A 71,366-nucleotide genomic window follows, 5' to 3' on the forward strand; every position below is an offset into this window, starting at 1 on the left:
GTGCCAAGGCCTGCAACAAACCAAGATGCAACCTGGCTCTTATATAAATCCTAGCAACACCATAAGCAGACCCAGCAACAACAGCAATAACATGTTGCTTATCTTCTAATGTGATTGTCTACCATCACACGTCAGCAGTGCCCTTCCATCTTTGACAAAAAATTAATGAACATAAGTCTGACATTAGAAAACACAACATTCAAAAACCAGTGCGGGAACATTTTAACCTTCCAGGACATTCAGTTGCAGACCTAAGATTAGCAGTTCTTTTACAAAGGAATTTTAGAGAGATTAGAGAGACTGCTGAATTGATAATGAAGTTCAAGACATCCATCTGGACTTAATGGAGACCTAAATTTCCTGTCTCATTACCGATGCTGACCCCCCCCCCCACACTACTCTTCTGCATATCACACCTAATCCAATCACACTCACACCTGCTATTGTATTTAATTTGCTATTGTCACTTGTCTGTTAATGTCATTTAGTATCTGAAATCACCCCACTTTCCAATGTATAGGACAGATGGACTCATGTTCTAGTTGTATCTGAAGTGAGCAGTGACTCATGAAAGCGCATACCCTGTCACAAATTTTGTTAAGTCTTTAAGTCACTACTGGACTCTTGCTCTTTTCTACTGCAGTTTAAACCTGACACTACCTGGCAGCCCATGGCAGGGGAGGGGGGATTGCCTCCTCTGGGAAATCTCCGTCGGGGGTCTTGAGTCCCACTACCCCCTAGTAGTTTCTGTACAAAGATGTGGGTTTGGTTTTTTTTGCAAAGCTTTGGTTTATAAATGTGTTAACATTTATATTTTAGCATTTGAATTACATGTCACGGATATATGTACTTTAATAACCAGTGTTAGCACTCTCCAAATATTAAGGTTTTTTAAAAGCATAAGCAATTTGTACACGAGTAAACAAGTAAAAATGTATTGTGGTAACTGTGCTACTTCGCTACAGACAAAATAACAATATTGTCACTGGCACCTTTAGGATTAACAATTTTATTGCGACATATTTCGTGAGCCACATACCAGTGTGTCCGATGCATGAATTGTAAGAAAGTAAAAAACTTAATTAAACTATCAAGGGTGGAAGCGGGCGTCAGTGAACACAGTGGTATTTGCTTCAGCATAAATATGCATATCGGAATACAAAAATTTTGCCAAGAAGTTACACGACGTAAATGTCACCCTGAACTTTTGAACTTCGACCTTTTTATTATGACGCGCCATAATCTGAGATTTCTCGCGAGAGAGCTAGCGATAAAAAATTAGTGCGTTTTGGAGAAAACTCCACAAACCTCGGATACACTAGCACAACCTATTATAGTTATGAATTGCCGAACAACTCTTATTCCAAAACATATGTTCTCGCGACAATTGCTGGGTGGCACAGGCCGCCCAGGCACAGGATCGTGACTACGACAGGATTTGTGCTGTCGAAATCTCGCGAGAGCCCGTGCAGGGAACTTTGGTCGTCCCCGTACCGACTGCGCGGACCCTCCTCCGAGCGCCAGGACGCGGCGGGCGCCATTTCAGGGAGCAGTCGCTTCTGCTAAAGCCCGCTGTGAATCTCCTTGTTCGGTAGCTTCCTTGACTTTGGCCTTTCCTGTAGAATTCTTAGAGGCCCACAGCCTTTTTCTTGTTCCCTATTCGCTTTTGTTTTCGGAAGAATTTCGCCGTTGCGGGGGCCCGATATTCCCTCCTTCCACAGCACGACCAGAGTCAGAGCGAGCAAACAACGATAGCAGCCGCCTTCCTCACAGACACCTGAGCTAGAAGCGCGACCCCCGGCAGCGCAGGTAACTGACCTTCGCCCCTGGGCTCCCCTTTCTTTGCTTCTCGGTGGGGCGCGAACGCGTTCGACTTGGGCTGAAGTGAGTGTAGCAGCCGCTCCATTGTGTGAGGCCTTTTTCATGGCGGGCATGTCGTTTTTCCTTACGTGCGCCCGAGTCTGGCCTCTCGAGACTTGATGTCCGGTCCCTTTGGTTATGCGCAGGTATAGGCATCTGTTACGCAACCGGGGGAGAAAAATGGGGAAGTAGAGTCGTATGAGAGGAGGGTTCTTCGGATCCTTCCGCCTAGCGAGATTTTACGGGCCCCAGCGGTTGTCTGTATCCCGATGGTAGTGGTGTTTGCCGTAGTATCCCTAAATTTCACCCACTGCTTTAAATATTACTGCGGGAAAGGATTTAAAACTTCGCAATACTTATTCAGGAAGGGCTGATGATAATCGCGAATAATGGTGATTAGTAATGGGAAAGTCATAGCAACTCGCAGAGGAGTAGAACATTTATTTACTACTGGTGTAATTTTTGAGCTTATATAGCTGAAGTCACGTGGGTGGGAGCGGAAACGAACCTTGCCCTGTGTCTGCAAAGGTTTAATACCGGTACGTGTAATGCTAGGATGTACGTGTAGTAGATTCTGTGATACACTTTAAAAGCTTGTGTCAGGTATTTACATTCTTAAAGAAAGTTTGTCAGGGTAGGTAGATTTTACTCATATTAATCTTTCTTCATCGCACGTTTTTCATTTTTAAGTAAGAACCAAACCATTGACTTTTATTTAATAAAACCTTTGTGCTTTGTAAGAGTATTCAGAATTTTAGATCATGATGCCTTTTATCATGTAGAATTTGTTTTGGTGGAAAGTGTGAGGGTAACTGAAGGAAAATCTTTGAGTTTAAGGATGATTTAGGCTTGTTTGTCTGAAAGAGTCCTTCTGTCCACATTAAATTCTGCTTTGCTTTAGCAGTTGAGAGGTGTTTCCAAACGGTATTGAAGTGTTCACTTAGTGGTCTATTAAGAGGGAAGGGTGAAAATACCCACTGTTAAGCTCTTGGTCTAAAATGCTTAGTCTTTACAAAAGTTCAGAGTTAGTAGCGTTTGTGCAGTACTGTTTTTTTTCCTTGATGATATTTATAATTTGCTACAAAATATTGCATCTAAACTAATTTAACATATTTAATATTTCCCAACAAAGTGCAGTGCAGCCTTTTATATAGAAAAAGGCAACTTTTAACTGTTTGGCATAGGATAATAATTCTTTTTAAAACCTGAGCTTTTAACATGTTTGTATCAAATACAGTTTGTTGTAATTGGATTTTAAAAAATTATGCATGGTGCAGTTGAAATGTGTTTAAAATAGGTTTTTTTATGTTTTAATTGAAGTTTTAAAATTGTACACAGACTTTTATGAAACTTTTTTAGTATAATTGTGCTAAATCACTTTTAATGGTACACAATAACACTTGAAACCTTTTGTGAAAATCAGGTAATACTTTGTGGGGGGTTTTTGCATTATTTATTTGAAAGTCATAGTTGAATGGTTAGATATAACCGTGTAGTTCTGGAGTGGCCTCTTAATATAAGTCATATAAAATAAACATCAGATGTTTGAGAGCTGCAAGACATAAATGTTAGATGCTTGAGAGCAGGAAGGAAGGAAAGCAAATAGATGGGGAGAGGAAAAAGGGAGAGGTGGTAGAAAGAAAAAAAACTTAAACTTTAAATGCACTCTTCAAGCCACTGGCTAGCTTGGTTTGGTGAAGTGATTTAAAGAGATAAATGCCTTCTTCTAGGTGGTGGAGGCTTAAAGAGCTACATGTGGCTCCCGAGCCACAGTTTGGCCACCCCTGGTATAGGTGGACATATTAACTGAATGCTGTTTTTAAACAGTAATGAGCTACTCTCTATATAGCTTCTTCCTTTTGTGCTTTGGGAAGATCAGTCTTCAGCAGATTGTGATCTTGTATCTGAGATGCTTCTTTCAGCTTGTTAACTATTTTTGTTTTTTTTGTGAGTGTTCCATTGCTACAGTAACCATTTACAACAATGTACAACTGTGATGTTGGCTAATATTAGTTCTCGACTACAGTTGTGAGGGAATAGTTTGTCAAAACATCACTGATATTTAATTCAGATGGAGCCTGAAAGTATGGTTTAGTCCTGCATGAAAGAGTTTTTGTGCAAGCTATAGCTTGCTATTTGAACTAGCAAATTATTATTTGCCCTTGCTTTCTAAACTAGGATTGGGAATCTGCGAAGTGGTAGCAATTCCTTAAACTGCCATTACATGAGTAATGGAGAAAATGTGCTATCTATTAAGCCTTTTTCATGTAGCATCCAATCACGATTTGTTATATCTCAATCAGTTTGGCAGGTTTGGCTTATTTGAGATTGAAAAGTTGACTTCCAGCTCATATACTTACTCCTTTATGCTACATCATTCCCATTTCGCCTAAGTGTTTAATTTTCAGATGTTCTGTCAATTAAGTGCATTTTTTGTTAGTTTGTGAACTTCATGTTTCTGTCTTGGTTAGAATTAAATCTGTTGGGAAACTTCTTGTCCCTCCAAAATAGCAGCTGTTATTTTGCATATGCAAGGAAACAGATGTGTCAATATCCTAGAGATATGCTGCCACATATAAGTAGGCTTCTCAGATGAGAAATTGATCTTCGATATTTAACAAGTATTGCTTGTGTATCAGCTCCTCCCCCCTGGCTATTACTGTTTTCAATTATTGGCATGGACTTATGGATACCACTTTGCTAGATATATTCATTACCATTTCAGAAAGCTATTTATTTTATATTCAAATATTTTATATTTTGAAAGCATATTTTGTATTTGACTGGACAGTTTGCCATTTGTACAGATGGTGGTTATAAGCATGAGCAGTATAATGTGTTGCTCATCTTGAAAATGTAGTTCTATCACAAAAAAGGCTGTATATTTTAGTGACTTCTTTTTTTTGTTTAAGTGTTAGCCAATGCAGGTCTTCCTGTACCTTTTATGAGCCATGTTTGGACATTGTTATTAGATTTCCTTTTAACTTTGTCTAGTCTTGCGCAATTTGCCTGTCATAGCATCTTAAAACATGGCCAATTCTGGAATCATCCATTGCTGGACATAATCTTGAATAATAGCTTTAGACTACTGTTTCCTAATTAGAAATGTTTCTGGTACATGATACCTACTTCCTCTTGCCGTAAAGCTACACACAATTACTGGGTCAAGCTGGGAAAACATAAAATGTTTTTTTTAAAAAGCAAATCAGTTTTCTCCAAACAATTTAAAATACAGGTTTTTCCCCCTCCATGCTACAGTTATATTTTCAGATAGGTATTCCTTTCTTGGGGAAGTGGTGTATGTTCTCAGTCTTTCTGCAGTTTGAATAACATGCTGCTGTTTGATCAGGTAATTGTCTTCAGTTGCAATATTTTTTCTTGTTTTCTGTCTTTGATTTGTTCACAGTCCTTGTTTTCAGTCACTCTTTTTTTTGTTGGTTTTTCAACTTGGTCTTGAAAAAAGATCCCTTACTAGGAATTTACATGTATTGATATGCAACACTTTTCAATTCAGTCTAATGGTAACATTGGATAACTGTTCTGATTTGTTGCAATCAGGTATCAAAAGTGAGTTGTGCTTGCTGAATTAGGAATTGTGCTTTATAATCAAATCTGGGAAAGATTGTAATTGTCAGAGCTATGGATTAAGGCCAGGTTGCTCTGCACGCTTATCCTAAATTCTACAGTGGGCCTCTTTTCAATATTGTATTGCCATGTTCTGCATCATGTATTTTAAGTATTGTTAGCTGTGACTCTTAACACTTGAATCTTAATTGATCTGTTTACTTTGTTGTTCTCGGTCACTGGATTCTGAATGCTATGGCATAACTTAGTCAAACTTGCATCTCTTCATAGGCATGAGGGTAATATTTTGGTTGTTTTTGGCTGTACTAGATATAACAGAGTTTAGTAATCTTTTCTCCATTTCAATTACCGTAAGTACTTCTAGCTGTACGCATTTTTGATCACTTCAGAAGTCTCCCAGTAGCAAACTATCAGCAGTCTATTAGCTGATCCTATAAGAGGTTCTGGGGTTGTCTTATCTGCTTTTAAATGTTTGATCCAAGAAGGCAGTAATTTATGACAGATCTCATGTGATAAGAAATAAAAATTTGGGAGGCACTTCTAATCTGAAGCTGTAATGAGCTCTCCCCTCCCCCCAATCTAAGGGATGTTTCTCCTACATCCTGGTGGAGGTAAGGGAACAACACAAAATTAATTGGTTTTACAGTTCTAGGATAGCTGTGTTCTCTACTTAACTTCTTTGAATTTTTTTTGTATGAGCAACCTCTGAAGTTGAGTAAGAAGCCTTAAAAGTAACTTTCTGCCAAATGTGTGTTTTGAACAAGCACTCTAGAGCAAGTTAAATGGGAGAGTATCTAGAAGAATATATGCACCTTCAAGAACTCCGTTTCATTCCATATGCAGAAAGTTGAGTGGACCGGCAACTTGTTCAGCTGTGAGGGTTATTTACCCCTGGTTCAAAAAGCTTGATTCTAGCTTACAAATCAAATTTAACATGGGTACTTTAAAATGTTCTTCCTTGTTTTGCTTTTAGGGGTTGCTTGAGGCCTGCGGCCTGTATGTTGCTTGCCCATTGACGAAGCCTGGGCTCGTCATGGTACAGAGACGTTGAGAAACCCCGCTGTAGAGCAACTGCAATATGAGCTGAATGCAGTAATTTCTGTGTGAAATCTTGTTCTATTTAGCCAGGAAGTCTACAGAGGATTGTAATAGTATGTTGTAGCCTTTTAACAGTTAGTCAACCACTTGGGGGGCGGGAAATGCAGTCCACAGCTGATTGTTTCAATTAAACAAGCTCTTCTGAATGTCTTCTAAAACTTGTAAATGTCTAAAGCAATGAGAATTTACTAGACTTGAATAGTAAACATGCTTGTTTGTAGGGTGCTTCTTAAAAATATGAAGTGTATCCACTTTAGCAGAGAGCAATAGGCAAATAAAAAACTGGTGTTTACATCACTTATTTGGCTGAATTTGCTAGTTGCTTGTATGAGCTAAAATTTTATCATCTCAGTAGCATTAAATGTCTTGATGTTTGTTTCAAAACAATGTTTAAGTAGCTAACTTGACTAAATAATTTTGTTCTTCTTTCTAGGTGTCCTGAAAAAATGGCTGATGATATTGATATAGAAGCAATGCTTGAGGCTCCTTATAAGAAGGTGAGAAAATGTACTGTAAGGTCTTTAGCAATATTCATTTAGCATTATTCATGAAACTACTGCTGAACTGTAAACTAACATCCCTGGAGCCCTCATGATTTATCTTATTGGACATGCGTTACATGTAACTTACGAGTAACTATATGCTGTTAATGTAATTATATTGTGCAGTAGTTTCACTTCAGCGTGATGAATAAATGCCCATCTATCTCTCTTTGTAGACTTGCCTAACGATATCTCACCTCTACTCCCATGAATTCACCTTTGATTCCAGTGTGAACTGTCAATCATAAGGTAGTAATTGAGTGACGTATCGCTGTACCGTGGTCCCCCTAGGTAAAACTCAACCGACCAACAAACAAAAACACTCTCCTAAAAACTACCAGCTCCATTTTGGTATAGCAACAAGGTGAATGCAATGGTTTGGGCAAATAGCAGGGTTCCAAGAATAACCTCTTTACCCAAGTTCATGGCAAGCAAATCTTAGCCTGCTTAATGCAAGAAGAGTGACTGCTTCTTCTTTTAACGATAGACTGGTGATTAGTCTTTAACAGGACAGGTGGCAATCAGCTGTTGTGCGAAAGACCTTTCCAAAATTCTTGGATCCCTGAATAGTTCACATTTTATTAAAAGTATGGCAAAGTATCACAGTCTACTATTCATTGTGGAAGTACACTTCTGTTTAGTTATTCAATTTAGAAACAGCTAATTTTGTTAGGATTTCTCTGAATTTCTGAATGTTTAGTACATAGCTTCAGTTCTAAACAGCCACTAAAGTGACATAATTCTTTAGTGTGGACTTTTTCACCGTGTTAGCAAAACTTGAATTTTGCATGCAGTAGCACTGGCTTCACAAATTTATATAAACTTAAAATAATATAGCAGTTGAACTCATGGTGTAACTGGTGTGATAACTACAATAAACTTAACAGCATTTAGTAGTCTATTCTGGAATATGCTTAGTGCAAGTATGTGGTACCAGTTTTGAACAAGTCTTTGTAACCTTTTAAAAATTGTGTTTAGTTTTATGTAATATTTAATAGTTATATAATCATAATTTGTAATAAAAGAATCATGTGTGCTAGTTTAACATGGATATTTTCCATGTAAACAGGTATGGAAATAGGGAATATTTAGGCTGGACTGGTTGGATTATTGATGACTGACTTGGGAGTCGACGTTACTAAAGCAGTGTGAATCCCTGTTTGCTTCAGGGCGAGATGTGTGACAGAGGTGGCATCAAGTTCTTACAGTCCCAACCCTCCAACGAAAATGGGCGAAGATCTCAGGAATGGCATCGGTCACAGGAAATCGATAGTGGCTGGCTGCTAGCTTGGCCACTTGGGGCTTAGGCAGAGATATAGCCTTGGTACTGGTCAAAAGGGATCATAGTCCATGAAATTGCTTTTAAACGTGAAACTTCCTTTTTATGTTTTATTTATTTAACCACTTCAGTGCTGAAAACTACAGGATAACTTAAGTCATGTAAGGAAATGTATACAATTTAAATATTTTCATAATCAGTAATTTTTGTTTTTATAATTTTATTACTTTAAATATAGCAGCAAAGTGGTTAAACAAGCCTATGTAAATTATTAGCCCTCCATTCTAACTGTAAAATAATTTAGTATTAAAATTTTTGTTTTGTATTTTCTTATCCCTGTTCCCATTACCCTTTTGACCACTTGAAATGTTTCCACTTCGTCCTCACGATGTTCTTCTATCAACCCTGCTTAGGATGAGAACAAATTGAGCAGTGCCAATGGCCATGAAGAGCGCAGCAAGAAGTAAGTCTTTACTGTTTTTCTTTAGTGTATACTTTGGACTTTTAGAATCAATAGGTATGGCAGCCCATCCTTCCCTCTCACAGTTTCAGCTTTGTAGACAATATTTTTTGTGCTATTTGTTGCTGCTGTCAAGTCACAGCTAACCATTGGTGACCCTGTAGGGTTTCAAGGCAAGAGATGTTCAGAGTTGGTTTGCTGTTGCCTGCCTCTTTATAGCAACCCTGGACTACTTTGGTGGTCTCCCATACAAATACCAGACAGGTTCAACCCTGCTTAGCTTCCGAGATCTGATGAGATCAGGTTAGCCTAGGCTATCCTGATAAGGGCATTTTGAGTTATATCCAGTGTAAAAAAAATTAAAAAGGTACTGCACAAGGAGATACACTGACACAGTCCTTGCCTTACGCCTTATTTCCAGCGCTTACATTCCACCCATTTTTTTAAAAATTACTTCAGAAGGATCAATGTCTAAAAGTTCCTACAAAACCTATACCAGTGCAAATGTTTTCTTGCTGTATGGTGCTTAAAGATAGTGTTATGATAGCTTAAAAACTAAGTGAAATAGATTTCTTGAGTTCCTTCCCTTCCCCTATTGTGCAATCTTAATATAAACTAGTTGCCATATGGTTGCTGTTTAAAAAGAGAAAAATGCTTGAGAGCTTCAGCTGTGAAACACCTAGCATTTTGACTAGTTTGACCCTCCAAGAAGTTGAAAGGCATGTGAATAACTTTTTAAAGAGAAAAATATGCTGGTACTCATATTTATAATTGCTTCTAGAGTAGAGTTTAATTTACATTTTTGTAGGCATCTGTGTCTATCATACAGGTGCATTTTCTGTAAATGTGACCTCCCTTGTAAAAGATCATAAAGGATGTGTGCAAAATTCAGAAATATAGCACATCTTATTGATTACACTTTTCTCTCTCTCCCCTGTCCAGTTCTAATGGTGGAAGAGCAATTTAATCCACCTTTCTTGTTAGCAGATGTTTTCTGTGTCTAAATCTGTTGCATATTGTGATTAACTTAATCATTTGGGAGCTAGTTTACTGTTGCATTGGGTTATCAGTGAAATATTTTCATTGAAGAAACATGCTTGAGATTGTTCGCAGCTTAAGGCTCAAAACCTTAAAAAAAGTTGCTAGTGTTCTATAAAATAGAAATTATGTCATAGTTTTGCATTACAAAAGTGTGCCCCCCCACGAATTTACATCAGCTGATGTTCTGGGAAGTGCTTTTGCTTTGGGTGTATTGGTAAATTGCCCAACTCTGATGTTTGCTTGGAGCATTTTAAATTCTCTCAATTGTTCAGAGCGGTAATGATGGTAGTGATATAATGCAGGAAATACTCACAGACATTTCATGTAGGATACTTTTACAAGAAAGCAAAAGTTATGAAACATAAGTAGTCTTGCAGTCAGCTGCCAAAGATCGAGCCAAGTAATCTCTTTCTTTCAACTAGCCATGATCTGTTGGGACAGTATTTACATAGCTGCCTCTTTGATGCTTATCTTTGGTGATGATGTAGGGCTCTACATTCTGTTCCCAACAGGTAGGAGGCTATGAGTATCTAGCTCATCTTTTCTACTGTGAGGAGTAGTTTTTGCTGTTTCTCTCCTCATACCTGGAACCCCATATTGCTGGAGGGGGCATCACCTGAATATCAAGGGCAGCATTTTGGAGAGTTGTGTGGGGTTGCAGTGAGGGGAGCAAAAGAGTTCAATTCCATTAGCAGAATTTCTCTCTCTGATTAAACCCTTTGTTAGGCCATTGGGTGAACAGCCCAAATGATTTTTCTCTGAGTTATGTCTTTAGCTAGCCAACATCCCCAGTAACTTCAAACTAAGATTTCTTGGCAATATTTAATGTCTTTGTCAAGAATTTACAGTTTGGAGCCATAACTTGGAAACTTTTTGCCTAATTTCTGCTCAGAATGACTAAAGAGGGATCCATAATGAAATAGCAAGAACAATTCTGTAAAAATGCTGAATAGATGGTGCAAAACATATGTAATATGTGAAATTCTTGTTTTTCAGACTTAGCTTATGGATAAAATTGCATATGGAGCCCAGAGTTTTGGCCCACCTGCTGCATATTATACATCAAAGTTTTTCCCATTTAGTCTATCATCAGGTACTTTACAATAGCTGGCCATCTCTCTAGTGAGGTAATATATCTAGGGCTAAACATTTCCCTCTCCTGACTATTGGATGCATACCTCATTTTAGTTTTAAGGATGGTGTATGGTTGCATGAATATATCCAGCCTATTTTTAATTGACCCTAGCATGTGATTCTCTGGGAGAATTTAGCTTAGTGATAACACAGAAAAACATCATACACAAAGGTAACACAGAGGTAATACATATTAAAGTAGAACGTGTTTACAGGTTATTTTAGGTATCTCAGTGGAAATTTGTTTCAGTTTTCATATACATGAATAGTTAGGAACAAGGAAATGGTGCAGAGTGATAGCTGTGGCATCCTATCAATGTATAATTGCTAACTAGTAACATTAACAATAATTATGAACTGCACTTAGGTGGGGCTTCTAGTGGCCTCTTATCCAGGTGGTTTAGGTTGTCTGTATACGGATACAGTGGCAACATCTTGTGGTCTTAGATAATTTGCTGGGTTTAGGAATACATTAATTTCCCTGCAAAGTTCTCAAACAGTTCTACTTAGTCTCATTAGACATACCTCGTCCTGAATAATGTGGTTAGCTGCCCCTCTATGATCTCATTTCCTCTGTTTTGACAAGTCTGTCCAGGGCAGCTCCAACATGGTAAATAAACATTTTGACATAATTAAACATATAGTATGTTGCCTTCTGCATACTTTCAGATGATGGGCAACTAGACATCCATGTGGCAAGTACATATATTTTCTAAATATCAGTTATGACCAACATAGGATGGAACTCACATCCTTCCATCCAGAGAGCACTTTATTATAGCAGCTTGTTAACTTGCTCTTTTATATTTGTTTGGAATTCCAAGGGTCAATGACATGGTCTTCTTGGTTAATCAAGAAACTATATCAAGCATGACTAATATACATTAAGATTTTAAATATATTCACTTTTGGTAGTATGCTGTACATAGTGTCCAGTGAATGTGATTCAAGATTACATCTTGGTTCAGTCACTGAACCCTCATGCATAAAAGTGATGCTATTTATGTCATGCATAGAGTGATAGCCTTGCCTGTGGTTTTCAAATGGTCTTTCCACATAAAGTTAAGCGAACTTTCTGAAATCCTTATATGTTCTGACCATGAAAAAATATTTTCTACTGAATATTTACTCTTCTGCAGATAGTTTTAATACCTTGGAGATAACAGCCTTCTTGGTCATGTCATTCCTAACTACTTGCTTATTGATACTGATCTGTGTCAAATACCTAGTATCAACAGAATCCATCCAGATATTTATATACTGTGGTAAGCTTGTCAAAGTTCAGTAAGTTGCCTGCAAGCTTATCAGAGCTGAAGAAGCATCATGCAGTTCTTTCATAAAAGCACTGAAGATTTATATTACTTCAAAATCACTAGCAAAGCAATCCTGACTTTGCAAGACGTGAATTCTTAACTTTTTTCTGTTGCAATTTTCCAGAGTACCACAGGATATAAAACTGCTTCCAACCAGTAGAACAAGATTTTTCTTACAGTTTTCTTGTGTGGTCTATTGGACATCTTGGCCAGCTTTCTGGATGCAGCACAAAATAGTATGTTTGTAAACAACAAAGTAAAAACCCATTGCTTTTTTATTTGATTCAGTGTTTTTGGATTAAACCTTTTGAGAGCTGTTGGGAAAGCCTCTTTCTGAGTTCATATGTTGGCAAGATTTTCTGTTTTGCATACACTTGAGATTGTTCAACCCTCTTCATATAGTACCTCTTCATGAAGGGTGTTGCCCTGGTGACAGGGTCTGCTGATGAACTATGCAAGGGTTGTTCTGAGCCACATTTTGTTTTTTTTAATCTTTAGCCGCAGGTTGATTCAGTAGCTGGAGCCATACAATTGAAGAGATGTTATGTCTGCTTTGAATTGAAAGGTCCTGAGTTTTATAGTAATCTGGGTTTGCTGTTGTTGGATTCCTGTTTTTCCTGTGGGTAAAATGAAAAATAATGCACATGAGAATTGCAGCAGCCTAAAATGAATAATTAAAAGATGCAAACTATGTTTTTCTTTGATAAAAGGGAGACGGATTTTAATCATTTTGATAGAAGACCCTTAGAAAGCAGGTATTTTATTCAATCTTGATGGGCTCTTTGCATTCTGTGATCACATTCTTGACCACAGATCAGTAAAATAGAAATGAATTGGGATTTATTTTAAAATGGTCCTAAGATACTCACCTGGACTATCTATTTGAATTTCATGATATGCTTGGATTTTATATGCTTTCTATGTTGTTGTAATGGTGGCCATTCAGAACAGCATCTGTGATCTTGGCTAAGAATTTCTGATCCCAGTCAGTGTATTGCAAAACCCAGTTTCAGAAACCTTTAGTATGTTTTAGAATGGCACAAATGTGTAGTATTCCCAAAAATACACTTAACTACAAATTAAGTTAAAGCAGGTATACAATATTAAAGGTAGCAGTAGAACAGCAGTCCTCCATTAATAGTTTCTCACTGACTAGAAAGGGGTAAGAAATTTTTTCCATAATGTGATTGTTCTTATTTAGAAAATCAAATTTCCATTGTCCTGTAAGTCTGCTGTGTGTCCTATTTTTGTATATACTAGCCTTATGCGTGCTATTTATCCAGTGTTGCCACTAACCTGGGGGTAAAAAATTACTTCCCCAGAAGAATAAGTGCTGTCAATAATTGAAAAGTAAATTGTTCTGAGTACTAATTTTTCTGTTGCTTTGCAGCAGGGTTGGGGGGATTTAAGATAGGGTATATATTTTAGAATGTTTTTTCTCACACTGGGGATTCAAAATAGCAAAATGAAATATCAAAATAAAGATTACAAAAATCATTTATACCCCCAAAACTGCCCAATACAGACTTTAGGCAGGCAGTGAGTTGTGAGGACATTTTAAGCAGTTGATGGTTCCACTGGTACAGTGCATACAGAGCCACATGCTAAGGGCCAAAAGTTTAAGAGCATCTTTGGCTCTTGTCTGGCAGTTTTCACTAAAGGCTTCTACCTCTAAGGCCTAAATATACCCCGCTTTTCCCAGTGGGGACCTGAAGTGGCTTACAATGTTCTACCCTTCTCTGTTTTATGTTCATTAACAACTCTGAGGGATAAGTTAGGCTGAGACTGTGTGATTGGCCCAAGGTTACTCAGCAAGCTTCTGTGGCAAAGTGGGGATTTGAGCCTGGGTCTCCCAGATCTTAGTGTGACTGACAGCTAAACCACTCTAGTTTAGTGGTAGTACTGATAGATGGGGCAGGGAGGATTTTTCTCCTGAAACATTACCTCATTGGATATATTTCTTACTGTTGAAGAGTACTAGTGTGGTATGGTTCTTAAGAGTGTCAAATGAGGATGTAGGAGATGCAGATTTGAGTGTCCATACTGCCTTCAAAGCTTGCTGAATGACTTTGATCCAGTAATTGAGGATACCCTATCTCACATGATTGTTGTGAGGATAAAATGGAAGAGAAGAGAATGATACAAGCTGCTTTATTTAGGTCTCCATTGGGAAGGAAGGCATGATGTAAATGGAATGAATAAATAATGCCTGATACTCAGGGAAATGTTGCTGTAGTGTGCAGCAAGTGGCCAAAACTCTGGAACCCATAAATAATTTTATCCGTTAGTGAAGTATGTAAAGCACGAGTTCCACATGTGCTGTGTGCTGTCTATTCAGTTTTTTTTAACAAAGTTCCATTGTTAATAGATCTTTTCAAGTCATCTTGAACCCATACCTCCAAATTATGTTTAAAAAAAAGTGCAGAGTGAAAAAATTGTAGTGCTATGCCCTTAAATGCATTCTGATTAGTTATCACTTTGAGTTCATTGGATAACATAAGCCACTGAATACACAGTAGTTCTCAGAGGGTGATACAAAACATAAGTAAGCTTTTGTCTTTTGACAAAGTTTGCAGTAGTTAGCCTGTTTTTATATGCTTTGCAAATTTGTGATGCCCATGCGAGACAGTTATAGTTACTAGTTCCTTCACTTGGAAGTGATCCTTGCTGCCCCCTTTGCTGAGTGGGAAGCTACAGTAGTCCAGATAATCTTAATATTTGCAAAGAGCAAAACTAAGTAATCGTTATATTTTTCTAGTGAATTGTAGTGCTAAAGAGCTGTGATCTGATATTTCTTGCTATATAGCAGTTGACTATTCCCATGGTGTTGCAGTACTGTACTGAAATATTTGTTATAAGAATACTGCTGTTAATTATGCCATTTGCAAGCATAACTAGATTATAAAATAAATAATGAGACTAAAACCATTATTTTCCATACAGGGGAAAAGGTGTTTGTAGAATGTAAACATGGCAAATTTCAGAGTCATTGCTATAGTTTTGAATTATAATTTCCTTTTAAGCCTGTTCAGATACCTTGCAGATTAAAATGCAAATCATTTGCATTATTTAAAGCATTTATAAACTGAAATGGTATAGGAATAGGAATGAACTCAGCTTTGAAGAGACATGAACAAAAAATGATTTTCTGTCTTGCTACTGTGTCCCTCAAGTTATGGTTAGTTAAAGGTTCAGTTTTAACGACAATTAATTGAATTGCACATGACAGTTTCTATATGCATCCTAGTTTGCAGAAGAATGGGCCGCATGCTTAATCCCAAAAACTGAAGGCAAATTTCGTTTGCATTACTAAATACCACCTCTGCTAACTGTGTCAAGTCCAGCATCCTGGATGCAGCTTTATCACAGATGACATGACAAAGAATTCATTGTGATTTCAAAAATGTTCTTAATTTGTATGTTGCAGTTTCTAATAGAATTAAAAATAATGAACTCCCAAATTCTTGTTAAAATTGCTTGTAAAGATAGTCACTGGGCTCTTAGGTTGTAGCTGTACCAGAGGAACCATAGGTATTATTTCTAAAACTGCCTACCCAGCAGTTCCTTAAGTGACTGTTTTCTTTAAGTAAAGGTTTGTAGTGCAAACTCTCAGAAATAATTTCATTATTACCTAGGGAATAGAATCTATGATGAATAAAATTTCAAGACAAATGTGAACTTCAGAGTAATAATGAAGCCTGTTTATTAAAAGCAATTAAAAAGCACTGTCTTTTCTATGTGCAAGGCATAGTGCAGGCTATTCTGATAGTTGCAAAAACAAATAATGTAAACTATTGTGTATTGATGAATATGCACATTTTATTAAGTTAAAAGTGCTATGTCTTGCTGCAGGTTTTGTGCTTTGTTGTAAACAGAACAGCACCAAGTATTTCTTGCTCATGTATCATTGGATCCTTCTGTTGGATCCTACCAAATGTGTTGCTAAATTAATTTTGTTCAGGTAATGGCACCTAGGAGACATTGAGTACACACTGCTTAACAATAGTTAAAGGCCAGTCATGACACTGAAATTCAGAAATCAATCTGAAAAAAACTGAATCTAGTGTAGTAATTGTATGAACACTTTTCTAAACTCTTCACAAACCGTAGAGAATATAAATAATATGGACAAAGATTAAAATGTTAATGTAATTCTGTCTTTGCTTTCTGGCACATCATAAGGTAAACAGTAACATATCAGAATTTCATCTTGACTTTGGCACCCAAATTCCATAGAGCTTTACTTTTAAAAGTATACTGGCATTTCTGTTACTATTTAAAGGTCCCTTAAGAAGCAGATAGTTAACTGGAAGTAGGTTAAACCATTGGCTCTAATGGAAATAATTCTTTATTTGGAGCATAATGTCCTTATGGAGCAAGTCTAGTGTACTCAGGCAAGAATGAAAGGAATGTCTCATTAAATGTTCAGTGCAGAGTAAATTGTGAGTTTCTGCAAAAATAACACGGTATATCTTTAGTTACCTGATATTTCTTACGTGTTGTAACGTGGTTACATGGTTAATGAAACCCCTGCTCAGTCTTGGAAGAAAGTAGACATTCAAAGACTACAGCAGCAATATGTTAAATTGATAGTGGATGTGAATGTAGTATATTACCTAAATAACATATGCAAATGAATTTGTTTAAATGAGTTTGTTGGCTCTACTCCTACTTGAAGATTGGCTAGTGTTCCATTATTTTAGCTTACTTCTGTATTATGTTTATATATTCAGACATAGCCAAAGAAAAATTAAGTACAGCTATAAATATAAAAATGTATAAATATTAATAAAACAATATTAGGATGCATTATCAAGTGATACCAGTTAGACATTAATAGCCTTCCAGAATTAAAAAAAAAAATTGAGACTCCTCCAGAGGACCTGTATATATGGCATCAGTCTCATTTTGTGGAAACTGCAGCTTGTGAAAGCAGCTGAAAAGGCTGTCCTTTGGAACTCTACCAAATGTATTTCAGATTGAGCAGATTTCCACAGAAAGTTTATAGCTACAGATCTTAAAAGCGAGGCAGGTTGGTTGGGGGAGGAGGCCCTCCAAATACTCTGGACCCAAACTGTTTAGGATTTTTGAGATCAGAAATTGCACTTCAGTTGGACTTGGTAGCAAAATAGTTGATACAGTTCCATCTGGATATTACCAGGACATGTTAACTGGCTGTTCATGCATGCTTGCTGCCTTTGAAAACAGGTTACCTGAACATGTTGTGTTTTCTTGCTCAGGAGAAAAAAGAGCAAGAGCAGAAGTCGAAGCCATGACAGGAAAAGAAGCAGAAGTAAGGAACGCAAACGAAGTCGTGAACGGGAGAGGAAAAAAAGCAAAAGCCGAGAAAGGAAACGCAGCAGAAGTAAAGAACGCAGACGTAGCCGTTCTAGAAGCAGAGAACGTCGTTTCAGAGGCCGTTACAGAAGTCCCTAGTAAGTTATTTTTAAGAAAAAAAACCATGAAATAAGTTTTATAGTTTTAAAGCTTTACCTTAAATTCTATGGGTATTTTTATTTCGAGTTGAATATTTTTTAATCATTCGAAATTGAGAAATTAAGGAGAAGTGTGGTCAAATATTATTCAGACCAGTAATGTAGTTCCCTACACCAATATGATTGTAGTGATGTACATTGGTGAAGGTTCATAATCAGGTTATTATTGGTGGTTAATAATTGAGGTATTGGTGAATAAGTTTGATTGTAATAGTGCATCTCGTGCCAAAATGCTGTCAAGAAAAGTATAAGCTTGTTACATGTATGCAATGTTTAATATTCCTTTTCTTTCTTTTTAAACATCTAGTTCTGGTCCAAAGTTCAACAGTGCCATGAGAGGAAAGATTGGCTTGCCTCACAGCATCAAAATAAGGTTTCTTTTTTAAAATTTTACTTTGGGCAATTAACTGGCTGTGTAAATATTTATGATTTTCATAATTCTGTGTATTTCCCCCCATAGCAGACGCCGTTCCAGGAGCAAAAGTCCATTCAGAAAAGACAAGAGTCCTGTGAGGTACACTTGAATTCTGCTATTTAATTTCGGTTAACTATAAAGTGTTGTAAGGCAAATCCCATTCACAGTTGCCGCTTCTAGAATCTACTTTCAGACTATTTGGATTGATGTGCTACTTTATGGATTGTGTTGTATAGTGGGCAAACCTACCTTTGTTCAGGACAAGTGAACACTTAATGCACTATGTTGTACTGCATAGTGGTGGTAATCATAATGTCCCAAGCACTGGATGTGTGTCTTCTGAAAGGTACCTTTGTTTCTGCTTGTCTTTAATTGGCATGTAGTGTGAAAGGCAACTGTGTTACACCTCTGGGGTGTTAACGCCATTTAATTGACTTGGTAGTTACATCCTGATGCATTAAAATCATGAAACATTTTCATGCAGGGAGGGAGAAGGGTAAGGTAAAAGAACTTTGGGACTTTTATCTGCCTCCTAGCTCCATGGTGATGGCTCCCATAAAGCAAGAAAATGCTACCTTGGTACAGGGGATGAAGCTGACCCCCTCCCGCTCAGCCCCAGGCAGCCAACATATAAGAAGATGCAGGTGGCGCCTGTGTTCCAGGTTCCTGCATGGTAGTGATTCTTCTTTAGCAGTGAAGCAAGTGGGCAACAGGGGCACAACAGAGCAGTTGGCCTTTGCCAGCTATGTCTTGCACACTTTTCTTTTGCCAAAACCAGTGGCTATGGAAGGCGGTACCATTATGCTTTTCCTGTGTTTGTTTGGTGAGATTTTCCTGCATGAATCAGAGTTCCACTGGTATGTAGGAACTCACTTCTGGCTTCTCCTTCGTAGTATTTCTGTACAGTGTGCCCAAATAAGGGGACCCCACTTTGAAAATGGGAGTAATTCTGTGATAAGAAGAGTGGAAGTGTAACTCGGGCATATGTTGTGTAACTGCTATGTGAATGAAGCTTGGACTTTGCATCCATACTTGCTACAATGTCACAGATAAATGGAAGTTTTGGAGATGGAGAAACAGGTACTTTTGGGAGAAGGACAGGGGGAAACCCTGTTCTGAATGTTACCCAAATGGCCTACATGGGTATATACCTTGACTATAGGAGTGTTTCCCTTTAATATGTTAGAAGCCTATACACGTGTGCTCAGGATTACTTTTGGAACCATTCTACCAGATGTATACCAGTGTCCAAAATTTGATCTAACACCATATAATGGTTTGCAGATTCTTAGAAGTAAACAGGCACTGTTTCAAAGTTAAGAATGTATTAAAAACAGAAAAACAAAGGGAATCAGCAAGTTGCATACAGAGATGGAAACATAGACACACACAGTAGATAACTTCTACATGTCCTAACCTACTAAATCCTAAGCAAAGCAAATGTTACTACTCTTAAGGGGAACTGGAGAGGGAGAAGGAAGAGGAAATAAGACATATGAGCCTATCCTGGTAAGTGATGTGCAGTAAGGTTTGTCAGAGGAAGGAGAAAGCAGCATTGGAGAAAGAACGCTGGGGGAGCAGAGTGCTAAGGGCACCTGCATTAAGGAGACCCCACTTTGAAAATGGGAGTAATTCTGTGATAAGAAGAGTGGAAGCAAAGGTGTAATTCGGGCACATGTTGTGTAACTGCTGCACCTGCATTAAGCAGTAGGGTAGATGAAGAATAATGCACATGTTCCCTACTATGAGTTCCCATCTGAGGATTTAAAGCCCGTTGCTGGAGCTCAGTGCTGAGATGTGACCTAACAGCTAGAACAAAGTGCTGTATTCTCAGGTGCCTTTATACCCCAAAAGTGTTGTTATAGGTATTTCTCAAAATGGATTGGATTGAAGCCAAAAGTTTAAACCTCATTGGTGGATCAGTGGGTCATAGTTACCTGGAAAGATATTGTGGGTGAAATTGGGGGCATCATGTCATCTTTGATGCTGTTTATAGCCCAGATAGAGTAACAGGCTAGGTTTATTTGGTTCCCATTTGGCTAGGTTGAATTTTTTTGAAAACATAGTGAAAGGGCGTAAAGATGTGAAAGTCTGAGATGGATGTGTTGACATGTTAGTCTTATCTCTCAGACAGTCCCTGTTGGTGTTTCTGTAATGACAAATTAGTTGCACTTTGCTGCACTGAGATTTTTCTGTCTTCTAGGTTATGGAAATATGTACCTTCCTATTTTTTCAAAATTTGGATGCAGCCAAATTAAGAAATAAAATAAAAAGGATGCCAACTATGTCCATATGTGCTGGTCTAAGAGCAGCACTCGAAGAAAACAAGAGGGAAATCAAAACGTTTTGTAATGGCCTTCAGTCTCAAAAATTAATTTATAGTTTCTTAAAGTATAAAAGTATATTATACTTAAATCCTTGAGGACTCTCAGAAATATTTGGGATGTACCAAGTAGGCTGTGATGTGGAGGGTCACAAATTATGGTTCAAGTATGTTGTTAACTCTCTTAAAATCTAAGACGATATTTATTTTGTTGATTTATATTCCACCTTTTTCCATGAACGGGCTCAGGGCGGAGAACAACATATTAAACAACAACAGTTAAAACTTACAGTTAATGGTCAATTTAACAAAATTTAAGACATAGAAACAACATAGGCGTATCAATTCCAGCATAGCTTAGTTTGTGTAGCTTGCAGGGGGTACATTCTATACACTTTTGAACCTGTGCCTGACATTTCCACCCAAAGAGTTTCCTGGCTTGACCCTAGTCCTGTTGGGTTTGCACTGCCACAATGGCACTGGTTCTGATGGGCAAACTGCAGTGATTCTGTTGGGCTTGCAAAAACACCCCCCATCTTTAGTTTCTACTGAGAGATTATCTGGTTTGACCTTAGTCCTTTGGAAATAATGGGGGATGGGGGCAATTTCTTTAGGGGGCTGTAACCTGGACCCCATAAATCCAACCATCACCAGCCTTGGAGGACAGGTAGAGGAGAGTCACCTGGAGATCCCCTGAGAGTCTGATGTTTCTAGGACATGATGAGTCTAGCCAGTGCCTGGATTGACCTGGAAATTCTGTCAGCTATTTCATGTTTCTTGATGAAAGATGTACAGGATGGAAATCAAACACAAGGGGTATTTGATAAAAATTATCCCTATCCTCCATTGTATGTTCAGTGCTTTTGGAAATTTTTGTTGTTGCTTCCTCACAGCATTATGGTGCATTCATATATCTCTGAAGGGGTCTTTAGCTTTTCTCAAACCTGCCTTGTTCTGAAATTTTGGGAGAAATTGCAGTGAAGCCTGGATGGCTGCTGTGTGTGGATAAATTTGAGTTTTCTGGCCTATATGGCAACCATTCCCCCTCCCCCGCCATTGGGATTAATATTAATAACACTAGAATATTGTTATACTAGTAAATGTAGGTTTTCTGAATTTCTAACTTCCATTTAAAAAAAAAAAAGTCTCTAGCCGCCTTTCTTGTGGAGATAAAAAAAAGGCATATCCTCATAAGGGAGAGGATTAGAGTTTTTTTGGGTTTTTTAAATGAAAGCTGGGAATTCAGAGAACCAGCTATACCTACCAGTACGGCAGTATATTGACATGACAATATCCTAGTATCCTGGATGCAATTTGGGGGAAATGGGGGGACCTGTCATTTTGAAGCCTCATTGCTTCTGAACTTTATCTGCAGGCGCACCAGCAATGGGGAAGCCACAAAATGCTGTTCCTGTGTGGAAAACTTCGTTATTAAAGCTGTAGTACATTAAAGCTGTGGTACATTTGAGAAACACCTTATATTTGATGTTTGTCTTATTTATTTGATTTGATTTATATCCCACCCTCCCCGCCGAAGCAGGATCTTAGAACCTGATGATCCATCTGTTTGTGTAAATTGTCTGAATCACTAGCAGAATATGCTTACGTGACTTTTAAAATTAGAAATCCAAATTATTGATAATAACTTGTATTTTTTTCAGAGAACCTATTGATAACCTTACTCCAGAAGAGAGAGATGCTCGAACAGTGTTTTGTATGCAACTTGCTGCAAGAATTAGGCCAAGAGACCTGGAAGAATTTTTCTCTACTGTAGGAAAAGTGAGTGATTAAAGAATTTAAAATTTGTTCTGCTGTTCCCCCTGTCACTATAAAAGCAAAATAAAGTAGATCTTGCCAAGACATGTTATGTATCATATAAGTAACTTGGTTGCTTCTGAAGTGACATGAGATTCTGCCACTGAAATCTTTGGGCAATCTCTGCCTCCAACGTAAAATGTGGTTAGGATAGATTATTCAGCAGAAGTGAAACCAAGTTACAAGGAGAATTTTTTAATGGTAAATTCTTTTGATAACTAAGGATTTAGAAAGAGGAAGAAATGGGAAACATTTTTCTTTATGCATGGTTTTTAAGATATGATGTTTTTAGTACTGTAGGACAGCTCAGGACTATACACTGTGGTTACGTCTATAACCCCCAAACATATTTTCCATTACGTAAATCTACATTTCATGCTTATGTGATTGTGGAAGTAAGCTTGCATCGCATAAGGATGCTGTTCAGTTTACATGTTTTATTTGCAAAATATATGCTTTCCTGGTATAAGATGAGGATGCTCTTAGCACAGAACTTTAAAGCTGCAATTTTATATCTCCGTATGATTTAGAAAAAGCTTCCTATCTTGCTTTTGGGCTAACATGATAACAGTGTAGTTGCTGGCTGTTTTAATTATGTATAGTTATAACAAATGTTTTATTTTAATTATATATTGTGAATTGTTAATTTAAAGTGTAATTTTATACTTTTATGTTAGTTTTATATATGTTGTAAGCCGCCCTGAGCCACTCGATGGGAAGGGCGGGATATAAATCCCAGATAAATAAAAATAAATAAATAAAAAAAATTCTATGATTAGTTTAATAATTAGATGTAAAATGAGTGGTTCATGAAGGGTAGCTGTGCAGGGTATTGAAGCAGTAATTGAACATTGACATTGACTGAACACTTGACATTGATACAGTGCTTGCATGTTTTTCTATGTATCTACACAAACATTTTAAAAAGTATATCATTCAAAATGCTGCCAACAGAGCTCTGCTTGCCTCATGGAAAGATCCTACCTCCCACTGCAATTAATTGTGCTTCCTGAAATTACCACCCTTATGGTTCAGGGGATACCTAGGAACAATGCTGGAGTTCGGGGGAGGGGTACATTGACAGCTTTCCTATCCTGCTTTTGGACTAACATGATAACGGTGTAGTTGAATTCTTTGATTAGTTTAATAATTAGATGTAAAATGAGTGGTTCATGAAGGGTAGCTGTGAAGGGTATTTTTAAATAATTTAAATATTTTAAATGGTGGCTTCAAACATTACATTTTCTATCCAGAAATCATGCATAGGTAATTGGGTATGACCGTGCATCTAACATTATATGTTTTCCATACTTACTGAGACTTCTTCCCATATGTGCTTGTTAGAGCTTTCATTGGCATACATAGTGTCTTTACACCTTTTCCTCCATGGAAATGCTTTCTGTGTAAATTAATAAATCATGAGAAGTGGCCCAAAATGACAAACATAATTTGGAGGAATGAAATTCCCTGCTGACCATTTTTGTAATGTCATATAGTATCCTGACTATAGGACAAGTATAAGGCCAGTTAAGTGTATTCTGATTAATATCTTACTTTTAACTTTTTTTCTCTTCCTAGGTTCGTGATGTACGCATGATTTCTGATAGAAACTCCAGGCGCTCCAAGGGAATTGCTTATGTAGAATTTGTTGATGTTAGTTCAGTGCCTTTGGCTATTGGATTAACAGGACAACGAGTGTTGGGAGTACCAATCATAGTACAGGCATCCCAAGTAAGTTTGCACCGTATTCTAGCTCTGATAAGATCAGTAAACATCATGTGCTGTGCCTTGAAGAAGTTTTAGTAAATGTCTCTTGAGTCTCATTAACTTCATTGGCATTTGTTATTAGAAGCAATTCAGAAATCCACCCAGGGAAATTTGACAACTTTGTTCTCTGTTTAGTTTCTGTGTAATTCCTGATCTGTGCAGAAGCAGTTTCAGAGCATTCCAAAGTTTTATGGAATTATAATAGTGATTAATAATAATAATAATTGTATAGCAGTGTGTATAGTATAGCCAGGAAATCCCAAGATCATCTGGCAGCCAGAAGTTCTAGCTCTTTTAGCATTATGCACCACTAGAGAGGTGAGTTAGACTTGTGGGTTTTTTTGGTTTTTTTTAAGGCAGATGTTTCAGAGGTGGTTTGGCATTACCTGCCTCTGCGTCATGGCCCGGTATTCCTTGGAGGTCACCCATCCAAATATTAGTCAAGGCCAACCCTACTTAGCTTCCAAGATCTGATGAGATCAGGTTAACATGAGCTATCTAGGTTGGCTTTATGGAATAACTAGTAGTCAGAGCTTTTGGTGGGGGAAGTATTGCTGCTGGGGAAGGAGTTGAGCACCTTCCTGTTCAATTTTCCTGACACAGTGATGAACCTTAAAAGGTACCATTGGACTTCTGGGAGCCATCTCTGGAAATTCTTTAGGACAAAATGGGGGAAAAAATTCCATGTCTCAGCTGACTTTGGATCCAATAACAGTGTCATCACTCTGTGTTACTTCCACATCCCATCAGTTAGATGTGACTCTTCTATGAAAGTACACCTAGCAGCTATTTTTGCTTAATATGTTGTCAGTCTGTTGTTTTCCAATGATTTGATTAAATATTTTAAAGGGCCTTTGTTATTTTCACCCATCTATTCATGCTCCAGCTCCCACCAAAGAGCCAGTTTGGTGTAGTGGTTAAGTGCGCAGACTCTTATCTGGGAGAACTGGGTTTTATTCCCCACTCCGCCGCTTGCACCTGCTGAAAGGGCAGCTGCTGTAAAAGCACTTTCAGTCCCACCTACCTCACAGGGTGTTTGTTGTGGGGGGGGGAAGGTAGAGGAGATTGTGACTGTTCTGAGACTCTGAGATTCAGAGTATAGGGCAGAATATAAATCCAAAATCATCATCTTCACCTGGAACTTCTATCTTTTGCTTGGAAAGTTAATTGGTTAACTGTTAAATTCTTGGTATCTTATGACTTGCATTTGCTTTTCTTTAAAATTCTGTTGCTGGTGGGTACTACATTTGTTCATTGTACAGGTATAAATTTCTGCTGTCTTTCCTCAGTTGTCTTGGTGCTCTGACCTTATCTTTTACCCCAGATAGAAGACTTTTTATCTTTCACGTAGTACATAGCTTCAGATGTTAACTTGTCATTAAAATAAGGGACTGCACAGAGACCATGAAGAAGAGAGGCACTGCTTATCTGTAACTGATAATCTTTGAGTGGTCATCTATGCAGTTCCTCAACTTGTTCCGCAGTTCCCCTTTCGTGTTGCAGCTGACACTGTCATTTGCAGTACAAGAGAGAATCATGGACAAGCAAATTGAAACAGGAAAAAAATCTGTGAAGAATAACTAACACAATCCTTGTTACAATGAAATTTCAGTATTATTATTTGGAGAGATTTTCTCCGTTCACAAGACAATGTGCTGGATTCCCTGTAAAGAAAAATAATTGAGAACTTGTGGGCTGTTCAACTATTCCCTCCTCGATGAAGATGTGATCTCATTGAAACTTGTAGAATATGCTGCTATCCATTTAGAGGGCTGTTTGGAACGTCTAATCCATTTGAAACATGTTTAAAGGACTTTCTCATTTATACTAGCACCTTGTCGTTGTAAAGGACATTATACAGCTTTCAGCAAATTTAAGAATTACTTGTACATTTTGACTGTTGAATGATTATTATGAAATTATTTATGAAAAGTTTGGACAACAATAATACTGAAATTTCATTGTAACAAGGATTGTGTTAGTTATTCTTCATGGACACTGTCATTTGAGCTGAGCTGCAAGCGCCAGTCTGAGTGAATTAAATACAGAGGTACTTGTTCTTCCTCACAGGACATACATAGAGTCAGAAGTTCCTTTTGGGGAGAGGATTTGAGTGCCAAATTCTCAGGTAGAGTTAAATAATATGTCTGAAGCAGCTTCAGCACAGGCTCCATATATCTGACAGGTGATGATTTGAATGACATCAGTTACAGGCAAGCAGCCTGTATATCTCTTTTTTAATTGAACAAAGGATAGCCCAAAGGATAGGTTTAGTTTCTAAACCACTAAGTGAGATGTGGGGGATTAATAATGAATAAAAGTCAGCACCTTCAATTTTATTTGATTATTTGTGCCAATTATACAGCATTTGGAAGGAAGGCAAGTACTGACACTGGACATCGAAGTTATTTAAAAAAAAATAATTTTCAGGTTGTTTCTGTTTAATTTGAAAATAATGAGTAACAATAGTGATGTTTAAATCCAAAATCTTGTTCCAGAATCATAGAAGGCCCTTCATGTGGCAGATTTTGAGTGGGTGAATATGACAGTGGGTAATATGCTTGTTCTTCTTGCTGAAAGGAAGTAGTTAATTCCCTTGCCATGTCAGCTGGTCCTACTTCTAATTCATTGCTATATTTGTGGAAATGAGAGCCATTCAGCTGGTATACAGGCTGAAAGAATGTAGAATAATCTTATAGAATTATAGAATATAGGATGTAAAATCTTATCGATTAACCTACTCTTTACTATTTAAATCACTTTTCTAGGCAGAGAAAAACAGAGCAGCAGCAATGGCAAATAATCTGCAGAAAGGTAGTGCTGGGCCCATGAGACTGTATGTAGGATCATTGCACTTCAACATAACTGAAGATATGCTTCGTGGAATTTTTGAGCCATTTGGTCGGGTAAGTTTCTGGTTAGTTGGATGCATAATCTACAGAATGTATTTAAAACCAGTTGAAGTCACTTTTTCAGCCATTTGTGAAAAATATTCCCAAATATGAACAGCTGAGGCTGTGTTAAACTTGTAAGTGCTCCTGAGTATAAAGTACATACTCATACCTTGAGTATAAAGTATTGCCATGATCTTATAACAGTGCTATTAATTAATAATTCCTTACCCCAGAAGTGTTGAGCTCATTTGTTACGAGGGAGGGATCCGACATAAATGTCACTTTGTGGGTCTTGGGCCATGCGTGCTATAAAATGTAATAGGAGGTACTGGAGATACAAACTTTAGAAAGGTGATTTCATATAGTTGAATGACAATAGCGGGTGAATGAGAATAGCAAGCTTGATTGGATTAGGTGTGATATGCAGAGGGGTAGTAGGTGTGGAGATACCAGTGTTGGTAATGAGACTGGAAACCTAGGTCTCAATTTCATCCAGGAGGATCAAAGAATAAATGACATTCAGTTGCTGACCTAAGAGTTGCTGTGCTCTTGCAAAGGAATTTCAAAGAGAGATTAGAAAGAGAGACTGCTGCATTGAAATTGAAGCTCAAAACAATCCTCCTGGACTGAATTTCCTGTCTTATTACCAATGTGTACTATTATCATTTGGCATCTGAAATCACTCTCCAAGATATAAGACCAATCCAAATGTTCTAATTCCTAATCAGGGTCTTTTTGGAAGAAAATAAATTCAGATGTGAACAGAGAAATCCAATCTTTTTTAAAAATGAACTTTTCAGAATTAGCTGAAATAATTTCCAAAGTTTACATTGTGCTTGCTAGGAAGAATTCATCCACCCTCTTGCTCTCCCTCTAAAGAAGTGTGCTTGCGCACAAAAACTTTACACCTGGAATAAAATGATGTAGGTCTTAAAACTGCCATGGGACTCCCAACTTTGTTTTCTCTCTCTCTTTCCTCCTTCTCCCTTCTCCAAAAGAGGAGGAGCAGCCCCAGAGGAGGAAGCAACGCTGTGTGTGTGTATGTGTATGCTCCAGAGAAAGACAGACAGAGGCTTGTCTTTGTATTTCCAGCAGAAAGCAGCCACAGAGCTCCCTCTCTGTATATGTGTGTGATAAACAGAAAGAGAGGGAGGGAGGGAGGCAAGAGGCAGGAAGCAAAGATCCAATGAGGGAGCTGGGGGGAAAGCAAGTAATGGTGTAGCTGCAGTAGCAGACCTGGAAAAGGAAGTTGTTTGTGTATCGGATTTGAGCCCTGTGCTGGCTGCATGTTTGATACCCCTGCCTTTTACCCTTTTATGAATTTTAACTACTTTTGCTGAATGAACTTCCATTCAATAGACCTGAGTACATATTTATCCTTTTTGGCTAGTTTATTCTCACCTTTTCTCATAATTTATTAATAATTCTAATTTAATTTTTATTAACTTTTGAATTATCATGGCTTCTGCATTCTAATGAATATTCATGAACCTTTTCAGATTGAAAGCATTCAGTTGATGATGGATAGTGAAACAGGACGTTCCAAAGGATATGGATTTATCACTGTAAGTTTATAAATTTTGAGTGCCATCTTTGATCAGGAAGGTGACTGTTCTTGGCAGTGGAGCTGCAGTGTACATAAAGTAACTAAAAGCTTTTAAAGTGGCCACTCCTATCAATATTTTGTTAAAAGTGACTCCCAACTGATTTAGACATGTTTTAAAATATTCTGAAGGTTAAAGGCAGGCTGTGGGTTGAATCCACTGATTTCTGTACACTGAGCCTTCCTTCTGTGGAAAAAGTTCATCAGAAACAAGTCATGGCTAACGAATGACTCATAAGAGGAATTTGAGTAAAGTTATCTATTAATGTATTTCTTTTCATATTTCCTTAAAAGTCTGAGCTTTTATAGTTAATTCCAGTCAGGTTTAATTTTGTGATAAGTATTTCCAAAGGGGAGTGAATGCCTTCACTTGGGTGGATGGAAAGACAACAAGGGTTGTGGGGGCACTGGCCCAGACCATCTTTCTAGAGCTTGTTGTATTTTTCTCCACAATAGGCCTTATTCCTAGTGTGTGAATATAAATATATCTGAAAGTTAAACTACTTTATTTTAAGCAAGCTTTAATTTGACACTGCTAGATTTTGGTTATGTTTCCAGTGGTAGAATAGTTCCCATTTTTTATTAACCTTGAACAACTGTTACAGTTGTGATGGACTTCCAGTTGGCATGAGCTATATGGAGAGGACTGTTTCATAGCTAAAGCAGAAAATGTGAACTCTTGCAATTGAATTCAACTGCTTGTGCCTCCAGAAATATGCTACCTTTTCTGTTTCGTGTTCGTAAAGTTAATAATAATCTTTATGAAAGATTGAAGTGTTTCATATAATTTCCTGGCCCAAGTTGACGCAAGATGAATGATTTTGGGGCCGGGGACCATCAGAATATTGTTATTCATAGAGTGCAGTGCTGGAGGGGGGGAACTTTGAAGGTTAGAATCAGAACCTTGACTCTGATCTGGCATTCAGCTTGGAGCCAGTGCAGCTGGCAGAGCACCAGTTGTATGTGGGCTCTAAGTGGGGAAAGCGTATACTTTTCTCATCATAACACATGCTCCATGTTTATCTTCTGTTAGCCTTCCACGAGTTTCAAGGAGGTTATGGGGATTAAAATATGGTAGACCAAGAAGGGTAGTGCACATGTCTTGTAGCCCCATGGATTCTGATACAGCAGAGTGTTATCAGAAATTTAATCATTTATTGCTGTTCAAGAAGAATACTGTTGAAGAACTAGCTTCAGAAATTCAGCATTTTGTTGATCTCATGTGGAGCTCCATTAACAGGATGCATTCAGATCAGCGATCCATGATAAATATATTGGCTATAAAGGAAACTGGATGTTACTTTTTGCACAAGTTTGCAACAGGGACTTGCAGCCATACTGCTGCTGCAAGTCCTAGTAGCAAATCCTGTGCAAAAAACACAAACAAAGAGTGATTCTGATCAGAAAAATGGGAGGGGGCAGTTCCTGTTTTTGTCCTCTCCACATCATTTTAGCTGCCAAAACAACTGAGTGGCCCCCTGTGAGGGTATTATTTGCTCTGCTGGGATACTGCACACGCACTGAACACTTGCACCTGTGGCTTCCCAGTAGGGCAGATGACATCCACCTCCGAATTTTCAGAGAGACAAGGCAAGGAAGCTACAACTTCCAGAGAAATAACCAGTCCATTCAGTGTTACGTATCTGGGGACAAATGTCTTTTCAGATTCTTTTGAGTCAGAATGTCTTTCCCATTTTTAATAAAAGAGGTTTTTAGTGCTCTCATATAGTCTGTAGATTTTATTTTCCAAATTTAATGTTACCAAAACTACTCGCAGTTAAAAATCAGAAACAAACCAATTCCTTGGTATTGTCTCTGTATATGTTTTAAAGCTGTTTTCTATTTATTGGACTCCTTAATGGAACAAACTTTGAGACCATTTTACAAAACAGAACCATATTGTCTGCAAATCACCAACTCTGTTGCACAGTAAATTGAAATTATTGTATGGCATTGTGTGTGGAATAGCTGGAGTTCCCAGAGGGTCTGGCTGCTGCTGCAGCTCTTTTTTGACAACATTTAGGTGAGCTATGCTTATTTCATTTTTAGTCTGAGAGTGTTGCAGCTTGTCCAAGGTCACCCAACTAGCTTCAAGTGGGGAATTGAACCTGGTTCTTCTCCAGATTAGAGTCTTCTACTCTTAGCCACTATGCCAGACTGGCTCTCTGTTATGCAGTCTTAAGGAGAATTGCATGGGCAGAGAGGATCCTAGAGATACCTACTAAATGGGGAAGAGATATTGTCTAACCAGAAGATCCTAAGATGTGATCTTAGTTATTGTAGCAAATGTATATGCCACCTCTTCAGAGACCTGCTCAAGGCAGCCCGGAATGCAAAAAGTACAGTAAATTATCATAGCGTCGTTAGCATAAAATTATGAATAATAGACAATGAAACAAGTTATTGGAACAGAAGTCAAGGTATGAAACATCATAAGTAGCTTAAATATGATATTTATAAAACAATCGTGAGGCTTGAAGCAACCATATAATAGCGCCCCCCCCCCCCCCCAAAAAAAGGAAGTCTTGTAAAAGTCTGGGAAGAAATCAGTGTTTTGGCCTGGTGCTTAAAGGAAAAGGTAGGTGCTAGGAAAACTTTTTTTCAACTTCTATTAATGTAAGGGAGCAGCTGTTTGCCGCATATATATTCATATAGGGTACATTAACCAGTGATGGCTGGCTATCATACTGCTAGTCCGTATCTATTTGATTGCTGGAAAAAATGTGGTAAATCTGACTCTTACTTTCATACCTTGTGGGAGTATGTGTAGATACAGTGCTTTTGGATGCTTTAGGTATAAATAAAATAGCAAATTACTCCATTCCTGGAGAACTTTCTGCTGGTTCAGAAAGCTACCAAATTCCTAGTGAGAAGAAATGTGAAAGAACTGGGAAATCATGATAATTGACTAGATCTCAGTGCAGCTAAGAAGTATGGAAAATCCCAACTATAACTTGATTTTTTAGAAAAAAAGGTTTTGTCATAAATAATATATAAATACATACAGTTTTTATATGTATGTATAAAATGTATGTATATATTTTTAAAAGCCCCGTGACACAGAGTGGTGAGCTGCAGTACTGCACTCCAATGTTCCCTCTAAACTGCAGAGTCTTGTGAGCAAAAATTTTACTTTGTGAGCTACTGGTAATTAAAGTTGTGAGCTACAGCATAAATTACTGTGCTCTGGAGTCATCTTTCCTGAGCTAAGACAAAAATGTGTGAGCTGGAGGCTAAAAATCTGTGAGCTAGCTCATGCTAACTCAGTTTAGAGGGAGCACTGCCGCAGTATAAGCTCTGCTCACGATCTGAGTTCGATTCCGGCGGAGTCTGGGTTCAGGTAGTCGACTCAGGGTTGACTCAGCCTTTCATCCTTCTGAGGTCGGTAAAGTGAGTACCCAGCTTGCTGGGGGAAAAGTGTTGATGATTGGGGAAGGCAATGGCAAACCACCCTGTAAAAAGACTACTGTGAAAATATCGTGATGTGACATCACCCTAGAGTTTGAAATGACAGGTGCTTGCACCTTTACCTTTATAAAAATGTATTGTAATATGTAACAATATAGTGTACTTCTGATAACTTAATTGCAAGGTTTCATTTAGTCTGTTTTGAAGGCAAAAATCTGTGTACTTGTAAAATAGGTCCTATTCTTTTACAGGATTGTCTGTTACTTTCAAATAAGTAAAAATTGTGTATTAAAAAGAAGCGTTGAAACAGAATCCTCTGCAAATAATTGTCTAATTCCAGCAATTTCCCCCCCCAGTTTTCCGACTCAGAGTGTGCCAAAAAGGCCTTAGAACAACTAAATGGTTTTGAGCTAGCTGGTAGACCAATGAAAGTTGGTCATGTAACTGAGCGTACAGATGCATCCAGTGCCAGCTCATTTTTGGACAGTGATGAATTGGAAAGGACTGGCATTGACTTGGGTACAACTGGCCGTCTCCAGTTGATGGCAAGACTAGCTGAAGGTAAGTGTTTGTGATTTAAAAAAAACAAAACAAAACAGCCCAGATTTTCTTTAAGCATTTTTTTGCCACTACATTTCATCCAACTAAGTTTTCCAGTCTAGAAGAACGGTCAGTGGGTAACTAGAACATATAGTGTAGGCTTTCTGGTTTCATTGATTCTTATTATACAGTCATTATTTATTTTAGGTACTGGTTTGCAGATTCCTCCAGCTGCACAGCAAGCTCTGCAGATGAGTGGATCATTAGCATTTGGAGCTGTGGCAGGTAAAATCTTGTTCTCTAAAATAGAAAGCTATTTGTGTATTGCTCAGCTAGTTTCTTAACCATTTGAGATGTTATTTTTTCCCCTGCACCTCTACTAAATCACTATCACACACATTAGTTGATAGGTTCTTGTGAGGGTTAATGCTGTGTCAATTAGTGTATTATGACATTGAACTTTCAAGGAACTATTTATTTCATTATTTGTAGGCATATGTCAGCAGTGGATGATAACTGTTGTGTAGCAAAGTATGTTCATTTAGAAAACTTGTATGCTGCCTCTCAAGGTGGCCCACAGCTAAAACAGTAAAAAAAACACCCCAAGATGTCAAGAAAAACAAGCTAGGCTAGAAAAGTACATAATCTAGAGCAGTCTTACATGATACTGGTAAAACAGTTAGGCTAGGAGAGAATATACACGAGTTTTCACATCGTTGTCATCCTCTGGCAGTTGCATGTGTAGCTTCTGCCTTTTTCATCCCACATTTGTGCTGTGAGTCAGATTAAAATTCTTCCTTTCTTTCCTTGATGTCTACTTTCCATTATCCAGCTTCTGATCATTATAAAAAGGTCCAGACAGTCTATTGCAGAGGTTTCCAACATGTCTTGGTGCAGGTGCCATGGCATCAACAGACACTACGTTGGGGACCTCTGGCCTATGGAATGATGCATTATTGAAATGTTGATGAGCACAGATTTACAAGACTAATCTTGAATTGTATGTGTGATCGATAAATTTTTCCATTTATTGGTGTCTGCCAGCTGTTATAGCTGCACACAGTACTAAATAAATGGAGGAACTTAATAATTTTCCTAATACTGCATTTCTAAAACTGTTCCAAGGACCTTGAGGGATCCTCAGGTGGTCCATTAGCTCTTTGTAAGTTCAGAGGGGCTTTTATTGCCATCAGGAGGGTGATGTAAAAATTACCAAGCCAAACAGGGTAATGTAAAAAACATTTTCCAGGGTTGGGCACAGGGACTCTTAGAGGATGTGAGCAACATCAGCTTCCCTATTCTGATGGGTGGGAACTGCTGGAGTTGCCATTACTGTTCCATACCTGGCTTCCAGATAACCTCAAAGCACTGGCTGGAAAATGTGTTGTTTGGTTACTGGGAACTCTTAATTGCTAGTGTCACCAATAAAGTGCAGTTCTAATTCTTTCTAGTATATAATTAATACTACTTTCCACACTAATTTACAATGCAGAGATTTTGGTGGAGAGAGAGAGATCGCTTAGCATCCATAGATAATAATAGCCAGTCACAGTTTCAATTAATACTCAAGTTCAGGTTTTCTTGGGGGTTTTTTTAGCGGAGGGTTGTTTTTTGCTTCTATGAGCAGCTCTGAAAGTATTTGCAGGCCTGTTATATGACTACAATTAAAATTATTAACCAATGAGAAATTTTTTTTGCTGCCTCTGGTGCAGATTGGTTAGAATGTGACTCAGGCATTCTGTGTTGTAGCACTATAGAATCAGCAACATTCTGACTTGTAGGCCATGTGCAGACAGTAAAAATATTTTTCTTAAATTTAAATGTAGTCAGCCAGTGTCTTCATAGTTTTGTGGATACCAAAAGTCAGAAGTCTCTACAGGTCACATTAGATGCCTCAAGAGCTTTTACAAAGGGTTGTGCAAATGTGTGATGTTTGCTGGTGAGGGTTAGCGTTGGTCCACAAAAAAATGTGAAAATGAGGCTCTTTAGATAGGAATAGGCAACTGCTATGCTATTGTGATATTTCATAGCAATGTGTTCATTCTAAAAGGATATTAAACTTTCTCTACAACTTTTTAGATTTGCAGACAAGACTTTCGCAGCAGAGTGAAGGTGAGGCTGAATTTGATTTAATACATGGATTAAATGCTATTTGAGCAATTCATTGAGTTAAAGTCTTTAAGGAAAAGACAGATGAAAACAGTGTAAATGAGGTCTTAATGGTCAAGTGAATAGGGTGTTTTGATCACAGAGGCTCCGTAACATGTCTTTGTTGGTCTTCTGCGTTTAGTGAGAGAGTTTTCTGAAGACGCAAAGGAATCAAGTCTTGTACACAGCTGCGATTAGACTAGCTGTATACATTTATTTACAACTATAATACAGACTAGCAAAATGCTCCGCACACAATTCACCATCCAACCTCCAACAAGTAGCAGAGTACTACTGTACATTTATACATGTCCTCTAGGTAAGTGACCAATCAGTGCTGAGTCATGGTCACATCACTCTGGCTGATGCAATCTGGCCGTCTTCCAGATGCCCCTGTCAGCCAGATCATCTAATGTCAATTAGATCCTTTGCTATCTGTCGCCTGCACATACACTGACAGTCTTCCCCCTGACAAGGAAGAAGGGAGCACTGAATGCTTACAGAAGTCTCCAAGCATGCAGGAATAATTTTTTGTATTACCAAATGTTTCTATATAACCTAGACTGTACAAACTTCTATATATGTGACAACATAATTTAAAAGAGGAAATGCAAAACAATTGCCTGGTGAAAAATGAATCTGAATTGGGAGAACAGAAAGCCTTTGAGCATGAGACAAAAGATACTATATGACTATTTCCTTAGTTAAAGGAGCCAAAGGTTATATAATTTATTTATTCTATACTGCCCTCCCTGCAAAGTGGGCTCATGGCAGTGTATTAGAGTCCTCAGTCTCATTGAGGGTGAGGGTACAGTGAGCAGAGAATTACAACTGAAATTCCTGTTTTGGGATGGGGTTTTATTACATTCCCCTGAATGACACTGTTCTGAAAACCAGATATTGAGGAAATCCTTGGGAACAATGGTTGAGAGAAAAACATCACAGTAGCCATTTGCACAAAGTCAAGCTTATTGTATTCCCACGCATGTTTCTGCAGGATCTTATCCAGCTTTTGGCCAGTATAATATATATTATTGTGCAAGATCCTCCACAAGCAGAATTGCTCTTAAATCCATTTATAGTTCTGCTTGCACATTGCTGGATTCAAGCGATTTAATGGCACATGATAAAAACAAGCTTAATATCTGTCTCATATACATTGACTAGACCAGATAATTTAAAATGTACTTGACTGGGTAGGGAAGCTATAAAAAGCTTTGAGAGGTACTTGGCTGTTGTGGGGGGAAATGCCCTTTTGGCTTACATAAACTGAAGTGATGCCAGGAGGGGACATAACTCTCAATTATAGTTTTATGGAATGAGAGATGAAATTGCTTTGTGTATTTTGTAGTAGAATGTACAGTTTTAAAAGCCTTTGTTGTATGTTTAAAATCTATTGACTTTCTTGACTGTGTACAGAGCTTTGTGTAAAAACAAAACTCATGCTGCAATTTTTTCTTTGTTCAGCACTAGCTGCAGCGGCTTCTGTACAACCACTTGCAACACAGTGCTTCCAGCTCTCCAACATGTTTAACCCTCAAACGTAAGTTGATAATCTTATTTCCCCCCCATCCAATATAAACACTAGAGTCAGTGAATTTTAGACTTTTGTTTTCCTTTACAGTGAAGAAGAAGCTGGCTGGGATACAGAAATTAAGGATGATGTGATTGAGGAGTGTAACAAACACGGAGGAGTTGTGCATATATATGTGGACAAAAATTCAGCTCAGGTATGTTACCGAAATGTAATCAAAGAGTTGTCTGTTCCTGTCATTCTTCAAGAAGTGAGCATATCATTAGTACAAATAAATATTGGGAAATATTTCAGTGTGTAACAAGATGAAAATATTTTAACATTTGTGCCTTAATGCAACTGTACTCGGATGTCAAGAGAGCAGATACCAAAGGAGCAAATAAATATTCAGTTAATCTTTACATTTTTATCAGAACAAATTCATGAAAACAGGATGTTATGAATTCGGAATTTGTTGTTGTAAATTATAGAGCTGTGTGTTGCAGTTTCTACAATTCAGGGCTGTGTTTTAATAGCAAATACCAGGTTGGAACCAGATTAAATTTTCCATCAGAGGAATTGAACTTTCTTAGCTCCCCTGTCCCACTGCAGCATACTGATCTTCAGGGAGGGTCTGCATTGAGATGGAGAGATCAGTGTAAGTTCCTATTCAGTCTGGCTCTAACTCATCATTGGTACACAGTGTAAGAGTTTCTGAAAGCAAATAGATTTTAGTTAGAACATTTAGTATTTTAAACATCTTTCACCTATTAATAGTTGTAGAAGCTTCCGTAATTCTGCAAGTAAGAATAATAGAATAATAAAGTTGGAAGAGGGACCTGGTTAATTTGTTAATTTTTAAAAATCTTACGATGGTGTTTATACATGTCTTCTGCATTAGGGCACAGGAAGAGAGATTGTCCAAAGAAAATAGATCTACTTGATGAAAGCAATAACCATTGTTTTTTTTCTCTTCATATTTTAGGGCAATGTGTATGTCAAATGCCTTTCAATAGCTGCAGCAATTGCAGCTGTTAATGCATTACATGGAAGATGGTTTGCTGGTAAGTACTCTTGCTATTCTTTTACAGTTGGTCATTAATAAAAAATAGCTATAGATGATAGACAGAGTGCTGTAACTTTGAGAAATAAGTAGAAATTCCTGGAATACCTTGAACCAGATGTGTCAAAGTCTGGGGAGGGTTTATCAGTTCTTTTGAGATTCACAGTGAATGTAATACATCTCTTCCATGTGTTATCCAAACACATGCATTTTCAGGGCTATAAACCCTTAGGAGAGCAGAATGATTGATTTAGCTCTGTCACTGACATATTTCCTTAGCCACAGTGACAGTTTCTGGTTCTTTCAATGTGTAATGTCTTGAGCTTGGATAGATGGTTTTTTCAGGTAGAAAAAAATATATAGTGACTTCTGGGTGGGTAACTTTGCTCTCTCACCCTAGCATCCCTGGCCTTTATAATATGGCAGCCATAATGGTGTTAATGGCAAGTAGAGTAACATGCAGTGTGAAATGAACCTTGAATGAATGGCCAGTTGTTGCCAGACATAAAAGAGACTTTTCTTCCTTAAAACCACTTTAAAAGCGGGTGTGTGTGCGTATGGAAAAAATATTGCTAGGGTGAGGTGAATTGTCCAGCTTTTCCTGTAAGTTTCTGAATGCACTTTGTAAGCACTGCTCGCTTTCATTTGTTTTTAAATAAGCAATTTTAAAATGTCTCTCCCCCCCTCCCCCCCTCTCTCTCTCTAGGTAAAATGATTACAGCAGCATATGTACCTCTTCCAACATACCACAATCTTTTTCCTGATTCTGTGACTGCAACTCAGCTTTTGGTTCCTTCTCGGCGATGAAGATGGATTTAGTCAGTTTTGTACATAGCTATTTTTGGAGGAAGACCGAGTTACCTTTTATTTAGACAAAACAAAAGGAAAGGGTGTAATGTCCTTTTGTGTACACTTCCTGTTACCTTTAAACAAAAAATAAAGAGTAAGCAGGAATGCTGTGTGTTCATTCTCTCTTGATTAGCATTCCCACTGTATACAAAGCTGACTACTTGTTCTGCCTTGTAATTCTTGTACATTTTAGAACATTTGGCTAGGGTGATCTGTAGGAACAGATGTAGCTCATAGAAAAGATTTTCTGTAAAAGGTGGTCAGGACATGATTTTTTAATGTTTTCACCAGCCTTTTCTTTTAATGCAGGTATTACATTTTACATTCACTTAAATGTAGATGCTCTGCTAAAGGTTAATATCAGAATTTAACTGGACATATTTAGTGTGGGTTTTTTTTTATGGACTGAAAATTCAAGAGGCTACTGAGTGACTCTTTTGGTCAGCTGATCATTTAATGTTTGGTCATTTAATGTTGACCAGTTGGCAGCATTGGGAAGATTAGAGCATTTTATTTCTAGATGGTAACTTCTGATTGTCACTGTAAAAGGTTCTTGTAAATAAAGTGTAAGGTGTGTTTAGAATTCCAAACAAAGCTATCTCTGCATTTCCAAATTAAAGGTCCATTGATTGCAGGGAATGTACTTAGTTTGAAAGTTGAAGTAGGAAATGCAGGAATATATTTTGTCTGGTTGCATATAATCTCTGCTCTTTTTTAAGCTCTGTGAGCTCTGAAATATATTTTTGGGTTAACTTCAGTGTGTTTGACAAAACAGCTTGATATTTCTATCAACAAATGACTTTCATATTGCAACAATCTTTGTAAGAACCACTCAAATAAAATTCTCTTAAAGGCCTCCAGAAGTATTCTTTTTAAGAACTAAGACTTGCTGCAAACAGGAAAATATAAAATAAGAGTACATTAGACCAGTGGTCCCCAACCTTTTTGGCACCAGGGACCGGTTTTGTGGAAGACAGTTTTTCCACAGACCGGGGGGTGGGGGGATGGGGATGGTTTCAGGATGATACAATTGTGCACTTTATTTCTGTTATTACATTGTAATATATAATGAAATAATTATACAACTCATGGCCTGGTTGCTAACAGGCAATGGACCAGTACTGGTCTGTGGCCCCAGGGGTTGGGGACCCCTGCATTAGACTAAGGCTAGATTTTTCTTAAAGAACTTGAACCAAGTGTTTCCTCCCTTACTGTTAGAGCTAGCTCTGGTTCCTTACACAGTCATAGGTAGAGAGGCAGGATGGTTCTCTTCAGTTAGAAGACAGGACAACACTGAAATAAGCCCAGTGCATTTGAAGATTATCCCTTGTTTAAGGACAATATTGCTAATTTGTTTTCATATGAGTCTTTCTGTGCAACATCTCTTGATCCTTCTTGTCTACAATTTCTTGGCACTTCTAATCATTGTTCATTTAAAGCCAACAGAATGTCTTGCAAGGTGTGGAAAAAATTCTGTACAAGAATGGGCTGCATTGTTTAGAAAGCCCTTCCTTGTTTCTGTTCTATGGGTTTGTCAGCAGAATAGCTAGTTCTTGCTCTGAGGAGGAAGGCATCTTGGACTGGATGATTCCCACCAATTGTGCAGGGAGGCAGGACTAAACTTTTCAACTCCTGTCTCCTGGGTGGGAGTAGCCCTGGCCCAGTTTGCATCTTGCCTTATTAGTGTGTAGATTTGGAGCAAACTCATCCATTTAAACTTGCCTTTCTCCTAGAGCTATACCTGAGAGTTTCCTAACCTTTCTAAAATGCCCTGATTTCTCTTTCACACTTCTTGGCTCTGCTGCTGCTTATGTCCACATGATTTCTTTCTCTGTCCTTTCCCCCTTGGAGAAGAATGGCGCAGTGGTGAGGCTCCAGAGAAAAGTAAAAAATACAAATTCATCTCTGAAAATTATTGAGACCTTCTGCTTCTGTCTCTTGCAAAGAGAGCTCCTCCACTTGAGTCTAGCCCAGAGTGGCCTAGGAAAACTACTGGAAGCACCTAAAAACATGCCATAAAAAAACTAAAATGGCACCTTATGTGCAAATGGTTCTCTTGACTACCATTTTGGCCCCTGGGGCCTACAATGACATGCTAATCTTCCTCTTTGGACATCCTCGGCTCTTGGCTGCCATTTTGGGCCCTGGGGTCAAGAATGACCCACTTAGGCTCCCTAGTGGTTACCCCCGCAAGCTCTCGGCTGCCAGTTTGGCTCCCATAGGGTATGGCAGGCTCCTCTGTTGGACCCTTACCTGAACTGTAGGGACTTCTTGACCACTGGAATGGAACTTCAGTGGGTAAGGTGCTGCCTGCTCACCCCTTCTAAGGTTGTGGGTGGAATTATTGCTTGGCTGAGATTATGAATCCTTTTAAAGAGATTCATGAGAGGAGCTGCAAGGCATGCAAGACTGCTCTTCTCCCACCTCATCTTTGGGGTCCAAGCACTCTAACCCTCGGCTGCCCACAAGTAAGGGTCTAGGCGTAGGGAGGGTATGCTGCATCTTGTTGGGACCCTTGCTCAGTGACCCACCAAGACAGCCTGCATGGCCTTTTTGCTGTCGCCCCTTTTCTGGCTGACAAGGTTCCCAGTTCATCTTTCTAGCCAAAATCATTGCTGTGAGAATCACCCATTCTAAAATGACCTAACCTCAGCAGGAGGAACCCTCATGGTGAGTATCCAAGGTTCTGATTCCAGTCCAGTAGCACTTTAGAGACCAGCCAGATTTTTTGGGTAGGAGTTGAGACAAAGCTCCTTATCTGACAAAGGGAGCTTTGATTCTCAAAAGCTCATACCTTAGGAATCTTACTGGTCTCCTAAAGTGCTACTAGACTTGAATCTAGCTGTTGCAGTGATCAGTGTATCATGGTAGTTTTCTGTTAGAACTGGCTTCAGAATTTCACTCTACCGTGAAAATTGCTGTGTAACCTCGTGCCAGTCACTCTACCAAGCCTAACCTAGTTCTGTTACAGAATAGGCAAGATGGGCCTCGTAACCCATAAGCTGTGAAGGGCATATAGGGGATGGCATCTCATGATTTAGTGCTGTCTTGCTTTGCTAAAAAAGTGCCCTTCCCCAAGGAATGGCTATCCAGAGTTACATTGTAGTACTAGGTCTTGAGATCAGATGCATTTTATTTCCTTTATGATGAAAATCAGTGTTCACCCTCAGGGAATAAAGACATGAGTGTTCTTGATCAGTGATCATTTGCCTAGGATCTAGTCTTCTCTACCAGAGGATCCTCAACTTCTGTAACACAAGGCACTAAAGCCTTACTCAAACAGATCTTAAGGATAGCCACCACTGCTTGTCTTTTTCTTAGCCATCATAAGGTATTTGTTTCTACAGAGTTTGGGAGGCAAGTGCTTTAACAAGTCTATAAAATCTAGCCACCCAGATTGCTAGCTTTGAATATGGGACAGTGCTATTTAATCCCTGGTCAGAGAGTACCTCCTCTGATGGAGAAAGGAATGCTGATTTACCATGACTTTCTTATCAGTCGACGGAGAGCATACTGCCCTGCCAGGACTGTCTTACTGCTATAGAGAAAGGGTAGATGGCTTTTAAGGTATCAGATGTTCTGATCTTGGTAATGATCCAGACCTAAAGGGGGTAGCTCTTAGCATTCTAGTCTAGGGGATGATCTGAATTCTCTTTCAGGTGGAATATGTAGGAATAATCTATCAAAATGCCCTGAATCCAGCTATTAGAAAAAACATTTACAGAATGTTTACAATTCTGATGTACCTTACCAAGTTGTTCCAAAAAATGAAATGTGCATGAAACAAGTTCTAATGCTGAGACAGGATGCCAAAACTTGCAATATAAAGGATTTTTCAAGTATGGCTTTAACACTTAATATGGGAAGTAATAAGAACTGATGCCAAAGATTCTGGGTTTTCATACAAAAATAGTTTCAAATAGGTACAAGCATAAGACAAGTGGCTGTCATGAGTGGTACTATAATGTCCTGATGATTCATAGTTCTATCATGGTCTGATGAAGTGTGCTTAGAGAGCACACGGAAGTTTACGTTTTGAATAAAACTTGGTTGGTCTTAAAGGTGCCATTTGACTCCTGCTTTGTTCAACTACTTCAGACCAACACGGCTGCTCACTTGGATCTGCTTATACATATATAAAGGTTCCCTTAACTCACAATGGCTAGTAGCTATTGAAAAATCTATCCTTTGTGAATCTGTCCTCTTTTGAAGCCATCTGCACTCATAGCCACCTCTACTTCCACTGGCAGTGCATTTCATAATTCTGTCTGGTCAAAATATACTTGTTCTCAATGTATCTTATTAAAGAGAAAATTACTAGTATGTGTAGCTCCTTCAGACGACAACAGTTATCCTTATTTCAACACTTGAGATGGAATAGCTGCATGATGAAGGCAAAAACAAACTGCTGATATTGAAATAACGGCAGAGACCTATACATTTTGACTGATTACTCAGTCCTGGTGCAAAGACTTTTATTATATTACATTGCAGGAACTCAATCAGCAGGGACTTTGGGTCTTCAGAATAAAAAAAAAATTAACATGTCAACAGCGGATTCCCATGCCAATGGCCATAAATGTCCCGAAAGTGCCACCACTCTGCATCATTGTTTTGCCAACGCCACCCATCAGTTCTCGCCCTCTCATGCCAATCCTAAACGAAAAGAAACAGTACATACACCGTAAGAAGGGGTCACTTATTTTCTGGTCCTGACTTATCACACAGAATCAAACACCTGATTTGGAGGAAATGCTGACCAATTAATGTCAATGTGTAATAAAAATAATCAAAAATTTAATAAAGCCAAATTCCCTAAAGCCTTTCCTATATGACTAGTTCCGTACATCGTGGGCACTTGTCCTTCTCAAACAACAGCCCTACATACCACATGGCAGTTTACTTTTGAGGCTACAGGGCTTTAAAAACAACTTGTGTAATATGGGAATTTGCAGCTCAAGCAAAGATAAAAAAATTTGGCATTCTCAAACAGTTCCTTAAATTTTTATTTTCTAATGCTTAATATCTTTATTGATGCTTTTGGTAACAATTACTTATGGAAGTTGAATCTTAACTGCTACAGTATTTGCATTAAAGACCTGGTAGTAAAACTGAAATGTGCATTTGGATAACTAAAAAAGCCTGGTTTTAGAAGAGTGAAATTTAGACTCTCTAAAGATCGGCTTTCTTCCCAATTTTGGATGAGAAATGGCTGGGTTTTCCTGTTACTTTATTAAATTCTGTACATTGTCACCTTAAGGAGTGCAAGTTAGCGCAGGGGATGAATGCAAAAAAGCTAGATAGTACAAAAGCATGAAAATAATGTAATATACATTGAGCTGAATAGTCCCCCATGAAATTGATAATGGCTGCACAGAAGCATTGCTATCTTCTCTGATTAAATACGCCGGTATAAGCACCTTTGTTTCTCTAAGATTACCAAGAGCACAAGCTAAATTCTAATTCAAATAGTTCTCACAGGGCTTTTCTGCATTCTTGGGGGGGATGTTTCTATTCTGCATGTTTTGCTCCCTCTAGTGGTTCATTCAATGTCACACAGGTTTATTTCCAGAATACCTCTCTGAGTTTAAACTGCAGGTTTTTATGCCAGACATAAATCTGTGTGTTATCGAATAGACTGTTTGAGGTAGCAAAACACAGGCAGATCAGGAGAAAAAAACCTGAAGAAACAAACTTACCAGCAAATAAAATGAGAATGCAGAAAAGGCCATACTGCAATGACACTTTCTCAGGATATGCTAACCCTCCAAGTGGCTTCTGAAAGAGCCCAGGGAGCTGCAATGTAAAGTAAGAAAAAGCAAAGATTTGATCTGCCAACTGGGCTCATGGTTCTCCTTGCCCCCACAAACCCTAGCTTTCTGAAATGGAGTTGGGGTTATAGTGAAGATTCTTCTTAGGATGTATATTACGTTCAACTGCAACAGTCTGACTCAAACATACCTGAGGCAAGAAAATGTGCCAAATAGTGCACCTGCTGCCATACCAACAGCAAAGCCCATCATGAAGCCCATTTTTACTCTGTCAAAGCAGCTGGGTTGAGACTGCCCATATGGGCCCACGGTCACAGGCATCTAGGAAAAAAGAAAACTGAGCACAAATGTGACAACTATTGATTCTGTGCATACAAAGCTTTCTACTTTCAATCAAGATGGAGTGCTCCACAGATAATAATTGCTAGACTTTTTGAGCCTGTTAAGAATATTTTTCTTTTTCTGACAAGTGAGCATTTAACAGTGGCATCCTAACCAGAATTATAACCTTTTGAGTAGACCGACCTCAATGAACTTATAAGGGTGTGATTCTGTTTAGGATGTCACCATGAGAATTTTCTCATGAGTAGGAACATTACCTAAAAGCAGTTCTCTGCTACAGATAGGAACACTAGTGGCTTACCAAAAAATATTTTCTTCTAAGGTGTGACTGAACTCAAAGCTAGCTGTTCCATAGTTGATAAAGGGCTGTAAAACATTCAGTCTGATGTAAATACCCACATCTGAATGTGTAGTAGTACTCTTCAATTATGTAGCTTTTGACCAACTGCAACTACAAATCAATCTTTTGCTGAGGAACACTGACCCCTCTGAAAAGAAAGATGTTAAGGGAATGGAGTTGTAAAATGGGAAGATAATGAATGACCTTGTAAAAATGTAGAGATCCTCCTTTAAGTGAGGATTGATTGATTCTGGAAAATTACTGGACTAATTAGATTAAACAAGATTAAATATAGAATATTAAACTAATGAAATTAAAATGTTAAAAATGGAGCATAACATCAAAGAAGCAATGTTTTTCCACTGAAATGGGCAAAATGTCCATACACTGTTTACACCATGAACAGCATCTGATGATTATGACTTTTTTAAATATTTTGTATACCTACCTATATAATTTAAACAAAGGGAAGATGGTAAATAAATTTGTGTGACATAAAAGAAGATACGAGATATAACTTGCTTCAATAGAAATTAACGTAAGTAAACTGCAGATATTTATTTATTTAATTCTGTTGATTTATATCTTCATTAGTGAAAGATGCTGAATAATAGTTCTGGGGGAATTTAATCCAGTTTACATCAAAAAGGTTCTTCAAAATAGCTCACTGAATTTGGCAACATTTAGCAACTACTTATAAAACTTCAGCATAGCAGTAGAATGGGGGCAATCTAGCCTCCTAATAATAACAATTAAGTTACATCAAATCACAAATGATTTATGTCAACTCTTCATGGTGTTTTCCATGCACAGATGGTTTACCATTACCTTCCTCTGGATAGCAGGCCTGGTCTTCTTTGGCACTCATCTAAATATTAATCCCAACCAGGGGTGGAATTCCAGCAGGTGCTCCTTTGCATATTAGGCCACACACCCTGATGTAGGCAATCCTCCAAGAGCTTACAAAAAAGAGCCTTGTAAACTCTTACGAGGATTGGCTACATCAGGGGTGTGTGGCCTAATATGCAAATGAGCTCCTGCTAGAATTTCACCCCTGATCCCAACTGACAGTGCTTAGTTTCCAATCTCTAACAAGTTTGAGTGAGTCTGGACTATTTAGATTGACAATCTATTTAGATTGACAATCTAGCCCCCTACCTCACAGTAAAATACAATGTCACCAAACTGCATTATTCTCGGAAGTCAGGCTTGGATCCTAAAGAGTGTGAAATGAGAAAGACATCTTCCTCACTTTCTCCCTCTCTCTGCAGCCTTCTTTGCCGCCTCCCAATGGTGCTCCTTTAGGTAGATAAACCCAAAAAAAGTGTGGGAGACATACTGGGAATCTGCAGTGGGAACAGAGAATCACAAAAATTGGCCTTCCCCTCTCAACAAATGGAAAAAGATTTTTGATCCCAGGAGCTGCTCTTGAACCAATGGGACGATAACACAGAGAGCACACCTAGAGGATCAAGTTAATTTCAGATCCTGTGCACATTAATTTAGGACTGTAAGTCGTCTGTTTGGTAGAAATGAATTACAAAAGTACAAATGCATACAAGCTAAGAATTTGGTGAGAAACAAGTGTGTCTCCAACATGAACAATTAAGTTGGAAAGTTAAAAGTAAATTTCTCTAGTCCAGAGGGATTTTCAAGTTAAACATGCCTATGCAATAAGAATAATTTCTCTTGGATTTCTGTAGTTAAATTAGTTGAAAGCTTTAGCTTAGCCAGCAATATTGGGAGGAGTCGTGGCTCAGAGGCAATTGGCAGAGCATCTGCTTGGCATCCTAGGTCCTAGGTTCAATCCCTAGCATCTCTAGTAAAAATGAATTTAGTAGCAAATAATGTGCACAACCTCTCTACTGGGGAGCTGTATGCTAGCTGTGGTGTAACCTGGACTTTGAACCTATGGACGCTTTCCCCACTGTCATGAAAACAAGGAAAACTCTGGTTTCCTCTTGTACTAGAAGACTCACTCACTGGTACAGAGCGGAAACGCGAAGGTTCCTTAACGGAGGAACGAACGTTGATGAGAAAAGTCAGGCTGGCTGTAGGATAAGGCTGAGTCGACAATTTTAAAAGCCGCGGATCCCAATTTCCTCCGGCAGTGATCGAACCACATTTCCTCAGTGACTTTAAGTACTCTGCGTCCAGGGGCGAGTGTGTGAGTTTATACCTTCTTCCCTATAAGACTTTTAAGCGTCTCTCAATCGACACGAGCTCACAAGAGGCACAGAGACGCAGTGAGTCTCTCTCCCCAAGTGTCGAGCACAGACAGCCGGGTTTTTAAACAAAGCCAGGCTTGAGACAACCCGCTTGCTGAAATACCGGGAAAGAGACCCTGCGCTGCCTCTCCCGACCCCTTTCCCTTATTCCCCGCTCACCTCTCGCTCCAAGCTTTATCACTCCCCAAGTTTTCCCCAGTCCGGCCTACTCTTCCGCTGCGCTCTGATGACGTTTCAGGAAACAACCCTCCTGTCGTCAGGGTGAAGGGTCAAGCGTTGTGATTGTGGCGTTGTTTGCTAGGGAGGGTACAACGATGTGGGTTCCGCGGCCGGGGGTTCTGCGGGCGCTGAGGGGGCTGGTAGTCTTCCAAGGGAGGCGACTTTCGGGAGTTGCTACGCAGCAACAAGGTAAAAGACTCCCGTGACCTCTGTCAGACCTCCTGTCGGAAGGATAGATATAATGGCTGGATCTCCAAGTTGATCATGCTTTTCTGTCGCGCTGGTCGGTGGGTCACTTCGAGCAGCATATGTCGCCTAGGCGATATTTTTATTTTGCGGGGTTAGAAGACGAGTGTTGTTCTCAGTAAGAGATAAATCAAATAAGGTCCCTTCTCAGATTGGAATATTAACATTTATTTATATAACGCCATTATTGTGCATAGAGCTTTACAGAGTAACAGCAAACAGGTCCTTGTCTTAAAGCCACTTGCACGTTATCTTCCTGTGGCAACAAGTCCCTTGTGACATGTCAAAGTTTATAGATTTATAATTGCGGCATAACCGTGCATACTGTAATAAACATGTTGGTGCCAGAAAAATCTGGTTGTATTTGCTGAAGCGGCGTTACACAGTTATCCTCTCTGGAGTCTTTCTGTTGCAAGTTTCTGGTCTGAAGCAGTTTTGCTGTGTTCCCGGAATGTTGGACAGTGACAAAAAATAAACAGAAGGTCAGGGAGATTGTTTTGTTGAATCATAAAATTGGAAGAATCAGGGCTTTTTTTGTAGAAAAAGCCCAGCAGGAACTCATTTACATATTAGGCCACACACACCGATGTCACCATTATTTCACACAGGGCTTTTGTAGAAAAAGCTGAGCAGGAACTCATTTGCATATTAGGCTGCACCCCCTGATGCCAAGCCAGCCAGAACTGTGTTCCTACTAAAAAAAAGCCCTGTGAAGAATTAAGAAAATTATTCGTTCAGCCTTGTGAAGAGGGTTCATAACTTAAAGAAGATGAAATGAAGCGAGACAAGATGCAACACCCATCCTGGTGTTGCTGTGGTCCATCCATCCAGCTTTCTCTTCCCCAGGCCATATGAAATAGGACTATAGCTGTGCCCTATGGTAGCAGGTAAAGGGACATTTGGGATACCAGGGCAGGAGTTGCAGCCACTGTTGTGTGACCTCTGGGAGTTGTTAAAATTATAGGCACAAATTTGGTGGTGACAGCTTTGATAGGAAATGAACATTTTGTATCTGAAACTGTGCAGGTCTTCTATGATGACTGTGAAAAAGAATAAAGATTATTATTTTCTTTTAAAGCATTTCTGCTTGTAATTGATTTGTGTTGCAAATAGCATTAATTTTATGATGTCAAAAATAATTTTTAAATGTTGTCAAATTCAGTAGTCTTGCTTTTTGTTTGGAATTAAAGTCATACCTGCATGATTACTCCAGTGCTGCATTTTTTAAAATTTATGTTATTCATGGTCCACCTTTCTCAATGAGGCTTAAGGTGGATTACACAATGCAAGACAATAAAAACAACAGGATTGGTCAAATCTGGAGATTAGCTATAGCAATTAAAAATGAGAGCGCTCAGAAAAATGAAAACAAGGACAGTCTGAATTTCTAATATTTTTGTGAACTGAATGAAACACTGTTTGGATTCCACCATGTTCTGGGGTACTTTCTGTTTAATACCTTGTCATCTTTATATCTGTGGCTTACAGGAAATTGTTTGCTTAGTTTAGTTTACAGATGGCAGAGTCTGGGAGGAAAAGAACAATGTTTTCTTTAGATTTGTTTTCTGTAGATTTGTATTCTTTTTACAGGTAAAGGCAATGTTGATGAATCTGCGCTTCGGCCACTGTACTTGGATGTCCAAGCAACTACTCCTCTGGTTTGTGAACTAAGCATCCTTTTGGGGAAGGGAAGCTTCTAAAAACAAAAAATATTTAGTCTGCATTCCTAAAAGAACTTTCCCAGGAATAACACTTATTTGATTAGAATGAGACATTTCTGAGCAAACCTATTTAGAATTGGTGTCAACATCTTCTGATAGATTGGACTGGGGAAAACGCAAGTTTAATCAAGTGACAAGAGAAACTAGTGACTATTTAAACCTTGATGTTGTTAATATCTACTTAGAAATGATGATTTTGGTATCACTTACTTTCAAGTATATACACATGTGCTTTCAGCTCCAGTGACAGTCACAAGATTATGCTTTCTTTCTTTTTTTTTAATCTGAGTTTATTTTTGGAGGAACAAAATAAATATGTGTGAGAGATTAGAGTTTCTGAGAAATTGACTGTGTTTTGTGTTCTAGGACCCCAGAGTTCTGGACAGCATGCTGCCTTATCTTGTACATTACTATGGCAACCCACACTCCAGAACTCATGCATATGGTTGGGAGAGTGAGTCTGCCATGGAAAAGGCCAGACAAGTAAGACTTTTGGATTGCTCTTTTTCTTTAATTATAAATCTGTCTCTGCAAGGCAACTAAACAGTTTTCTTTTAGAAAGCGTTGCAAAAATCATCTGGTGAATATAATTTTCTACTTCTCATGTTGTAACATATTCTTCTCTCTGTTTAATATAATAGCAAGTTGCATCAATAATTGGAGCAGATCCTAAAGAAATTATTTTTACCAGTGGGGCAACAGAATCAAACAATATAGCAATCAAGGTAAACCGGTATCTTGTAATGTCTAATGATGTTATTGTAAAATGCTACTATATTCAGGACTTAGTATTTTCTATTCCTATTTCTGGCTGTAGAAATACTGTTGTTGTTTTGGGGTGTGTGCCTTAAATCTGTATAAACAGAAGCTCTGCCAAGACTCAAGTATATAAAATGTTCAGTTAACTTTCAATCAGTGGAATATTTATAACCACAAACATTTTAATAAAAATACTCCAAATTTGAATATTGCTGTTGATTTTTGCATTTGCAAGATAGAGCTGTAGACTGTAGTGCACTCTTGATATTTAAACAACTTGAATTCAATATTTTATTGTCCTTTAATGTTCTCAGTGCCCAGGACATAGGAGTGAAGGGGACTGTCCTACAGTGGTTTTCCTCCTTCCTCCGTGGTTGGGGACAGAGGGTAGCAATTGGTGACATGGCCTCCCAGCAGTACCTACTAGAATGTGGAGTGCTGCAAGGAGCGATCTTGTTGCTAATGCTGTTTTAATATCTATATGCCCCCCCTCACCCAGTTAGTACTGATGTATGGGTTGGGTTGTCATCAATATGCTGATGACACCCAGCTGTATCTATTGATGGATGGCCATCCAGAATCTGTCCTGGAAAATTTGGGCTGTGTGCTGAAGGCCATGGCAGGGTGGTTGCAACTGAGTCGGCTGAAGCTAAATCCATCAAAGATGGAGGTCTTGTGTCTGGCCCAAGGCAGGATAGGTTTGGGAATGAGGCACCCGACCATTGGTGGAACACCACTGTTGCCAGCACCAAGGGTCCAGAACCTTGGGGTGATCCTGGATGTCTTGCGTTCCATGGAGGGCCAGATCATGGCAGTACTATTTATGGAAGGTAAGACAGCTGGCTCCCTACCTCTCCGTCTAGGATCTGGTCACAGTGATCCATGCAAGGGCCATGTCCAGACTGGATTACTGCAATTTGCTCTGTGTGGGCTTGTCCTTGAATCTGACTTGAAAACTCCAGCTAGTGCAGAATGCAGTGGCGTGCCTGCTTGCTGCAGTGCCTATACAGGTGTGTATGCAGCTGGTGCTCTGCCAGTTGCAGTGGCTACCAATTGAGTACAAGATCGAGTTCAAGGTTTTGGTTCTGACCTTCAGAGCCCTGAACAGCCTGGGACCGACATGTCTGTGGGACTGCCTCTTCCCGCATACCCCCGGAAAGCTTTACACTCCATGGATCAACATTTGCTGGTAATTCCTGGCCCAAAGAAGTCCACTTAGCCTCAACATGGGCCAAGACATTCTCTGTTCTGGCCCCTACCTGGTGGGAAAAGCTTCCAGTGGAGATTAGGGCCCTGCAAGAACTATTGTAGTTCTGCAGGCCTTGTAAGACAGAGCTGTTCCACTAGGCTTTCAACTGAGGCGATAAATGTTTTATCATTCTGTGACCTCCCTGCTGAAATCATTCTGTCAAGTTGACTCACTATCTTAGGACTATGTCATCTGTCTTATACCAGCTGGGGGATATATGGGAGGAATGTATGAAATTTGATATTGCCATCTGCAGAATCTGAGTTTGGTTTTTAGAATGTTATATCTTTTTACTATATGAATTAATTTTAACTCTGCATTTATTTATTGTTGTTACCCGCCCTGAGCCTGTTAAGGAAAGGGCAGATTATGAATCAAAATTAATAAATAAATTTTAATTATAACTTTGTGAGGGTTTATTACTTTGTGAGGGTTTATTACTCATTTATATTGAGATTAAGTTTATGCTAAACGGTGTTAAGGTTTAAACAGTTTTAGCTGTTATTGCTGTTCCTAAACTATTGCCTGCCTTAGAGCAACCTAGGTTGTTATAAAACTGCATTTTAGGTTTGGCTGTACATTTATGTAAATCAGTTATATAAAACAGGAGTTACATTATCAGTGGATCATTATTTTCCCCCCAAAAGTTAAAACTATTTCTTTACCCTTTCAAGCCCTTTAGAACTGTCATTATGAGTTATAGTAATAGGAACTTTCCTTTTTTCAGTCCCACTTTTAGTTCATTTCTCTTATGCAACTGTTTGAAAACTGTAATAGCCCATTCAGAAAATCATTAAACTGTCTCTTGATTTGAGTCCCATCAATGACTCTTTTTTCTCATTCCCCAGCATTGAACTGGTCATGTCCCCTTCCAGAGTCTTTTGAATAACTATCAGCAATTCTCTTTTATCTCCAAAATGTTTTCCATAGAAAATTTGAACATCACAGTCCCTTTTCACCATTTCATGATATAGAGATTGCAGGAGTTTTCCTTGGTAGCTATTTGCCAGTATAATAGTTGCAGGAAGACTGGTCTGAGAAATTCTCTGTGTCCACAGAAGTGAGAACTATCACTTATTGAAAGTATTGAGATTATTTTTATGGTACTTTCTGTTGCCCAGGGCAGCCAAGTAGCTAAGGATTTGTACACCTGATTTTATATTTGCAAAATACATTGCTTTTCCAGTGTATTTGATTGACTCTTTTCTCTATTTCTTTTTTTTAAAGGGTGTTGCAAGATTCTATAAATCAAGAAAGAAACACATAATTACCACCCAAACTGAGCACAAATGTGTGCTAGATTCTTGTCGTGCCTTAGAAGCTGAGGGCTTTAAAGTTACATATTTGCCTGTAAAGAAAAATGGGATGATAGATTTAAAGGTAAATTACTTGGTGCTGAATATTTGTCTATGTGAAGAACAGAATGCTGCTTTACTTTTGTTTTTCGTTCTTTAGCTATGGAATGGTTGAGAAATACAATGTCTTCTAATATATGCTTGATTCCTACATGCAAAAATGTTAGAATATTTGTCACATGCAGAAGTGACAATGGCTGACTGGTTCTAAGTGTTCATCTTTTATATTGAACACAACTGAATCTTTTCAGCCATTGCAAGTCATAGGAAGTTAGATGGTCATAATTCTGAAATATTTTAGACTTAATCCATAGCTACATAGTTCAGTTAAGTGCATAAATCTGAACTACCTGAACTTTCCATCCAAGCACCACTTAAATTCAATAGGAATTTTGTTCTGTTAAGTCTTCTCTTCTTTTTTAATGTTAATATTCCAAACATTAATTATAATCCCAAACATTTCTCGAAGAGAATTTGGACAATGGTGTTTCTCATTGCATCTAAGTCTAAACATGGCCTCAGATGGAGATCATCATATCCACAGATAGGGGCCGTGCACACAGAAGAGATCTTTCTTTAAATCTGGAGAGACACCCAAACTGGGGGGGGGGGGGGTTGGGCTGTTTATAACAAATGAGATAACTGCATAGTTAATTTTGAAGGCAGGAGGAACATTGAGAGCCAGTTTGGTGTAGTGGTTAAGAGCGGCAGACTCTAATCTGGAGAATTTTTTGATTCCCCACTCCTCCACATGCAGCCAGCTGGGTGACCTTGAGTCAGTCACTGTTCTCTCGAGCAGTTCTCTCAGAGCTTCTACCTCACACGGTGTCTGTTGTGGGGAGAAGAAGCGAAGGAGTTTATAAGCCACTCTGAGACTCCAAGTGAAGGGCAGGATATAAATCCAACTCTTCAGTATTATGATTTGGAATTAAGATTATGATTTTGAATTATAATTTGGATAGGCTCAGAATTTGTGGATATATAATTTGCAATGCCAGTTTGATTTTACATGCGATTACAATTTACGTTGTGTACAAATGTTTTAAAAGTTTTAGTTCAATAGTCACTGAATTGTAAGGATTTGTTTTTAAAACTCAATATAATTTACAAAAAAGCTTTAATATAATTCTGAAGCAACAAGATTTGCTTGTCCTTGTATGGTTTTTACTAGAACCTAGAAAATGCGATACAACCTGACACGAGCTTGGTTTCAATAATGACTGTGAATAACGAAATAGGAGTGAAGCAGCGAGTAAGTGATATTGGTAAGTAGACCAAAGTAGCCTTAATAAAAAATGATCATTCATAAAGCATGATGATGAAATTATATTGGGACATGTTCTGCTGGTTTGATAGTTAGTCATTGGCTTATTTGCTATGTCTGTAAAAGATACCTGTTGGTTTGATAGTTAGTCATTGGCTTATTTGCTATGTCTGTAAAATATATAGGTAGGAGCTCTGAGCTGTCCAGGAGTCTGTCCCTTGAGCTGTGACATTTTAGCAAGGTGAAATGGCAAACTCTTTTTTGTTCCTTCGGCCTGCCATTTGAATAAGAGCTTGACTACTCTGTGCTTGGGAGATGTATGCCTCATTCGGTGCTTGTCCTGTCTGGTAGCTACAGATTTTCAGAGGAGCACCTGGGACATGGACACAGTGTAACCCAGTAGTTGGACTATTGGGGTGAATTCTAGAAGTGCCTTTACAACGAGTTGTACCATTTTTACATATGAGAAGTGAAAAACTCAGTTTAGAATAAGTTCTGTGAATTCTTTTTTCTGTGCCATGGGAAGCAGACTTGTATACCTCTGCTATGCAGTACAAAGCTGCAGGTTTAAGAAAAACTGCATTACGAACTTCCGGGGTTGGAAAATGCCGAGCTGAACTGCTTCTCAGAAGGGGAGCAGGCTGGAACTTCTGTTCGGGGTAGTGGAAGGCAATCTAATGCCTACTGCTTACTTTTCTCAGTCAGAGATCAGTCCAAGATATGCACAGGAAACTTTGAGGAGATTTACCTTGGCTAAAAGGGAGTCCCGGGGGGGGGGGGGGGGGGCTCCTTTGAGGCTTTGAGGGGTCTCCGGAGACGAGTTGCATTTTCATCATCTGCAGAAGTTTCCAGAGTCATTTATTTGACATAAGCTCGACAGGATCCTAATCTTCTTTGATACTACTAAACATCTAAAGCTACACAAGACCGGTGTTGATCTGGATAACTACAGAAAAGGTACAGGCTGCTATCTTTCATTCCGGGACTAATTAAAGTTAAACAAAATAAAATCAGAAGGTGGGAAATTGAAATCCAAAAAGCTTGGAAGGAGAAGGGGTGAAATTTGGACTTTGTAAATTTAAAGGACAGTGCTAAAAAGTGGAAAGGAATTTATTGTTTGGTTTACTTGCGGTTTTTGAGAAAAAGCTCCATTGTCATAGAATTGCAGCTCCCACAATCAACACAGGAAATACGTCAAGTATTGTGAGATCTCTTTACCAGTGAAAATGGGATTTGGTGGCAAGAAAAGCAGGAAGCACTGGATGGAAAAGGGAAATCATTGAAGCAGCCAGCCTACTCTAGGACTATAATATCATAGAAAAACATTGGCGGCCATTGCAAGGAGGCTAAAATTTAAATAAAATTTTTAAAGTGTTCGGGACATTAAAAATTGGTGGAGCCGATAGAGGTGACAATTATAAGGTAAATGCTATTGGACATTATTGTCAATAACTATTTTAGAAGCCTTTAGAGGAAAAAGGAAAAAAAAATTAAAGTGAGGCAGGAAGTCACGACCGCCATTTTGGAGAAAATAAAAACTTTAAAAATTAATATCTGAGCCCAGGAGGCTCAGAGGATGGCGAAATTAGGCTGATTGAAGAAAGCAAGCTTCACTCTTTTAAATCTGATAGTTGAAATTTAATTTGGTGAGGTCAGAATTTTCGGTGTTTTTACATGTCAGACCATAAGCAAACCCATGCAAGGACTGCTTCACTGGAGAAAATGCAGGACCAATTAGATGCAATGGAAGTCAGGATAATGAAAGGGATGATGGAGATGATAACTGCTTCCAAAAAAGAAATTAGAAAACATATTGAAAAGCTAAAAAAAAGATATAGAGGATCTCAGAAATGAGACTGTGGACTCTCGGCTTGGCTTCGCGAACGAAGATTTAAGAAGGGTGCAATAGTCCACGTTTGCTGCAGGCTCTCTGGTGGCTGACAAGACCAATGTGGGACAGGCAGGTCCGGCCACAGCGGCTGCAGGGAAAAGTCTGATTTAGGGTTGGTCCTGTAGCAGTGCGATTCTTCCTCAATCTCCTTTTGTCCTCAAGACCAGCTATGCGTGCGTTCTCAAAGGAAGAGACAGCCTGGTGGATGGTGTGCCTCCATGCTTTGCGATCTGAGGCTAGGTCAGACCACTGGTGATGGTTGATGTGACAGGTGCTAAGGGATTTCTTCAAGGAGTCCTTGTACCTCTTCTTTGGTGCCCCTCTATTTCGATGGCCGGTGGAGAATTCGCCATACAGGGCAATCTTGGGAAGGCGGTGGTTTTCCATCCTAGAAATATGCCCTGCCCAGCGCAGCTGCGTCTTCAACAGCAGTGCCTCAATGCTGGTAACCTCCGCCCGCTTGAGGACTTCAGTGTTGGTCACAAAGTCACTCCAGTGGATGTTGAGGATGGTGCGAAGGCAGCGCTGATGAAAGCGCTCAAGGAGTCGCAGGTGGTGACGGTATAAAACCCACGATTCGGAGCCGTAGATGAGGGTTGTCATCACAACCGCTTTGTAAACATTGATCTTTGTGCCTTTTTTCAGATGCTTGTTGCTCCACACTCTTTTGTGCAGTCGGCCAAATGCACGGTTTGCCTTTGCCAGCCTGTTGTCAATCTCCTTGTCGATCTTGGCATCTGAGGAGATGATGCACCCCAGGTAGCTGAACTGCTGGACTGTCTTCAGAACTGATTCACCCACACTGATGCAGGGGGGGTGATAATCTTCCTGGGGTGCAGGCTGGTGGAGAACTTCTGTCTTCTAGGCCGAATAGCTTGGCAGCCTCTGCAAAGCAGGACGTCATATGCTGCAGAGCTGATACCGAGTGGGAGACGAGTGTGGTAACATCAAAGAAAGTGAAAGAGGTGGAAGGGAGAGTGAAAGTACATGATTCCACCTTGTTAAAAATACAAGAAAAAGTGGCAATTCATGACTGCAAATTGATGGAGACCCAGATACGTCTGAGAGGAGTACCTGAGGATGAAGAAATTGACTTGAAAGAATATATAATAAAAATAATTGCAGAATTTCTGGAGGAAGATCCTGAACGGACTAGAAATATGTATGACTATATGTATAGAGTGAACTCACTTTATGCCAAAAAAAATAATTTACCAAGAGATGTGGTTTTAAGATATATGACAAAAGAAATGGTGGGAAAAATCATGAATAAAAACTTTGAGAAGACATTGATAGTGGGAGGCAGCAGAGTAAGAATTATGAAGGAGTTGCCAAGACAAGTGATAAATGACAGAAGAGCATATAAGAAATTGACAGAAAAATTACGGGATAATGAAATGAGGTATAGATGGATAATACCTGAAGGCTTGAGCTTTGAACTTCAAGGAAAAAGGATTACAATTACAAGCACACAGGAACTGTGTAGATTTTATGAAGAACATAAAGAATTTGCACCATGATGGATTACAAATTATTATCTTGGAATGTAAATGGACTAAATTCATCACAAAAAAGAAAGGCAACGTTTCATTGGATTAAAAAGCAAAAGTGTAATATAGTTTGTTTACAAGAAGTACATATCAAACAAAAGGATTACAAATTTTTATGGAATAAGCAATTGGGACTAGAATTTCATTCATTGGCTGAACAGAAGAAAAGGGGAGTGATTTTTTATATTAAACAAGAATTGGATCTGAAATTAGTGTTTAAAGATAAAAATGGAAGATTTGTAGCGGTAGAAATAATATTAAATGCAAAAAACCCCGTTGTTATTGGGATTGTATGCACCAAATGGAGCAAAGGATGCTTTTTTCAAAGACATTATACAACAACTTGATGAAGTGACATATGATCAAGTTTTGATAATGGGGGACTTCAATGGAACAATTAAGAATACACTGGATAGATCTGGGGGGAAAAATAATGAAGGAAAATTGCCAAAGTCTTTTTTTGAATTGGTCAAACAAGAAAATCTGGAAGATATATGGAGAAAATTTAACCCTGAAGTGCGGGACTATACCTTTTTTTCAGCAAGACATAATACTTTTTCCAGAATTGACACATTGTGGGGCACTAAGAATTTAGGCCTTATAACAAAGAAAATAGATATTTTACCTAAAATAGGAGCTGATCATAACCCAATAATATGGATTACAAAATTGTCTAAAAAGTCGAGAAGATGGAGATTAAATGAAGATTTACTACAGAATAAAGAAATAGTGACATCTCTAGAAAATGAAACTAAAGCTTTCTTCCAAATAAATGATAAAGATATAGAATTTCAGATGGTATGGGATGCTTATAAAGCAGTAATGAGAGGAATATTGATTACATTGAATAATAAAGACAAGGGCAAAAGAAAAACAGATGTTGGACATTCAAAATGAAATAAAGAAAAAAGAAGGGGAACTGAGAAAAAGGCAGGAAAAAAGAAAATTATGAGGGAGATTACAATATTACAAACACAAATGAGACATTTGTTAAATAAAAGAACTGGAATGGAATCTGAAAAAATTACAGCAGAAATCTTTTGAGGGAGCAAATAAACCTGGAAAATATTTGGCCTGGCAACTGAAAAATAAGAGAAAGCAAAATCATTAATAAAATTGTGGCTGACGGAAGAGAGGTGGTAGATCAAGAAGGAATAAAGAGAGAATTCTTTAAGTACTATGCTAAATTATTTAAGGGTGTTAAAATAAATAAAGAAAAGTTGGAAGCGTATTTACAAAATATTAAAATAGCACCCTTAACAGAAAATATGAAAAAAGTTTTGAATGACCCAACTGAAAAAATAGAAATTGAAGCAGCAATTAATGCAATGAAAAATGGAAAGGCACCTGGACCAGATGGATATACAGCTAAATTTTTTAAAACCTTCAAAGAGGAATTAATACCGAAACTTCAGAAATTGATGAACATGATAAGAATGAAAGGGAAAATACCAAATACATGGAAGGAAGCTGTTATTTTGTTGATTCCAAAAGAAGATAGAGATGTCACGAAAAAATTATAGACCAATCTCACTATTAAATAATGATTATAAAATATATACAAGAATATTGGCAGAACGGCTTAAACAATATCTGATAAATTTTATAAAAGAGGATCAAGCAGTGTTTCTCCCCAAAAGGCAAATAAGAGACAATATTAGAACTGTTGTAAATATTGTAGAATATTATGAAAGACATCCAGAAAAGGAAGTAGCATTATTCTTTGCGGATGCAGAGAAAGCATTTGATAATTTAAACTGGGACTTTATGTTTGCAGTAATGGAGAAAATGGAGTTTGGGGAAAACTTTATAAGGATGATAAAAGCAATTTATACTGAACAACGTGCAAGGCTATGTATAAATGCAGATCTTACAGAAGATATGATAATTAGCAAAGGTACAACACAAGGCTGTCCACTTTCCCCACTGTTGTTTATAATGACTCTTGAAATTTTACTGATGCAAATCCAAGAAGACAAAGAAATAGAAGGGTTAAAAGTAAAAGGATTTACTTATGAATATAGAGCATTTGCAGATGATATAATGTTTATAAATGAAAATCTACCAACTACCAGATTTAAAGTTATACCATGAAGCAGTTTGTTTAGTGTGGATAAAAGAATGGGTGATGCTGTTAAATAAAAAACTTTTAGCGTTGGAAGGTCATGGAAATAAATTTGGCTGGCACGCTTATATGTATTATGGAAAAAAAAGATGGATGGTTTTTTTCCTCATCATTATATAAGAAACAATTTGTTAAATATGTGGATGAAATATAAGAAATATGGGGATGAGAGAAAACCGTTATGGATAGTGCCAGCAGAAGTAATAAAAATAACAGCTGAGATGGGTAAAGAAAAGTGGTTGTCATATAATCAACTATTAAAAATACAAAGTGGCAAAACAGAATTGAAAACTGCTGAAGAGTTGAATAATAAATATGATTGGTTCCAAATGCAACAAATAAAGAGCTTGGTGGAAAATGATATAAAAACAGGGAATAAGAAAAGAGCAAACAGAAATGGAAAAAGTTCTGCTTGGAGATAATGAAAAATTAATTTCAAAACTATATAAATTACTTTTAAAATGGTCTACGGAAGATGAAGTAGTGAAATCTCAAATGATTAAGTGGGCAATTAATGTAAATAAAGAAATACAGATGGAAACTTGGGAATATTTGTGGAAAAATTCTATAAAGGTTCGACATGTCACAGTATTAAAGAGAACTGTTTTAAAATGATGTATAGATGGTATATGACTCCTAAAAAGTTGGCAAAGATGAACAACAAGATGCCAGATAGATGTTGGAAATGTAAAAAACATGAAGGTTCTTTCTACCATATGTGGTGGACTTTCTACCACAAGTATAGCCACCTTCAAGAGGGGTTTAGATAAAAATATGGAGCACAGGTCCATCAGTGGCTATTAGCCACAGTGTGTGTGTATATATAAAATTTTTTGCCACTGTGTGACACAGAGTATTGGACTGGATGGGCCATTGGCCTGATCCAACATGGCTTCTCTTATGTTCTTATGACTTGTGAAAGAGCAAAAAAGTACTGGCAGATGATTCAACAAGAAATTTCTAGGATCTTGGGATACGAATTTAAGAAAGTTGCAGAGACTTTTCTGTTGGGATTACAAATGGAAAAATTTCCAAAAGAAGATAGAACTATAATTTGGTACTTGCTTTCAGCTGCTAGGATATTGTATGCGCAGTTGTGAAAGCAAGAAAAAATACCAGAGAAATGGGATTGGATTGTAAAAGTTATGACATGGAGTGAAATGGACAAGTTAACAAGAACTTTAAGAGCCTATGATTTAGAAGTTTTTAAGATGGAGTGGAAAAAGTTTAGAAGATATGTAGAAAAAGAGTGGAAAATAAAAGGACATTGGACAATTTTTGATAATGATTAAGTATTAGAAGGAAGAAGGATATTAATTTTTGTTTTTATTAAGGGTACCTTTAAATGTTAGTATCTTAAGTAAATAACACTGGAGGGGGTCATGTAACAGGGGGGAGGGGTGGTTAGAAAGTAGTATATGGGATAGATAAAAAGAAGTTATTAATGATGCAAGAAATAGATATTGTTACCATATGTTACTAAATAAAATTGTTTTAAATCCAAAAAGAAAAATTGCATTATGGTAAATAGAGTACAGTTTGATCAGACCTTGAAGAAATTGGGTCCTGTGCATCACTAGAGCCTCAGAGTATGTATTGGAGCATAGTGCTCCTCTCCCGTGAACAGTATTCATATGGAAGCATTTGAATCTTGAAAAAGCTTGTTCTGTACAATATTCTGCTACACTGCAACCCATAGTTGTTCAGCCTACACAAAACAGTGTATTCATGTCTCTGCATTTATTTTAGTTGCAGCTTTGGCATTTAAATTCCACTTGCAGTCACTGCAATTGTCTCTAGATAATATTTTCTACAATAACTCCACTCTCTGTCACCCTGGACCAGAAGAATTTAAGAACATAGGAGAAATCATGTTCGATCAGGTTAATGGCACATCCAGTCCAACACTCTTTGGTCACTCTTTGAGTTAAGAAGTACTCCCTTTTATCCATTCTAACCCAACTGCTCAACAATTTCATTGAGTGCCCACAAGTTCTTGTATTGTGAGAAAGGGAGAAAAGTACTTCTTACACACCTTTTCAGGTGTGCTTTTTTATTACTCAACTTGTACAGGTTAGGACAACTCCAAAATAGTACCTGCAGCTTTATTGGATGCTGCATAATTCCTTTATGATAAAACTACTGCATAATGCTACAGACTGAATGATACTCCAGTTAGTCAGTATGTAGCAATTATAGCACTTCTTATAAGTCCCAGAACAACATGGAACAAAATTGCCATTTAACATGCAATAGGCTGATTTAATGGTCTTAGTTAATGTTGCAACCAGGCACAGCAACCTTATTCTTCTTATCCACTTAAAAGCAGGTCCTGTGATTTTTCAAATTAAGAGTTGAACTAGTGAATAGAATTTTTTTGTCAGTTCCAAGAATGGATCCTGAAACCAAGTGTGGAGCCACTTTTATTTTTAGGATCATATTGTCTATGTTTAAAATCTCTATAAATTTAATATTATATAAATATAATGCCCTATTATAACCCTTGCTGTATTTGTATTTCAGGTCAGATCTGCAGTTCTCGCAAAGTTTTCTTTCATACAGATGCTGCTCAGGCAGTTGGAAAAATCCCCCTGAATGTCAATGATATGAAAATTGACTTAATGAGCATCAGCGGTCATAAGATCTATAGTCCCAAAGGTACTGGATGTCTTTTAAGTTCTCTTTGGTGGCTAAATGTTGCTAAGTTTATTTTAATACCTTTTCAAATTCTGCGTTGACAAATAGATAACCAGATAAATAAGTATTTTGCTCTGACAAGTCTTATTTTCTTCTTGAATATTAATATCCCAAAACATTTTTGAAGGAAATTTGGACTATGATGTTTCTTGTGGCTTATCATCATCAATGCAGCTAATTTCTGACATGGCCAAATCCATGTATATTTAAATTCAAAGACTGAAGCCATACGCTGATAAGTCAGATCTTTCACGAACCTGAAAATGCCCCACATATATATATATGGGGGTTAATGCCTCTAATAATAAAAGCAGCAGCTGTATTTAAAATAACAAGGCTACTGCAGCAGTATTGCCATCAATCAAGCCTTGGTGTCTGTCAGTAGAAGGGGAGGGGTAGGGCCCTTTCCAGAACTCTTTGGGCCACTGAGAGAGGATTCATCAATGCTAGCCCATCAGGAACCCTGTGGCTTGCATGATTCATCAAGGGCTGTTTGCATGCTACTGTGTACCAGCAGTCACTCTGTGAAAGCAGAGTGGTTTGTTTGTTTATTTAAAGCATTTATTAGCTACCTTTCCTTTTTGTGGCACACAAGGCAGCTTACATCAAAAAGTGTATAAATTAAAATGTTAAAAACATAAAAGCCAACATTTAACAGAGCTCAGGATTGCTAATAAACTTAACCAAATGTTCTCCAACTTCCTCCTAAAGATCAAAAGTGTGAGGGGCTAAGTGCACCTCCCTGGGGATGTTCTTCCATATTTGTGGGGCTGTCACTGAAAAGCCTCACTTTCGTGTACACACCAAATTAGGTTCTTCGACTGACAAGAACAGTCAGGGGGCCTCTCTCTGTGATCTTAAGTCTGGTGCAGGAACATATGGGAGAGGATAGTTTTTCAGATAACGTGGTACCAACCCATGTATGGCTTTAAAGGTCAAATCAGCACCTTGAATTGGGCTTAGGAGTGGATTGGTAGCAACGGTAATTGATGTAATATCAGGGTTACATGTTCCTGAAAGCCCCAGCCAGCAATCTAACTGTAGCATTCTGCTCTTGCTTCAGCCTCTGAACACACTCAAGAGTAGCCACAAGTACAGGTCATTGCAGTCGTTCAGCCTAGATGCAACTAAGGCATGGGTCACTATCACTATAACTACACCTGAGTGAACCAAGAACACAGTTGACACACATCCAAAGCTGGGCAAAATCACTCTGAACCACTGCAGCTGCCTGGTTTTCTAAGGTGACTTCTGCGTTGAGTAACATTCCCCTCCTAAATAGGACTTGAACCACTGTAACATGGCCTCCAGTCCCAGTGCTAAGAGGTGGCTCAGTGAGGATACTATGGTTAATAGTATTGAAGGCTGTTGAGAGATCCAGCACAACTAGCAGGGTCACATTTCTCCTGTCTGCCATTGCATGAGCCAGGCAAGTGGAGATGCTGCAGGCAGGCAAGGGGGGGTGGATGCAGGAGGTGCCCTCCCCCATGTGAAGCAGGCAGGTGAACAGTGTTCCCTCTAAGCTAAGTTAGTGTGAGCTAGCTCATAGTTTTTCAGCTTCTGGCTCACACATTTTTGTCTTAGCTCAGGAAAAATGGCCCCAGAGCAAACTCATTTATGCATTAGCTCACAATGTTAATGCCAGTAGCTCACAAAGCAAACAAAATCTTTGCTCACAAGACTCCACAATTTAGAGGGATTATTGCAGGCTGGCTGGCTGGCACGTAGGTGGCCTAGTGAGGACCAAGGACTACTGAGAAGGAATGGGTTCCCCACCGACAAGTATTGTGGGTCCCCTCCTGGTTATTTCTAGTTGCTAGCAGCAAGACATGCTTAAACACTTGTAATGAATACACAGGTTATCAGTGTTCTGTTCATGTTGATGAGAAGTTGGCCTAATCAATAAAATTATTATGCTGAAATTGCTAACATTTCTCTCAGTTCCTTATCTGTAGCTCAGACAACAGCAACCAGAAAGAATGTAAAGTAGTAGAAGAATGTAAATAAGTATTTGTAAACTATGAACACTTCTGCATTAATCTGAAACAGTTTATTTGGAAATCATTTCTATTAATCTTTATGTCCACTACTTCCATGTGACCACCTTGGTACACCAAACCTAGTCACATGTTGGCTATACAGATTGTGGAGACATATCCCATTTGTGGCCAGAGTACTTCATTTAGAAATGATTAATCAGGGGGCCCTCCAAAGACTTGCAAGGGACATTTAATTTCCCCTGGGATCTTCTTCCCCTATTTCCTCTTTTCCTCCCCAGGAAGCCCCTATAGCCTCTCTCTTTCATCTGTGTCCTTCTCTCCTCATCAGCCAAGCTATCTTTACTTGTCTTCCCATCTCCAGCTTTCCCTCCTTCCTTCCCCATCAGACATTCCCTGGTAAAAGTCTGATCAAATTGCATGGTGGCCACTGGCAGCAGACCCAACTTGAGTTATGGAGGTAGTGAATCATTGGTGGTCACCTCTAGGCCTGTCCCCACAAATCCTCTTCCAAGGACATGACCAGGGAAGTCCAAAGGTGTTTGATTTAGAGAAAACAAGATGTGAAAGGTTGGGCAATATTGTTGTTGCCTAGGAACCCCTACAGAATTTCTGAGATCTCAGGGCATAACTAGATGGGATGCTACCTGTGGGTTTGCTTTGTATTTACAGACACTGCCCAGTTCCATTTTGGGTCAGAAAAAGGGCATTGTGGGGGGGAGCCATGACTCCCTCCTCTACCTTTGCTGCAGTGGTGTGGCCAGAATTGGGCCTTCATGGCACTCTTAAACAGCATTTCCTGAAACTAGAAAATGGAGGTGTATTCCCATGGTGAACTGTGGACAGTGTCATATGAACATATGAAGCTGCCTTATACTGAATCAGACCCTCAAAGGTCCATCAAAGTCAGCATGGTCTATTCAGACTGACAGCGGCTCTCCAGGGTCTCAAGCTGAGGTGTCACATTCAGTTGTACTCTTAAACTGTAGGCTCAATGGGCATTCTTTCCTTAAAACTGCAGGTATTATTTCTGTCATTTTGGGTGTGTTTTAATCCACTAATGGATTTATTTTATATTACAGAATTTCCCTGCAGATCTGGGGCTTCTTTCAGGTTTGTAGAGATCTCCCAGGTCTGACTCTGTTTTGCAGATGTTTTGATCCATGTTCTATGGCCTGGTTCAGAATTAGATATATGACAAGCAGAGAACCCATAAGGACTTGTGGGGGGGATCACTTCATTTCCCCCTGCATCCCTGTCTGTACACTTGTTTTCACTATGAGAGCCAGAGTAGCATATTGGCTAAGAGTGGCAGACTCTAATCTGGAGAAGTGGATTTGTTTCCCCACTCCTCCACATAAAGCCAGCTGGGTAACCTTGGGTCAGTCACAGTTCTCTCAGCTCCACCTACCTGACAGGGTGTCTGTTGTGGGGAGAAGAAAGGAAAGTGATTGTAAGCTGCTCCTTTGGGTAGTGAAGAGCATTGTATAAAACCAATTCCTCTTCTTCTTCTGTGTCCTCTTTCTTTCATCCAGCAACTCCTAAGAAGTACTTCCTTTTATCTGTTTTAACCTGTCTGCTCAGAAATTTCATAGAATGCCCACGAGTTCTTGTATTGTGAGAAAGGGAGAAAAGTACTTCTTTCTCTCTTTTCTCCATCCCATGCATTATCTTGTAAACCTCTATCATGTCACCCCACAGTTGACGTTTCTCCAAGCTAAAGAGTCCCAAGCGTTTCAACCTTTCTTCATAGGGAAAGTGTTCCAGCCCTTTAATCATTCTAGTTGCCCTTTTCTGGACTTTCTCCAATGCTATAATATCCTTTTTGAGGTGCGGCGACCAGAACTGCACACAGTACTCCAAATGAGACCGCACCAGCGATTTATACAGGGGCATTATGATACCGGCTGATTTGTTTTCAATTCCCTTCCTAATAATTCCCAGCATGGCGTTGGCCTTTTTTATTGCAATCGCACACTGTCTTGACATTTTCAGTGAGTTATCTACCACGACCCCAAGATCTCTCTCTTGGTCAGTCTCTGCCAGTTCACATCCCATCAACTTGTATTTGTAGCTGGGATTCTTGGCCCCAATGTGCATTACTTTGCACTTGGCCACATTGAACCGCATCTGCCACGTTGACGCCCACTCACCCAGCCTCAACAGATCCCTTTGGAGTTCCTCACAATCCTCTCTGGTTCTCACCACCCTGAACAATTTAGTGTCATCCGCAAACTTGGCCACTTCACTGCTCACTCCCAACTCTAAATCATTTATGAACAAGTTAAAGAGCATGGGACCCAGTACCGAGCCCTGCGGCACCCCACTGCTTACCGTCCTCCACTGTGAAGACTGCCCATTAATACTCACTCTCTGCTTCCTATTACTCAGCCAGTTTTTGATCCACAAGAGGACCTGTCCTTTTACTCCATGACTCTCAAGCTTTCTAAGGAGTCTTTAATGAGGAACTTTATCAAAAGCTTTCTGGAAGTCGAGGTAAACAGCATCTATCGGGTCTCCTTTGTCCACATGTTTGTTCACACCCTCAAAGAAATGTAACAGGTTAGTGAGGCAAGATCTTCCCTTATAGAACCCATGCTGAGTCTTCCTCAATAACCCGTGTTCATCAATGTGCCTACTCATTCTGTCCTTGATAATGCTTTCTACCAGCTTTCCCGGTATTGAAGTCAGACTGACTGGCCTGTAATTTCCCGGATCTCCTCTGGAACCCTTTTAAAAGATGGGGGTGACATTTGCTACCTTCCAGTCCTCAGTAACAGAGGCAGATTTCAATAAAAGATTACAGATTTTTGTCAGGAGATCTACAAGTTCAACTTTGAGTTCTTTCAGAACTCTCAGATGTATGCCATCCGGACCCGGTGATTTATTAGTTTTTAATTCGTCCATCAGTTGTAGGACCTCCCCTCTTGTCACATCAATCTGACTCAGGTCTTTCAACACCCCTTCCAAAATTAGTGGTTCTGGGGCGGGCAAAAAGTTCTCATCTTCCACAGTGAAGACGGAGGCAAAACATTCTCAGCCATTTCCCTATCCTCCTTCAGTAATCCTTTTACCCCATGGTCATCCAAGGGCCCCACTGCCTCCCTGGCTGGTTTCCTATTTCTAATATATTTGAAGAAATTTTTATTGTTGGTCTTTATGTTTTTTGCAATATGCTCCTCATAGTCCCTTTTTGCCTGCCTGATCACAGTCTTGCATTTGATTTGCCATAGCCTGTGTTCCCTTTTACTAATCTCACTTGGACTGGTTTTCCACCGCTTAAAGGAGTCCTTCTTACCTTTTACAGCTTCCATTACTTTGTTTGTTAACCATGCAGGCCTTTTCTTATGCCTGTTTGTGCTTTTACTAACTTGTGGTATGTATTTTATCGGAGCTTCTAGGATTATAGTTTTAAATAGTCTCCAAGCTTCCCCAAGGGTTTTGACCATATTTACCTTTCCTTTCAGTTTCCTCCTCACATGCCTCCTCATCTCAGTGAATTTACCCCTTTTAAAGTTAAACGTGGTTTTGGCGGTCTTTTTGGGCAACTCCCTATTTATGCAAACGGTGAAATCAATAACATTATGGTCACTGCTCCCAAATGGCACAATCACTTTTACATCTCTCACCAGGTCTTGGGCATTACTTAGGACCAAATCCAGGATCGCCCCACCCCTGGTAGGTTCTGAGACCATCTGCTCCATAGCACAGTCATTGAAAGCATCAAGAAACTCAATCTCTTTCTCTCAACCAGAACACATATTGACCCAATCAATCTGCGGGTAGTTAAAATCACCTATTACGACACAGTTTTTACGTTTAGCCACTATCTTTAAGCCTTCCAAACCTGGGTCTTCCAGACCCTAAATCTAATACTTGTTCCTTTATATTACAGTGGTTCTCAGCTTTCCCTCCTTCCCTTCTCCCAGCAGACTATTCCTAGGAAAAGTGCGATCAAGTTGCAAAAGTTGTGTGGTAGCAGGTTGCTCAGGTGATTTATTTGGTGGCTACTGCCAGGCTCAGCCAAGTTATGTAAGCTGTGTGGAGGCTGCTACTGGGCCCAGGCAGATTTTGAGGCATTTAGTCATCCAGTGGCCACTACAACACCTGGGTGATCCACTCTGATTGCATGGTAGGAAGTGGCCCAAAGACTGTGGTTAGGCCAGGTGTCAATGTGTCCTCCTTCCAGGGTAGGAGGGAGCGGAGCAAGGGTGGAAAGAGGTGGCAAAAATAGCTCTGCAGAGGGTCTCTCCATCTTTTCCTTTACCGACAGAAACTAAGGTTTGAAAGCTGGCAACGCACTTATTTTTGATTTTCTTGAGTGAAATAACGTTGAAGAGAATATTTTCCCCAGAACCTTCATCTGTTCTGGAGCAAGTACTATTTCAGCGTACTGCTTCATTCCAGCAAATAAAAAATAGCTGTCTGGCAATTTACCAATTTTAAAAAAGGAGTGAAAGGGAAATTCAGTCTTTGGGAGACCATTGCTGGTATTATAATTGTAGACTGGAACTTCTAAAGTTTAAAATGTCATTTGTGATTTTTCTTGTCATAACTAAGGATCTTGGTTAAAAAAATCCTGAGGGAGAATTTTTTCCTCTGGAAACTGAAATATGCAAATCCTTCCATGTTTGAACTGAGCAGGAATTATATTTTTCCCCAAAAAAGGGGTTGGTGCCATTTATATTCGACGTCGGCCAAGGGTGAGAGTGGAACCCCTACAGAGTGGGGGAGGTCAGGAGCGAGGATTGCGTTCTGGAACTGTGCCAACTCCTCTTGTAGTGGGCTTTGGAGCAGCTTGTGAACTGGCACAACAGGAGATGGAGGTATAAGGTGCATTTTGATTTATCTGTGTAACTTTTCCAGATCTGAAGGTTGCATTTTATGGTGTTCTTTAGCTATTGTACCCTAATGAACTCTCATAGCTGCAGGTCTGCAAAACAGCACTTGTAACTGTAGGGATTAGAGCTTAATATGATGTCATTCTTGGTACTCTGCAGGTGAATAATTATCCAGGTGGTGTTAGCAGACTGTAGAGTTGTTCCTTTTCTTAATTTTCAAATAATATACAAAGCTTGCTTGAACAGCGAAACAAAACATGGAGAACTATTTTAAGAGAAATTTGAAGTAGCAACTTATTTCATTAGCAGTGCTATATTCATGTGCTTGGAGGTCCTTTCTGGCCTCTAGCCTGAAAGGAATCAGAACTCTTTTCCTGGTTCCTGTGGCTTACTGCTGCAACACTGTCCTTCTGCTAATATACCAGAGATTGGAAGCCATCTCTGGTTTCTGCTTAAGTATAGGAATCTCTAGTGGATCTGGAGGTAGCCTGTTAAAGAACTGCTCTGTTATAGACTTCTTAATCATAGTGTAGCAAAACATGGCTTTCAAATATTTTTTCTCAGGTCAGCTTTACAATGGTAACACTTGTTTTAACATGGCATTGACTTGTACTATGACAATTTACTTAGTAATTCTTATTGATAAATTTCTTGACAAATAATGGTGTTCATATATCCTTAATGTGATATTTTTGCTTGGGCTTCTTGGGAAACTGATTGGATATGACTAATTTGGTATTTTGAATAAGTTTGTCAAGGTTCATCTGCTTACTAGTAAATCATCTTGTTTATTTTCTTATTCCTCCCTCAGTATGACCATAAGCGAATTAGCTTGTTAGCTGAGAGACTTGTAACAAAAATAATGGCAGAAATTCCTGATGTGGTAATGAATGGAGATCCAGTGGATCGTTATCCAGGTATCATGGGCAGAATATCAAGTTTCTCTTTTCTACAGTATTGGTTTTAAGCTCTTCAGTACTCTTCCTTTTTAAAAACAATCTTTTGTAGCCTCACACTTCCAAAACTGGCCTAAAAATAAATCACTACAAGAGTTGTCTTGGAACTGAAGACACTCTGTGCGATCTATTGAGCAATGAATAATCTTGTTTGTATTGGGTGCTAACTCAGAAACTCAACAATAAATTTCCTGTAGCAGAACTTAGTGTTTTCAGTGTATCTTTGGGATAAGAAAGCTATCTTGGCTAAATAGAAAATTGGGAGGTAAAATAAAATTGTAATAACATTAGAGCTGAATCTTAGATGTGTTCTCAACAATAGTATTGAAGGTCTGTGTTTAAACAAGAATTACAGTATGAAGCCTGAATTAATAATTCCAAAGCAGAGTTTGTAATGATAGAGATACTTGATAATAATTATAATTTAATAATGTCATCTACAAGATGCTGCAAAATATTAAGCCTAATGAGTAGCAGTTGATGCACAGCCTTTTATTTTTGTTCTAATCATAAGTGTAAATAGGGCAGTAGGCAAACCACTGTGTATTGGTACTATGAAAGATGTAAAGGTCCAAACAGTAGCACTTTGCCAGAGCTTCATCATATTCATGGCTAGACAGTTTTATGTATATTATCCCTGCTTATTAGTGCTGAAGAATTTTGCTGCTGTTGCTCCTTTTGTTGTCAAGTCACAGCTGATTTATGGCAACCACATGGGGTTTTCAAAGCAGGAGACATTCAGAGGTGCTTTACCATTGCCTGCCTCTGTGAAGTAACTCTAGACTTCCTTGGTGGACTCCCATCCAAACATTAACTTGTTTAGCTTCCAAGATATGATTAAGATTTGGCTAGCCTGGGCTATCCAAGTCAGTGCCTTAAGTAAAGTTCTGTAGGTGTTGTGAAAAAAGTGTTTCTGGTTATTTATTTATTTGATTTTCATCCCACCCTTTGTGTAACCAGGCTCAGGGTAGGTCGCAACATAACCCATTGAACAAAAAATAAAACAACTTAAAAGCCCTAAAAACAACTATTTTATAGTCTGCAGCATCACAAGATGGCATATTCAGTACTTATGGCTTCCAAAGTAGATAGAGGCATGAATGATCTGGGTTCTCAGTGGTAGAGTCTTTCCCATTGGACACAAAGAGCAGCTGAACTAGGATTAATTGGACGTCAGCAGCCTCAACCAAAGACTTGACAGAATAGCTCCATTTTACAGGCCCTGCAGAACTGGTTCCACCAGAGCTCATTCCACCATGCTGGGGCCAGGGTTGAGAATGCCCGGGCCCTGGTCAAGGTGAGGCAGATGTCTTTTGGGCTGGGAATTTCCAGTAGATGGTGATCTGCCAAATGCAGAGCTCTTCACAGCACATATGGGGAGAGGGGGTTCCTTGGATATGTTGGTCCCTGGCTGCATAGGGCTTTAAAAGTTAAGACCAGCATCTTGAAATGGACCGGAATTCTATCAGCAGCCAGTGCAATTGGCCAAATATGCACTTATGGAGTTGTCACAGTACACTGCTGCATTTTGCACTAGCTGCAACTTCTGGATCAGGTACAAGGGTAGCCCCATGTAAAGCAAGTTACAATAGTCTATCCTGGAAGTTATGATTGCAAGGATCACTGTAGCCAAGTAGCCACTCTACACCATTAAAGAGTACCATGATCAC

General features: G+C 38.7%; 3 protein-coding genes across 12 annotated transcripts in view; 2 read left to right on the forward strand and 1 right to left on the reverse strand.

Moving 5' to 3' along the window:
- Positions 1-1,456: 1,456 nt before the first annotated feature.
- On the forward strand, positions 1,457-39,001 carry RBM39 (RNA binding motif protein 39). Of its 10 annotated transcripts, XM_060231039.1 has the most exons (18): positions 6,987-7,040; positions 7,262-7,334; positions 8,778-8,827; positions 10,862-10,958; positions 17,553-17,747; positions 18,115-18,180; positions 18,268-18,321; positions 22,207-22,324; positions 23,939-24,091; positions 26,896-27,033; positions 28,521-28,586; positions 32,389-32,593; positions 32,780-32,857; positions 34,652-34,684; positions 36,188-36,263; positions 36,345-36,450; positions 37,219-37,297; positions 38,003-39,001. In XM_060231039.1, exons 6-18 carry the CDS (start codon positions 18,140-18,142, stop codon positions 38,101-38,103), a joined length of 1,248 nt encoding a protein of 415 aa, XP_060087022.1. In that variant the 5' UTR covers positions 6,987-7,040; positions 7,262-7,334; positions 8,778-8,827; positions 10,862-10,958; positions 17,553-17,747; positions 18,115-18,139; the 3' UTR covers positions 38,104-39,001. The 10 variants fall into 10 exon arrangements, with proteins under 10 accessions (XP_060087015.1, XP_060087016.1, XP_060087017.1 ...); XM_060231032.1 differs by lacking the exons at positions 7,262-7,334; positions 10,862-10,958 and adding an exon at positions 1,457-1,809 and having other exon boundaries at positions 6,977-7,040; XM_060231033.1 differs by lacking the exons at positions 7,262-7,334; positions 10,862-10,958 and adding an exon at positions 1,457-1,809 and having other exon boundaries at positions 6,977-7,040; positions 18,271-18,321.
- Positions 39,002-42,581: 3,580 nt separating this feature from the next.
- On the reverse strand, positions 42,582-44,264 carry ROMO1 (reactive oxygen species modulator 1). Its single transcript, XM_060231045.1, has 2 exons — positions 44,107-44,264; positions 42,582-42,801 (listed from the first exon to the last, which is right to left on the reverse strand). The coding sequence occupies exons 1-2, from the start codon at positions 44,235-44,237 to the stop codon at positions 42,693-42,695; spliced, it is 240 nt and encodes a 79-aa protein (XP_060087028.1). The 5' UTR covers positions 44,238-44,264; the 3' UTR covers positions 42,582-42,692.
- Positions 44,265-47,031: 2,767 nt separating this feature from the next.
- The window catches only part of NFS1 (NFS1 cysteine desulfurase), a 27,337-nt gene continuing 3,002 nt past the window's right edge, over positions 47,032-71,366 (forward strand). The window contains exons 1-9 of the mRNA XM_060231057.1: positions 47,032-47,234; positions 48,882-48,949; positions 49,379-49,495; positions 49,654-49,737; positions 52,248-52,400; positions 53,547-53,640; positions 61,729-61,863; positions 68,568-68,725; positions 69,552-69,657. Of these exons, the coding sequence (XP_060087040.1) occupies positions 47,141-47,234; positions 48,882-48,949; positions 49,379-49,495; positions 49,654-49,737; positions 52,248-52,400; positions 53,547-53,640; positions 61,729-61,863; positions 68,568-68,725; positions 69,552-69,657 (1,009 nt within the window). The 5' untranslated portion in view covers positions 47,032-47,140. The remainder of the gene's footprint in view (positions 47,235-48,881; positions 48,950-49,378; positions 49,496-49,653; positions 49,738-52,247; positions 52,401-53,546; positions 53,641-61,728; positions 61,864-68,567; positions 68,726-69,551; positions 69,658-71,366) is intronic.

This window comes from Heteronotia binoei, chromosome 2, assembly GCF_032191835.1.
Source record: "Heteronotia binoei isolate CCM8104 ecotype False Entrance Well chromosome 2, APGP_CSIRO_Hbin_v1, whole genome shotgun sequence".
NCBI classification, from domain to species: Eukaryota; Metazoa; Chordata; class Lepidosauria; order Squamata; family Gekkonidae; genus Heteronotia; species Heteronotia binoei.

Coding starts and splice junctions, on each gene's coding strand:
- RBM39 (XM_060231032.1), top strand. CDS start 6,990: ATGGCTGATGATATTGATATAGAAGCAATGCTTGAGGCTCCTTATAAG. Junction 8,828..17,552: donor CATGAAGAGCGCAGCAAGAA/GTAAGTCTTTAC, acceptor TTTCTTGCTCAG/GAGAAAAAAGAGCAAGAGCA. Junction 32,858..34,651: donor AGCATTTGGAGCTGTGGCAG/GTAAAATCTTGT, acceptor ACAACTTTTTAG/ATTTGCAGACAAGACTTTCG.
- ROMO1 (XM_060231045.1), bottom strand. CDS start 44,237: ATGCCTGTGACCGTGGGCCCATATGGGCAGTCTCAACCCAGCTGCTTT. Junction 42,802..44,106: donor GGCACATTTTCTTGCCTCAG/GTATGTTTGAGT, acceptor CTTTTCGTTTAG/GATTGGCATGAGAGGGCGAG.